This window comes from Rhyacophila brunnea, unplaced genomic scaffold (assembly GCF_057557595.1).
Source record: "Rhyacophila brunnea isolate RB1 unplaced genomic scaffold, BYU_Rbru_1.0 scaffold_15, whole genome shotgun sequence".
Taxonomy (NCBI): Eukaryota; Metazoa; Arthropoda; class Insecta; order Trichoptera; family Rhyacophilidae; genus Rhyacophila; species Rhyacophila brunnea.
This window is the reverse complement of record NW_028232806.1, coordinates 7,511,438-7,583,526: the sequence shown is the minus strand read 5'-3', so window position 1 is coordinate 7,583,526 and position 72,089 is coordinate 7,511,438. Positions and strand designations below refer to the sequence as shown.

Here is a 72,089-nt window from a genome sequence, read left to right as displayed (position 1 = left end):
TAAACGCGCTACTGACAATAAGAATAAAGTAGGCACATGCTTACTCAACATTTTCAGAGAATAGGCGATCGATTTCTGCACACATTAATATAGTTAAATCGTATTCCCGAACATGTCAACAATTCACTCATTTCTTATTTAAAATAATATAAGAAGGCTTGGGAGAGTGCAATGAAAAAAAGTGCCTGTTGGGGGAAAAAAGCAACGGATACGAATATTACAACTTTTGACAGCAGTACATAGCGGTTTTCCATGAAGTAGACCAGGGTTGGCGAACCTTTTTACATAGGCGTGCCAAAATTTCCCAAATATTATTTTTGGACTGTGTGACGTGCCGAGCACTTTTTCATAGGGATTTTTTTTTTTAGTAATTCGATTCACAGTGTTTCTAGCCGAAGGCATATGTTTATTTTATCATTTGAATACTTATACTTGTTAAATTTTCAAAGAGATCGTAGGAGCATTTTAACCACGCTTCTTTCATGTTTCCTCGCTGCCTGGTGAGGTCAGTGAAATAATATTACGTGAGATGCATAAAGCGTAAGGATCGACCTATGCAATTAAACGTAATTCATATTCTTGAAGAGTATTTGCCTGCTATATTTGCCTGCCTGTTCCTCCACACCAGTTACGTATTTCAGTTCCTATTAATTCTGTATTCCCTGTGCTTGCCCTATACATTTTACTTGTTAGCATAATAAGTAGGTACCTACCTATGTATTTGTACTATACACGTATTTTAAAATATCGAAACCATGTATTTCTAAATGCATAAGATTGTGTACATATTGTATCTACGTATAATTGTTGAAATTGAATCAATTTTATAGACAGATATTCACATCAGGGCTATCTATAGGTAGCAGTGGCGAAGACTCCATACTAGGCGATTATTTAAAGCCTACCTTCTTAAGAAAAATATTTTTTAATTGCATATTGACATATTTATATACTTAATCACTTCATTATTTTATGTTATATAAAAATAATTTATTTTGCCAAGGAGAGATGTCGTATCTGTAGGAATGTATTACAGTATTACACAGTTTATAAAACAATCTGCAAAGGTATTAAAAAATATACCACAGCGCGCCGTAAATAAATAATAAACGCCGCGACGTCTCGACATAAATAAATTTCCGAATATGTGTGAAATAATTCTGAATTTTTTTCGTATGGACTTTACGTCTCGTAACCTCAGCAAGTCTGGTGATTTGTACGAAATAAGGTAAGCTCCTATCGCAGAGCCTAAAAAATTCGCGCATAATATTGTTGTCACGACTGCGCACTTTGTCCAAAATCATTAATAATTAGATAATTAAAAAAATAATTTAAACGGCCTTTAATCGAATATTAATAAATAAGTAAGTATAGATTGTTTTTATAAATAAAAATATATTTTATCAAATGATTTTTGATGGGTATACATGTTTTGCAAAATACGTAATTTAAACACATCGCTCATTTTTATGTCGTCAATGAGTTTTTGAAGTTTCATTGAATTAGTGTGTCGTTGTCATTTATTAGTGTGTGCCTATTCATTAGTAGTAAATATCGTACTATTCTCGTAAGTATACTTGACAAGTGTGCTCTTTTTATCAGATCTCCACAGCCTACCTCTTTCCAAAGGTCACCCTTCGCCACTGATAGGTAGTACCTATAGTATAGGTACATTTTCCTGGACTATTGGTGTATATAATTTGGTTATTACATTGAATGTCCATGTAAGTAAGTATTGCATATAAACGTAAACAGTTGTAACATAATTACATTGTTTGAAAATTTTACATTATATATGTACCTATCTACCTCAAAGCCATCTATAGTGGGCCTTGTAACTATATACCATACCAAAAAATCTAAATATTTCTTGGTACCTGTAAGTTTCGTTCAATGAGAATAGGAACACAGGATTTACTTGATTATGTTTTGTGGCTGAAATAATTAGACAATAGTAGCAGTATAGATTATAGGTACCTACATATTATTATGCAGTGTTGTAGTTAGGCATATTGGTATTCACAGTTTGCGCGCCGCAGGAGAAACCTCATCAATCAGTTGGCTCTCTTAATTATAGAGCCGTAACTAAGTAATGAATGGATATCACATACTCTCAAACTTTTACGATCCACGCATTTAACATAATAATATTAATATTAAAAATTAAATTTTAAAAAAGTACGTATTCATGAAACTTGCTATATTATTATAATATCATCGTAGTTGTCTACAACAGCGATTCCCAACTAGTTTTCAGCCATGTCAGGGGGTCCGCGAGAATTTGAAAAAGCCACAACTTGGAGCGAATTTGGTAATAGAGAAAAAAGGTTACACTGACAAATTTTAAAATAAAGTATTTCAATTAATTACTTTTTTTATTCAACGAATAATTCACAAGAATTAAGAATGTAACATTCTAATTATTGAACATACATAATTTTTGAAAACACTTCTGAGAAAATATATTAAGCCTTAAAAATCTTTTTGAAAAAAGTAGCTGTATAACTGTAGGTAGTACATAAAGTAGTATAGCCAATAGTAGATCAAATTTAAAAATGCTTCAGAGAGTATTATAAGAGCTTTAGTTAAAATTTGTCGTAATTAATTATGATATCTTTAGCATAGTGGTCTATGTGCGCGTCAGAAGTGTTTCCAAAATTATGTATGTTTAAAGTATTTTAAGTTTGAAGTAACAATTACGAAATCCAGTTATTGTTAATGAACGTCGCCGCTTACTATGCACTGTTCATTTTGATTCTGTCAAAGCGTTTAAAATCTTCACGATTAAGTTAAAGTTACAGCAAAATAACAATGCATTGCTATAGCATATAATAGGATGGGGATGATTTAGATGCTCGGGGGTGTTATACTAAGGATTTTAGGCGCTGACCTTTAACGATGATGAGGCTGGCTCCATGGTCTGGATCAAATTCACTAGCACTATCACTCTCCCGGTTACACTATAAATACACTATAAACAAAATAAATTGTACGTAAAACATTTCATCGTGGCAGAGTTCGCCGTGAGCTATCTTATCGGAAAGAGATGACCGTATAATATACAGTCTCCAATTTTATTAGATTCAGTATGAACATTAATTCAATTTTCATATCTGATTTTGCCAAAATTCATGAATTCAGAAATGTAAACCTAACCTAACAAATAATCCAGTATATCGGCTATTCTCAAAATTTGTTTGCTGCAGGCTTCCTGTAAAGTGTAAACACTGTAAACCGACAAGAACCGTGTTTTATTTAGACATGAGTTTTATGTCAGTACTATACGACCCAAAGAGGTTGGACGGTATTTAATATACGGCCATATATTTCCGATACAATATTTCACGGTGACTTGTGATACGGCGAACTGCATATGTACAAGTTTCCGAACACGACACTATGGATGGTTGAGTAATGGGTTTGATTGTTTGTGATGACGCTAGGGTTAAACGAGTGCATGTCTTGAGGCGTTTATAGTCTAGGTCTAGAGCAGGGGTAGTCAACCTTTTTATACCTACCGCCCACTTTTGTATCTCTGTTAGAAGTACAATTTTCTAACCGCCCACCGGTTCCACAGTAATGGTGATTTGTACAGTAGGTAGGGAAGCAGCTTTACTTTATAAAATTTATAAAGCAGAAGTTAAAGCATATAATATTAAGTACTTACCAAATACTTTATGCCAGACTTTCGCTAAGTTTGGCAGAATAAATCTTTATAAAACAACTTACTGTAGTTAAATCTATCTTTTTATTTTTACTTTGCATACATAGAAGCATGAAGTCTGATGAAATTACATTTAATTAATTAAATTATTATTGAGATCACTGAGGCTGATACTGCGATACTAAATACTGGATATCTGGCTCATTTTTCATGAGGAACAAACGAAGGTCTCCTTTCCTCTACCGCCCACCATGAAAGCTTGAACGCCCATTAGTGGGCGGTAGGGACCAGGTTGACCACCCCTGGTCTAGAGGTAACTGTCTGTTATTTATTTATTAATGTGTCTAGTACTGCAGTGCCTGTATGGCAGCAATAATTATTGACATGGGTAGGAAATTTATATAGGATTCGCTCTACCATAATTGGCCCAAACAAGAATTATATTCGATAATAACTCAGTTTAGGTCCAGGTTTATGGGACATATGCAGCTTTGATTGTTAACTACTGAGTATGTACCTAACACTTGTGCCTGTTATCGTAAGGGATGGTTTCTAATCCTGGTATCCTAATGAATTTGAATTTATATGCGCCTGTCAATTACCTACGTGGTCGCAGGCATGATTTATTCTGGATCGGAACCGTTTCCTCGTGTCAAGCCTATCAGGCACTATTAGCAAGTGGTGCAATACTAGTCAATGCGCTCCCCGAAGACGTAGACATTTTTGGTGATGTAGGTAGGTGCTATGTATTTTATATTCGAAATTTTATTTTTTGTATAAAGTTGTACCTACTTAAGTATTTAAATTTTTTTTTTTTGTTGTTATTATTATTTGATATATTCTCTTCTTCTCTCTTGTGAAGGTAATATTATTGTTATAATGTAAATCTCATGTTGTGCACGTCTTGAATTTAGAATTTTTATGTCCATGTTTTGTTTTCTTAAATAAATAAATAAATAATATTTCACGAATGTGTGTAATTACTTATCGAAATATAGTTTGAGGATCGTACGGCGCCAATTTCGCGCTTTTGGTAATAAATGTTTGTCAGTGTTGTTTGCGCAAACTTCTCTCGGATTCAGTTTCAACCAAATTAATTCAAATTCACTTCAGTTTCAGTGTGACAGCTTAATTATCTCGTCTATTCGCTTCGTTTCATTTTAATTCGTTGTATTGAAATAATTCACACCACCTCTTCTATAGCGTTCATACAAAAATTAAATTTAAAAAAAATGGGTTCATTCTAAAGTGTGGAAATCATTTTCATTTTGGTTATCAAAGTCCATGCCGTAAATATTAAGTAGGTATACACATGCAATGTCTAAAAAGGGTCTATCGAATGTGGGTTTCGTTTAAGTTAATTTATCCTTTAAATACATGGTGTTGAATTTCAGCAACAAACTGTATTATTACCTATAGCTGATGTATCTATAGTCTAAGATTATTACCTATTTTTTCTGATGTAAATAAAATTTTATTTAAAACCGAGCAGTTCTCTACAGTAAGTGGAAAAAGTGCGCTGACTAAATAGTTATAGTTTTATTCACAGATGCCAGTGATGCCACTGTTAATTTATAATAATAAAAAATATATGAGATCGATTAGAAAACTAATAAAGACATATTATTATGTGCACTAAAGGGTTGCCAGCATGCATTTAATGGTTAATGCATAATAAACGAAATGTTCCCCATTATTTTAAGGCTCCAACACAATATAATATTATAATATTATGTACGTATAATTTAATAAATAAACAATCTTTTCAGGGCGTAATGCGAATGATATCATTTTCGTCTGTTTTGTTGATTTGTCTTTATTAAAAATAATAGTTTTGAAATTGGATACAGAACAGAATATTGAAAACAGCATAATATCCTGTAATACCTACGTGTTTATGTGTATCCCATATTTCTCCACACTCACGAATAAAACCTTCTTACAGCCACATCTAGATGGTAACCCATATAACTCAATTCTAGAGCGTGCAGAAAAATATGGGATAACCTCAAACACGTGGTAAAGAATACTTACTATGTTATATTATTCAATAGTTACGTATGTACTAACTATAAAAATAATATGCATTAAAATTTGTAATGTCAACGAGACGCGCATTCAATTTTGGTAATATTGGAGAATTTTAGGCGGGCTTTGTATTTCTTGCATTTTATAGTCGTACCTACTTCCATAGCGTAATTAACTGAGTCTGGCTTCAAAGTCTTAGCCCATTATGACTGGCTTTCATATTTTATAAGGGTTTTTTTTGATGCGGTCGCGGGGTCTCAAACTTGTGCCTCACAGATAACATGAAAGAGCCAATGAATAAAAAATACATACTTAAGTACTTAGTAAGTAAATACCTACATCTAATGAAAAAAGGATTCAATAATATCTATACGTGTTAGATTGAGACGCCGCATGAATATCCGTGATCGGTACGAGTGCAGCTTTACCGAACTGTGCCGAGCAGCAATCAACTGTGTACAGATTGCCCCCACGGAACTGCACCATGATATTACTAGCCAAATCTTTCTCTAAAAATAAACATCAATCTGCCAAATGGCACGTAAATGAATCCATTCGAAATATGTCGACTCTGATTTAAAAGTTTAGTCACCAGCAACCAATTGTGTGTTTGTACCTACCCTCTGTAAACGATTTAGAGTCACCCTGTCGCTAATAAGGGATGAAATTAATGTTGTTATCTGGCCGGTAATCCACCCTGTGTAATGGAATATCTCGACTGATAACTGTTGTAAGCCAATGTACTACCAACACAGGAAAACTAAAGTAACTTGTTATATTTTCTATAATGTTGTAAACTGTCAAATTTTGGTGGAGAGATATTTTATGAATTAAAATAAAAACTCAATATTATAATATTTAGTATTTATTTCACAGAGCTAATCATCAGGACCACAAACACACAGGTTAGGTACAAGTTTTTTTTCTGTTGCAACTTCCTATTGTTATAATATTTAACATACATAATTTTGAAAACATTTCTGAGGACATAAATTATCTGTAACCAATAGAAAAATCTTTTTGAAAAAAGTAATACACCCCTCAGGAATCGAATCTGCATCTCTCGGGTATCGCGCCCACGCGCATTGGGAGTCATACTTAATTACGACAAATTTTAACTAATGGTTTTAATACTCACTGAAGTGCTTTCCAAATTGAGCTACTATTGGCGATCGTCATTCGTATTTTAAATCAAAGTGGGTATAACGTTAATTACTAACCGACGTCACGGATCACTCCAAGATTTTTTGTTGTAACTTACTTGAACTTGCTAAAAATTTTTAATTAACAATTTTTTTTTTCAACGAATAATTCACAAGATTTAAGAATGTAACATTCTAATTTTTGAACATACATAATTTTGAAAACACTTCTGAGAAAAAATATTAGATATAACCAATAAAAAAATCTTTTTGCAAAAAACATGATATTTAAGACGTAGCAGTCATTAGGTCTTTAAATTATGGTGTGCCAAAACAGTGAGCCAGTTTCCATGGTTTCCTTTACCATGTTTTTATTCTAAAACCAGTCCATAAGAATTGGCTTAACACTGTCACGGCCAGCGGGGGCAGTCACCGACCCCATGTGTAGTCACATTGTCAGACAATCAATTGTTATGGCTTTTGGAAGCGTTCACCATGCATTATATTTTTCCCATTACAATATGACGCACCCCACACATCAGTGGTGCTAAATATTTTAAGGGAAGTATGCCAAATTCGAAAAAAAATATTCATAAACTTCATAAGAAACATCATTTGCTTAGGTAATTATATTTTATTTTACGCTTAGAACATAAAACAAAATAGTGATTTAATATTTTTCCCGCTATCAGTAATTAATTGTTTTGGTTTCGTGCACACATAATGACAAATTGACTGAATTTCATTTGCGATTTGAATGCGGGAATAAATATATGGAATATTTTTTTGAAAAACAGATAAAACACACGTATATTCAAAATGTAATAAAACTACATAATTACATATTTTTATCTATATGTGTAATTTCACATAATAGGGACCCAACGAAAGCTAGATAATACGAAAAATATGAAACTAATTAATTATGAAGGTCAATAATTATGTCTAAATTTATTTTACTTATTTACAAGAAAAGCTTAAAATATTGGTTTAATAGCCTGTACACGTGCATGGATTCACTGGCACCAATGGTGTGTATTTTAAACTATCTCGATAATAACACTGTTTACACGTAAAAGTGCTGACTGTCTCTCCAATCTCATTCTTCGAGATTCAGCGAGACGCGATGTTGTCATTATTGTATGATGCTATTTGACAGGTTCGTAGGTAATCGGTAAGCGTCAAAATATTCTGTGCGGTGTAGTTCGTATTTCTTCCGGTAGGTTCGTCACTATAGTTCTACTGCGCATGCGCACCCACAATGCAAGTACCAATTATTGCGTGAAAATTCAGAAATTTTTTGATTTTTTTTGATCCATGCATGCAATCTTACATCTTGCACGATAATACGTGCATTTTCTTGTTATATCCGCGATAATAAGTACGTACCTACTGTCAGCAGTAAATTCATTCGCGTGTAAACGGGGTATAATGTTCTAATTTCGAAATATAATACGATGGAAAAAATCAAAATGTTGTAGGTGATGAAACTGATAAGTTTTCACAAGGTATGTAGATACGCCTCAAATATTATAATATTATTATGGTTGGAAATCACTTTTAAAAATATACGGACTCGCGCGATTTACAGAAATGGAGGGTCACAAATATAATAGTAGGTATTGAGACCTGATGTAAGTCAATGCGTCCCTTGTATTATCATAGATGCTGACACCCTATTGTCATGGTTTTAAATGCTCAATTATCCTATCACCGTATTTAATCTATTACAGTTTACTAGTAGGTGAATCTGGTAAGTTTTATCACCTATAACTGCTGTGGCACGCGTCCATTCAATCCTGTTAGATAATAGACAATAATAATGTTATGGGATCTAATGTATTGGAATGGATAGTTGATCATAGTAATGCCATATTATGGTATTATGTTATATTACTGGGCAAGATTTGCGTAAATATTGTATGATGATAAGAAAAGTGAAATAAGGATGTTATTTATGCATCAGCACAGGAAATCTTTATCATACACTGATACGGCCACATTAGCGTCCACGGTTCGACTTCTTGTACGAATGAATAGGTACTAACATACAAAAATATAAAAAAAGTCTAAGTAGGTACGTTATAAAAACTAAATAATCGAGTGATGTCGGTTTGTGAGTAATTAAGGAATTAATTGATACATACCTACCTTAATTTAATATACAGAAACCGATAGCCAACATTATAACGCATTTTGAGTATTTACAAGTATTTCATGTAATAACTACTAGTTAAAACCGTCGTAATTAAGTAGGTTGGCCTTAGCTTAATTGGCAAAGCACACTGGCGCGAATCCAACGGTTTCAGAAAAGATTTTATCTAGTGGGTATATGAATGAGATGTTTTCAAATGATGTATGTTCAATACAAATTAATATAATGTAATATCTACAGAATATATTGATTTGGTTTTAGTAACTTATGATCGCTTTTCAACGGTTGGCCAATGTTTCAATATTGCAGAAGAAATGTTGAATTTTTGTAAGTAAGAGTTTCTTGCCATCTCAATTTATTCTGATCTTGATTCAATGGTCTGGGCTCCACTTGTCACGTAGAGCAAAGGTTTCAAACCTGAGGTGCACGTAACCTTAGGTGGAGCTAGAATGAGTGAAAAAAATTGTAGAAGAAAGATTCTAGTTTCTCGTACGTATACTTAAGTATATTCTTTGTCTAAAAATTGAAAAAAATATTTGCAAAAGGTAGGTACCAGTTATGTGCGATGAGTTTCACTTGGAGGGATACTGTTGGAAAAATAAATATATTTCTACACATTATTTGTTGGGCCTACGATGGCCGAGCTGCTAACGCGTCGGCTTATATAATGTCGTACGTCCCAGGTTCGAATCCTGAGTCTGACAAATATACAAATTATTTTCCAATGTGTGTTTCGAGTCCAGACTATGAACCTAATAAGTTGAGCAAGTGGCTAACATCCATTTCTCGTAAAAACAAAAACCTGTTAATACAAACCTCCACTTTATCGAGGACCATATGGTTGATCTTCTTAGGATCGGACATGGTCAAAAAAATGTTATTTTAATGTGTAGTTGACTAGTTCATCGATTATATTATGGGGATTCTCCATATTTATACTATCGTTATGACCTTTTAACATTGGCGGCTTAATCCGGAATAAACTAGCAGGTCAATTTTGAATATATTATTTTAATTTGCCTTTTCGTTGTATGCTGAAAAGACGTATTGCAAATTGACTTTTTATACATTATAGAATAAGTGCTAGAAATTGTTATAGGTAGGTACCTACTTACCCTTCAAAAAATGTCCGTTTTTCATAACGCCAACCCATCGTTAACCGAAATTGCACACAACGCGTAATAATTTTTTGTAAATTAGGTCCACTTTTCTTTCTTTGCTTTTTGAAAAATCATCAATCACACGATTATAAAAATTGTCTATTTTTCCCACATATTTTTTTTCAATACTGCAAGAGCGGTCAGTCTATCCTGGCCCTATTGCGTAGAAAGGTTTTTATTCTTTTGAGAGTGGAAAAACATCTTTCACTTTCAACTGTTGTCATTGGTATGACGCAAATAAATTTGAGAACTTTGATCGACTCGGAAAATGTTTCGTTGAAATTATTGCTGAGTAAAAAATGTAGAAGAGAAACTGCACTATTAGCGCCATGCAAATCATCTCGTTGATAAAACACCAATAATTCATTTTTTAACTTGATTATGTTTATTTCTTCTAACAGTTTTACCAAATTTACTTGACGTGTGGGAAAATTATTTTTAAAATCAGTGTAATTTTCTTTATTGAACAAATCGGATATAATGGAATGATCGTTGGATGCGAATCGTGCTTCCATTTCCATTATAATTGTATCACAGACTTCAATTGCTACTGCGTGCGTACTAACTGCTTCACAAAAATGTTATAAATCACTAAAAACCAAACGTTGTGTGTATATGCAATAACTGCACCAAAAACTCCTTACATATGATTAAAATAACCAAAGGCATTCATCAAAACCTGTCAACGAATCCGAACCGCATACACAGTTGCGTCTTGAGACCAATTATCTAGTCAGTGTTATCATTCTGTTTCATTTAATTAGGTGAAAAAATCTTTTGTCTCACACTCGGGCATTGCCGATATTACAGTAATTCACGCACCGTTACAAGCTTCGATCTCGTATTTTGTGTTATATCGATCTCTGTCTTATGTATGAGAAACGAGAGAGAAAATTTTATAAAAATATTCAATTTGGGTCAATTTTCAGACTGCCGGCGAACACAATATTTTTGTTCGGGGAATTATCGCCCAAACAAAAAAAAGCCCAATAGACTGGGTCGACACAATATCGCGCGCCCTATAATTTCAAATCCACCGATTATTATTAATATTATTATATATGACATTGCACATATTATTAATATTATTATGTCGATTGTAAGGTATTTATTTTGGCAGGTCAATGACCGAATGACCTAAGCAAGGAGCCGCCAGTGCCTTTTAACCTTTCTTCCACTCAAAAATGAAGAGTTTTTTGAAGTTATACATATTTTGGCGCGTTTAGGAAAACAAATCAGAGTGTATTTTTTGCATGTGACCGGCCGTGATGTAACACATAATTTTTATAATTTAAATTTTTTATAATTTAAATTTAAATTTAAATTTGCGTAATCCTTCAAAATATTTATCGTTGTGTTAGGCAGATTCAAATCCTGCAAATTCAAATTCCTAATGTTATTCATAAAACTTTATTTATATTGGAGTGTATATTTATTTTTCATTGTATTGATTGTGTATCAAGATTTGAGGCTAGTACCTAAATATTATTTATGAGTAAAATTATATATCAATAAATAAATAAATTTTGTGAATGTTGAGTTGGTAAATATTTATTATTATGATTATATTCATTTCGGTCTCAAAGGTTCATGTTAAACTAGCGGCGCTCCAATAAGCGGCTCTTTTCCTGAGTGTGTAATTTAACAAGATAATTAAAATAGTAATAGTAAATAATATTAATAAATATGGATTTAAGCAACAACATAATTTTAAACCAGCGGCACTCCATTTCAACTTCCTACCAATAATAAAAACAAATAATTTGGATAGTTCGATGAACCAAAGAAACACTTTTATCTATTTTGTGAACCTGATTCTAAATCACCACACCAGAGCTAGTCGAAGAATCTAGGTTATTACAAGTTTTGTTACGCCAAAGAAGTATTACTTCTAACACGCGCACATAATTTTATTTTAGGTTTTCTTTCCATCTGGTTTTCCGCCCAAAAACTTCTAAAATCCATGCCGAGACCCTAGTTTTTCTTCGCCACAAAATAATAACGTGCCATCGACTTATCCACCCAAAAATTCTAGAACCCAAGTCGGGATTAATCAATTTTATAAGAAAATATGTTTTACAATTAAAAGCTTCATATTGTAATGCAAAGAAATGCGCATCTATTTAACATTTTGAAACTTTATGAGAAAATGACTGCGTCAAATGTGTCATAGAAAACCATCACTACTATGTATATTAAATTCCAATGGGTTCCGTTATTGAAAGTTGAAAAATCAGAGACTGTACGTGCATGTTAATTAATAGGTAGGTATAATAAATATGTATAGTTAAACATTTTCATTTGAAAAATATAATAAGGTAATATGTTTACCCGTTTGTTAATACGCACGCGCATAAAATTAGGTATCATCATATACCTTACCATTTTACCAACATAATGATTTTCAGGCAATTCGAATACGCGGGTAAAGTAAAACAAAATTCGACAGTCAATCACGCGCGCCCAGTGCTAAGCTCGCCTCGGCGCGCAACTTACTTATTCTCCTCCTAATAAATCCTCACTAATTTATTGTTACCTAGCGCCTCCTGCTTTATTGGACTAAAACCTAATTTAGTTACCAGACATTTTCGATTAAAGCGTATTTTACAACGACTCTCCGAAGGAATTTGAGCGTTATGTGAAGACTGTTAAGGTTTGTTATTGTACCGACAAAATTGTCGCTTGTACTCTTTGCGCCAGGACTGAAAGCATTTAATTTAGTTAACCACGCGCTATAAAGATTTGGCTCGTGGCGTTGTTTCGTTAAAATAACGAAAATAAATATTCACTATAGGTATTTTCAGATGTACATACTTAAACTACAAGCTTATCTCCAAGACCAAATAAGTGTATCTGGAACACTCATTTTTACAGGGATTCGTTGTAGCTCTAAGGCCCGTCCAGCGTATGCGCGTTTGGCGGAGCGTTGAGTAGCGCGCAGAACCCTTGAAACTGTGCCACAAGGGTACGTAGTGTCGCACTCTTTGGCGGCATCCGGAACACATACATGTCACAGCCACGTAAAACGTCTCTTCGTGACCAATGTCAACGTCAATCACCGAAGGCTGCTGTGTCTACTCATGAACTGGGTGTTTGTAACGTGGTCGTACCAATGAACCCCTAAGATTCGGCGGAGACATTGATTCTCAAAGCTCAAAAGCCGAGACTTTAGTAAGATGCCATGTCTCACAGTCATGCAGGAGCACAGGTAGCACGTACGCGTTTCGATTGTTTTAACTAAACTAAGTAGATACTTTCTAATGAAAAGACCGCATCGTCTGCTTCGTGGAAAATTGCAACTGCAATTAAAGCTTGCAATATTTGTATTTGTTCCTACTTTTGCCGCCCTCATGTAACGCGTGACCTGCCTACCCCCATGGTACGTCACTGTATAGATAGACTGTGAGATGTAAACATTAAGGTCCGAGTGACCCAGCCCAAGTTACTCTATCGATACGTTAACAAGAAATAGCCTAGAGTCAGTTTAATTTTTCATTACAGAGCAATATTTATAATACCCTATACAACTGACAAATGCAAGTCGTCTAACGGGCATCATTATTAGGATCGTTAGTGTCCGTTTGTGTCGTTCGCGCCATCTTGTCTTTTAGACATGACACGTGTGACAAATGTTAACGCAAAAATCGAATGCCTCAGATGGTAGCACCATTTTATGAGTGCCATGGATCATCCACAGCATGGCCCCCACATCCTGAAGCGGGCCCCCAGGCTAGGACCTTTGGCGGGCCCCCTACCTATTGTTAAGGATAAAAGCAGTGTTACACTCTACAGTAGCGTTTTCCAAATGATGAAAGCGGTACAATTAATGTGTAAATTTTGTGTATGTTTTTTTTAAATATGTTAATTAATTTTAATACATCCATTTGAATTATGGGGTTGTCGAATATCGATACACAATTAAAAATTGTATCGTACAACCACATAATTTTAAATAATAACACTACTGAAGGAAAATAGCGCAGGCGACTTTTTATTTAAACTTTAAAGCAAATTTGTAATAAGTGTTTATCTCACTTGTTGACTCGCCTCGCCGGGCCTCTCCTGAGCTCAGGCCCCCAGGCTAGAGCCCTGTTAGCCCCCCTTTGTATCGTAGCTGCATGAGGTCCTGAAGGAGAAGAGAAAGAATAAGTAATATTGCAATCAGTTAATTAAATTGTATTTTTTTTTGATCCTGGGATGGAATGAACCCGAAAACACCCCCCTTGTATGCGCGTCGGGTATCGGATCTATTCGTGGACATATGGTGAAAATGTACAAAAGTACACGTATTAAATTATATTAGCTTCCGGAAAACGCAACGCCACCCCGAAGTGTCAGTTTCCCATACGCTAGTCGGATAATAAACGTAATCCGACAACAGGCGTTATTGACGGTTAGGTTAGGTGGGCTGGTGAACGGCACCTCTTCGCTATAGTGGGAGGTGTGGTGTCTGGTGAGATGAGGTGAGTTGGCTGAATAAGGGGTGGTGAAAATGAGTTGACTTTTTTCGTCTTCTTCCAAGGTATGTACACGTCAGGAATATTCAATTTTCACAAAATATATTAAGATTTACACTTTATGGTAACGTGTAATTTGTACGAACGCACTTGTATAAAAGAAAATCAGGGCGATTCGCAGATGACAGAAAAACATTCAAGCCGAATGAAATTTTAATCAATTACAACTTTGCCGAGGCGATCATTTGCAATGCGTGTGCAAAAAGTGTAGGTATCTACTTTTTTACATACTTATTTTTACAATCTTTCGTAAATTATAATAAGGGTTGGTCATGGCCCCACACCCTGAAGTGAGCCCCAATGCCAGGATCTTTGGTAGCCCCCCTACCTATCACTAAGGTAAAAGGCAGTATGACGATCTACAGTAACGTTTTCCAAATGGAGTATTTCCGTGGCGAAGAGTGGAGGTAGGCTGCTATGATCCGACACAAATAGTGCATATTAAACTTTGTCAGTTATTCATATTTGTTTTTATTGAACTAAGACTACAATTTACAGATGGTGTTGGTTAGTTTTTAAAAATCAATTAAAACCTTGCCTAAGTTATGGGTGATTCGACAAAATAGTACACACTAAACTTGTTCATTTATACTTATTGTTTTCGTTCAATTAAGAATATGTACATATTGATATTACACACGTTGTTGGTTAGTTTTTAAAATTCATTAAGTCCTGTCAACTAAACCATAGTAGATAAAAAATATTATTCTATGTATAAAATATCAAAAATGATGTATGGTTTAATAGCATAATTTTTGATATTTTATAGATAGACTAGTATTTTTGGTCGATTATCTACTATGGCTTGGTTCCGCAGAGTTTAATTGAATTTTAAAAAACTAATCAACACCATCTGTAATTTATAGACTTAGTTCAATGAAAACAAGGACGTATGACTGACAAAGTTTATTGTGGAATATTTATGTCGGAACTTAACAGCCTACCTCCACCCTTCGTCACTGATATTTAGATAATTTTAGCGATTTTTAGTATTTTTTAATACATCCACTTAAATTATTGAATTTTTGAATATTGATACTCATCGAAAATTGCATCGCATAACTACATATTGTTTTAATTTAAATCCATTATCAATATTAACATTTGAAGTAAATTAGCACCACAGGCGACTTTTTTCGCTATTTTATTGAGGGTCAATTTGTGGTGTGTGTTTATCTCATTTATCTGGTTGCTCCACCACGCCGGGCCCCTCCAAAGTCCGGGCACCCAGGCTAGAGCCTTGTCAGCCCCCCTTGTAGGGGCCATGGGGTAGGTACCTACTTTGACCTACGGGTCTATTCTATACAAAAGGCGACTATCGACCGCTAACGTGCTAAAGTGATAATGTGTTAGTATTTGTTACATACATTTTATATTCAAATATTATAATTGTAATTGTATTGTAATCAGTTAATCAGTTAATCAGTCGAAACTGTCTCTCTCTCGCTCTCTCTCTATCGCTCATGCTCTAAATTTTAGCACAGGCAGGGGGCATGCCGTTAAAATATATCATTTATTGCAACAATAAATACCGGCTAATTATAATTGTTACAATACGTGTTAATAATTTGATACAAACATACCCTAGTTAGCGGTTTTAGCGGACGGAAGCAGCCTTTTGTATAGAATAGACCCGCTAGTCTGTTAATGTGTCCAGTATTATATTGCGGTTTTGTGTGTTTTGTATCAATTCAATGCTATCAAGTTGACCTTATATACGTTCCCTTCACTATCCCTACATCTCTCCCAGCTTTTGAGGTATACACCGTGGCATAACGAACGAGAAGCGACCGTCAGAGTTGTGCTGGAAGCTTTCTAGGAAGAATCTCCTAACACCCTCGTTACGAATTACGTTCACTAGAGTGTGCAAGATTCCTTTCATTTTATTTAGTTATATGTAGTAGCGGCTCGTGGATAAGATATTTGGGGGTGCTGCGGTTGATTAAAAATAAAAATAAATGTTTATTTGGATTATATTTTACTATTATAATAACATCAAAATTAAATATAAATAATTAATTAATTAAATAATAATTCGCCCTTACTAAAACGGACAAGATTCGATTCAAAATGTAACTTCCCCAGGTTTATCTATGTTGTAATTTCGAGCCCCGTCAATATGTTAAATATCAATTCCATAACCGTGTATATATATAACATATAAAAATATCGGAGCCGACTGTAAAGGTGCAATATATCAGATAATATTATCAATTAGGTAGGTAAGTTATCTCTCGAATGGAAATCTTATCGAGTTTCCAGCAATTCCCCGTAAAGTCACAGTAGATATTTATTGTGATAATGTGGAAACTGCTCTTAAGGTGAAGTCTTCACTGAGTCTTTCTTAAAGAGGGACTTAGCGGAAAAATACGAAGCTTGCAATTTGAGACATTTTTTTGGTAATTTACAATTTCAACTATAGTAATGAATAAATATGTATCTGAAAACATTAAAAAGAAAAATATTTTTTATTTTAAGTCAAAGACAAATTTACAATAAATTGTAAAAAATGTAATAAAATGTGAATTTGTTAAGTCGGACCGCACCCTATTATTACATATATTTTATGGTCATATTTATTATTAAAGTTTTCTAAGCATCACCTAAGAGATATTTGAATAATTCATAGTTTTAATATTTTTTATAACTATTTTAAAAAACATCGATTTTTATAAAAAATATAAATGTGTATAACTTGAAATCCATTTTATTTATATCAAATCAATTATTTTTATAATTTTTTAACAATAAATATGACCATAAAATGTATGTAATAATAGGGTGCGGTCCGATTTAACAAATTCACATTTTATTACATTTTTTACAATTGTAAGTTTATCTTTGACTTAAAATAAAAAATATTTTTCTTTTTAATGTTTTCAGATACATATTTATTCATTAATACAGTTGAAATTGTAAATTATCAAAAAAATGTCTCAAATTGCAAGCTTCGTATTTTTCCGCTAGGTGCCTCTTTAAAAAAGGCTCAGTGAAGCTTTGCCTTAATTCATTTTTTAATGATCCACAATTGGACCACGAAATTTAGTTTAACACAACTGTTGTAGATTGCAGGTGTATTATACGAGCGCCTTAAGACTTTATTTATTTAGTTTTATGTTTCGGTACCTACCTAGATGTAGGTATAATATAGGTGTGTTTAACACAATATAACTAAAGGTTAAATTTAACTACGTAGGTACAACCCTATAGTAATTAATGGCATATTATTAAAATACATAGATCACCACCAACAAGAGCATTACGTGTAGGTTCCTGGGTTCCTTGAACATCTCTGTCTACCTGTCTCTATCCAAAGTAACCACTTTCTTCTCAAGTAGGTACCTATAAAATATGACTTTTTATTTAATTTTTCATAATTTCATTGAAATATGAGGATATCTTAAGAAGATTAATATATAATATATATTTATTTATGTCATGATAATGTGTTGTGACATTGTAACAATAGTATACAATGAAATGGTGACAATTTGCAATATGATAATCCAGTGGCGAATGGTGCGTGTTGAAAGAAGGTAAACTGTAGTAGGAAACAGAAAAAGTCCTTTTTTACCATGTTCGCACCTGATTCGGAGGTTGAATTAAAAGTTATTTTTGGTTTTTTTTTTTACGATAAATGAATATTAGTTAAAGGCGCCACCAATTATGTCTATAATTCTGGGTCCAAACACGTACATATTGAAAAACAACACATGAATTTGCAGACCCTGGATTGGAACCCGGGATCCACGACATAAGCTGACACAGTAACAGCTCGGCCATCGTGAGTAGGGATCCCGAGCTATTTTCGATACCTATGAATCCCGGGATTGGTAAACATAATCCCGGGATTTCGGGATTGATTTTTGTCTTGATTGATTGATTGATTGATCAATTTTTATGGAAAATAAAATAAAAGCGAAATATAACAGAAAAAATACTTTTGATAAAAAAATAACTACATTAGAAATAAACTGAGTTTGAATGAAGTTTGATTTATACCCATGTGTAGGTTGCCGATTCATTTTATTTTTTCACATAAATTATTAAAAATGGAAAGATTGAAAAAAAACAATGCTTTGCACTTTTAACAAAGTAATTCCATCATGATATCATACGTTTTACGGCAGTTTCATATTTGGCTGACTAATTAGATTTATGAAGCGGAAAGGCCATAAGTACGCCATGATTATTTGCTTTACTATTATAAATCTCGCTAATCCATTCATTAAGTCATATCAGAAACAGCAATCTCCTATTAAATTTACATTATTATTTATATTACAATATTATTTACTCCATTAAACTTGTGTATTTCCAAGATTAAACGTAAACAATAAATGTCTTAAATAGTATAAATTATACTAGATTTATTTTTGACCGATTTTATCAATGTTATTTGTAAATATAAAAAAATTATATTAACAATTGAAAAAATGCCAATCCCGGGACCAGTCCCGGGATCCCGGGATTGCCAAATTGTAATCCCGAAATCCCGGGATCAGAATTTTGGCTCGGGATTGGATTCCCTAATCGTGAGTACTGATAACCATAATATTATATTTACTGGACTTAGATTTGAATTTTGTTTCATATTAAGTATTTTACTGATACAATTTAGGTACTGAACGTAAAATATTGCGTATATTTTACTTTTTTATAAAAAAATATTTCACTATAAAATGACAACGTGCACTAAGCTAGATTTTTTTTACAAAAAAAGTGATGCCGAACCGGGAATCGAATTTGCACTAAAAATGCGGTTACGCTTCCTGCATTGCCTTTCCGCTAAGCCACCCAGAGTTTGCCTATAGTGCGTAAATAACATAAACAAAGCATAGACGTAGATAGGCTTTATGGTATGAGCACAGAAAAGAAAATAGCCTCACTGGCCTCACTACTTTCATATTATATTGAAGCATACAGTTGGTTAGGTCTCAAGGACCAACAACATCAAAGTACATAAGAAAAAAACTATGGATTAAGCCTTTATTTGCATACATTAGTAACTTGGATACAGAATGACTATCCTATGGGTATATTAATCCCATTAGAGACGGATGTCTCTGCTGCTTATAGAATAAATACCTATATCTCTGTTCACGCTTGGTTTTTTTTACCTATGAAATGTCTAGGTTATTTATTATATTTATCTATGCTTTAAACTTTAAATAGTTGTCTATTATGGATTCTTCACCACTGCGATAATGTATGTAGGTAGAGAAAATACCTACAGATTCTTCTGGCATTGTGGCCACGACAAAATTATTTTACAACGGTGTTAGGGTAATTTGAAAGCAGGGAACTCAGAAATAATGGGAACTGAAATACATAACGGGTAAGGTGATAGCAGGTAACTGACTCGAGTAAGGAAGAATCCGTGTTAAACTTACAAACGTGTGAAGAATACGTTTTACGTCGAATACTGAAAACTGCTATCAGTTTATGCATTTACGCTCATTTAATGTTGGTGTATTACACACACTTTTACACGTGCATAATGCGTGCTTCATTTTCGTAGGACACTCACACATTCAAAAGCCTGCATCAACATGCGGCGTATTGAATATAGCCTATCGGTATTCTATTTATTCTCTGTTCTGTGTTTGAAAGTAACGATACTAACACCTAGATGAGTTGCCTGCACTGCCACAATAGTATGACATCATTCTATCTAGAATTTACGTTATTCCATTTATGAAAACATAATAGCTCTTTTTATTTAAAAAATGCTCCCACTGGTATTGCGCAATTTAGCTACGTCACTGGACGAGACTTATGTATTTGATACCGCGAAATTATATTACCGACCTGTGATTTTGGTCACTGCAGTCATCATGCGGTGGAGGTGTTATGCATTAACATTAAAGACACTGAAGAACATTGATCAATATCAATTTATTTGGTGACGCACGCCGGTATAGTTCGTTAATGAAAAACTCATGACTTTGTCAACAGGCGAAGAAAATTAGGAGGTTGGTACGTAGGTACTAATAATTTCTAATTATCGATTGTGATTTTTTCGTAAATGTCAGAGCAAAGTCAATAAAAATATATATTACACAAGACAATGGGGTGATACACAAAATACATTCGACAATGCTAACCAAAAATCACTCATTGTTTCTTATGAAACTTTAAGGTGATAGGTACATCAGTGAAACGGCAAATAATTTTCAACTATAGGCGCGACGAAATTTTGGACTCGCTCGCATTCTGAGAGAGAACGTCGAGCTGGAAACACGTCACTTTGTTTCGTTATGGCGACGGGCGTATTAATTCTTAAATCGTGTAAAGATGACTAAAAACGTTACCCATTTACTTTAAAAATGAATGAATATATTATTATTATTGTTACTAATAGAACATACGTTAAAGTGCCCACCACCACCCGTCATATATGCACGGCCGCTTTCTATGACGCTTTAAACGTCTCTGAAAGAAGTGATATTAAGTGCTCATTCCGTCCCGAGACGGAGCCGCACGGGACTGATGCTGCAACCATACACCATAGTGCTTAAAGAAGAAAGTTAAGAAAGATTTTTTTTTTGTTTTTTGGACTGGCTCTGCTGTCCGCTGACGTTAAGCGCTTTGTGTACCCGCATACTGAGTGTCACGAATTGAAATGGATGAGTCTACAGAAGAGTCGGGACTATCCCGCTCCCCATACGACGCTGGAGTTACTAATATAACAATAAACAGAACATAAAATGGACGTATGTAGGATTTATATGACAAATTATATTTCGTTTGGCATGTGACATTTGCACCCGCGACTCGCAATCCGCGCATCGCCTAGCCACGATCTTTTTAGACCGTGCCTCAACTGATGTACAGCCTTAACAGGCATCCCGAAATATGCTATATTTCGAACAATTATCCACCATCAGTCGGTATTGATCAACTGCTGGATGAAGGTCTTCCCTATCTGATTGGCTCCCACACACTTTTCTCGATCCCTAGTTCTTAGCTGCCACGTACATCCACCGAATTTTATGAGTTCGTCTATCCAGCAGGTTTTATGGCATCCCCGTCTAGAGGGATTCGGCGCAGTGACAACTGGGCGCCACGCAATTTAATGATATTCGAAAATAAATAGACGTATGTAAAGTATAGGTACCTACTTTTAGATTTAATATTATTTTTTTAATATTTATATTATTATTTAATACTTGATGATAATGTAAATAAGCACACGTCAGTCTTAAATAATGATTTAGGTGTGTGTATGTTTAAATATGCTAGAGAGTTCTTTATTACAACGTTTTTATTAGGTCGTATTCTTATTTTTGTCCGGTGGTTGTTTATCCATTAAAAATCTTGCAATCGATTTTTAACTAACTTCCCGACTAGCTAGACATTTGAAACTTTTAGAATATATCAGAACACGATGCCAATGCATTTTTTTAATACTTTTAGCTATCTTTAAGTAGAATTGAATTCATTTTCAGTTAATTCTGTTTTGTATGAAAAGTTATTTCGGAAGAAATCCGTAATCCAATCCACTATTATTGGTTACTAGGGGTCTGGGGTCCTAGCAACTAAATTATTAATATATACGTGCGTTACTATGGAAATCAATATGAAATGTCAAGTACAAATTTTTTTGATCGTTTAAGCTAGTCAAGTCAAGTTTATATGATTCAACTGAAAATTTAAAAACGTTGTAGGTATATAAAAAGTTCTTTGTATTTTTTTTATATATAAAGCCTCAGGCATGCTAATTTTCAATCTGAAATAAAAAAAACACTATGTTAAGACAAAATGAATTAAAACAACGAAGTAGTAGACTAAAATTCCTCGTCTACGTTCTGTATAAAATCGTAACGAACGTATATTTATTTCATTCGACAGAGCAGCGCCAAGTTGTCCCATTCCTTCTATGTGATCGCTCATAGTTTGTCCAGCGGTTGTCCTCTTGTCTAGCGACATTGGATGAATAATTATCCATAATAGTATTTTTATTATTGTTTTTTTAAGGCAGCGGGAGGGGGCGGGCTTAATAAAATCTAATAGGTACCTTTTGCCACGAGTTATAGATTCTCGTTGCTTCTCATTATGTTCCTAATACTCAGATACCCAGTCACTTTGAATATAGCGATGAACACCTGACCTGCAGTTATAATTATTACGATTGTACTTACATACAGGTTAGTGCGAATTGTCGCACACATAAGTGGTTATCGAGTGCGCGTGTTCTTACAGTAATGATTATTAGGATCGCTAGTGTCCGTTTGTGTAATCCGCGCTGCCTTGTCTTTAAGACATACCGCGTCAGAATATTAATGCAAATATTGGATAGATGGTTACACATATTCATGACTGCCACGGATCTTCCAGTGACACAAGTTTTGTGTGTCGTAGAATGACAAGAGGAGTGGGGCCAACTCATTGTAAAAGCTATGTGATAGACAAATCATCCGGGTTATTCTCACATAAATAATTTGTATTTATTTCGTTCTGTGCCTACCTCCCCTTGTGCGCAAGCCTGAACGTCAACAATACTTACCCACCTCTGCTACTCAGTAATATCATGTTGTAAAGATAAAAAAGATCACAATAAAAATACGATTTTATCAATTAAATAGTGACAAAATAATCCAGAGACGTGCAACAAAATTGATGATGCGGAGATGACTTTTTTACGAGTATTATAAACAGCAGGTCGCAAGAATAATCTTCCCCCTCTATTGGCACACAAAGGGGTTAATCCCCCGCAATCGTTGCGCCACCTGAGTCTCGGGTTTGAGTCCCACAGGAGAGACGCAAGTGTTAATTGTTTCGGATGCACTTCAATTGCTTCGCGTCCCTAGGGAAGGGGGTGAAATATCGTGGATGTGCTATCACATTGTCTATATTCTATCTATACTCTATAGTCTATACCTAGTTGGTGAAAGTTCTTTCGATTTGATTTTTTATAAATGATTCTTTCGTTAATGACAGAGGGAAACATTTTTTTAAAACTATTCAATTTTATTCGAGTTGCCACATAATTGAAAATCGTTATCTTCGTCTGGAAACGATTCCTCACTATTTGCCTCTTGACTTTGCTAAGTGGATTTTTGACATCAATGAAGATGATACATTATTGATTTGATCGATAGGTACTTAGAGCATGCCGATATATTTTCATGAGTGAACATGATTACAAGTTAAGTAGGTACTACTTATGTGTAAATATCTAAAATTAAATTTAAATTGAATGAATATTAATCTTATACAGTAATGAAAATAGTTTCAAATGGTATAACAAAAACTGTGTAGTATTTTTTTAAATATTAATTTTTAATAGTACAAAGAAGCATTTTTATACTATCCATGAGAAAAAATGCCCTATATAATTCTTCTTATATTGCTTTACGTTTACGACTTGGTCCATTTCCTAGCGTCCGTTCACATACAAAGAATTACATATTTTTTCAGAAAAGTTTTATCTCAATTTAATGCTAGCATACTGATCTGATATAGGTATTGAGACTTTGTGAGAATGCATTTCGCTATTTTCGTATACGATTCTGATACATTAGTCATATATACGGGATGTTAATATTTTTTGATATTTTTTCCTTAGCCGATAGTAAATAAATACCTAGTTCACACATTCCAACAAAAGATTCACTTTATGTAATTTAATGAATGTTTTTCCTGTTCTACGGTTCTAAGTTCTACGGGTATTTTGCCGCCTTTTGAAACCTGCCGCCCGAGTAATGCGCACTCCTGCTTGCTGCGGCCCTACCTCATGTAGAAGTGAATTTAATATTTAAGACGGTAAATAACACCAACATAATATTTGTTATCCGATAGAATTCGCTTTATATGGCTACCCATTGGCCGATATAAATAATCAGTATTATCAGTTATTTTAATTAAATTTTATTGTATATAATCTTTTAGCTTAAACTATTATTTTTGAGCACAAAAAGCTACGCAAAACCGTCTTATAAATTTGTATTGAATCTACAAGCCACTAGCATCTAAGATTACGTCTCTGTGGCAGATCCTCACTCTTCCTGTAGCGGTGCTACAAAAGCGATCTACGCAAAAGTTTCACATAGATGTGCGAGACGTAGCGACGGATCGAGGGAATTGCCATGACCTTGTGCTCGCCCTATTCTCCAATGCTGGGTGTAATAATTAAGTAAGTAATACATATCTGCCAATTCGATATTATTTCGTTCTGATAAATAAAAAAAAATGATGCGATAAAACTCAGGCAATAATTAAGAGGGGGTAGCGAGGGTACTTTTCTAAATCTCTTTTTATCTGAGCTAATCTGCGACACATTACAAAAGGCAAACACCGTTAAATATTTTTACATTGCTTGTCTAAATTTAATTATTTCGCTAACTCCACAAATTCAAAAGGACGCCCTCCGTCCATATTAACAAAAAAATGCAAGTCAAGTCAGTGACGTACAGAAAATAATATTTAAATCTTCAGTAGGTATCTGTCATGTTCGTTTCATTTTCTCAATGTTTTTGACATAAAACTGGATTTCTTTTAAAAACGCATTTCGGATTTAATACCCAGGTATTACTTGGCACACCCACGGTGGCCGCGCGGCTTAAGCGTTGGACTATCACGCCGTGGGTCCCAGGTTCGAATCCTGGGTCTGGCAAGTACACATATTGTTTTTCAATTTGTGTGTGAGTCAGGGTATGGACCTAATAGGTTGAGCAAGTGGCTTACATCCATTTCTCGTAAAAAACAAAAATATGTTAATACAAACCTCTACTCGGTGGAGGCCCATATGATCCTATTAGGATCGGACATGGTCGGAAATTTCTTGGCCACCTACTATAATTATTGTAATTTATTTATATGTACTTACCTATTTTCCAATAAACTTAAACTAAAGACATTAAAAGTATATTTTGTACATTTTTTTAGTTATATTTAATTATGTTAGTGTGCGAAAACAGATTGATGTACATAAGAACCAATGAATAGCCCCCCCCCCCCCCTCAGGACCATTTTCTGGATTTGCTAATGGTGGCCGCTTCTAGACTTTAGAATTTAAGCGTCGATGATATTGAGCTACAAGTCAGCGAATTTACAATCTGCTTGTAAACTCGCCCAGTGTCATCATCGAAGTAGCGAACAAGTAGATTATAAACAGTCTACCGAGAAAAGTTGAACGCCCGGCTACTTTACTCGCTACGCGCTGGCGTGTGGGACGATCTGCGCCTGCGCAGTAGAGCGATAGTGGCGAACCCGGTAATAAAACGAACTACTCAATGCGTCCTGTCAAAAAGTACCAACAATTACGGTTTCAACTCGCTAGCTTGTTGGCTTCTGAGCGAGTGGAAAGTTTTGTGTCATCATCACAATCGCACTAGCTGTCTCGCCCGCTTTTAAACTCGCCGACTAGCAGCTTGTAAAGTAGCTCAATGTCATAGACGCTTTAGCACTTTAAACCCAAGATACCAGAAAAAATGGTGACACCATTTCAAAGAAAACGGCCATATAGACATAGGTAATAATTTACTATTACTAATTCCACACTAAAATCTAAGAACGAGCGATTATATGATTAACACACTCGGTGGAACTGCCGTTTAAAGTGTTATTTAATACTAAACGCATGAAATACCTAAAACATCAAAGCAATTTTATCACAATGTTACATAATTTTGTAGTTACGTGTTATGTTACCTGTTGAAAGGTTTTGGAATCAAAGACATCCTCCTTCGTCTTGTATGGGTGGCTAATTAAACAATAAAGATGTTGACAAAAATACGCGATTTGATACAGGGTCGCCAACAGGGAACTCAGAAATAATGGGAACTGAAATTCCTAACGGATAAGGAGAAGTAGAAGCAGGTAGCCGACCTCGAGTAAGGCAGAATACTGGATAAACTTAAATACGTGTCAATCATACGCCATCCGTCTAATACTAACAACCGATCTTGGTTTATGCATTGACGCTTATTTAATATCGGTGTATTACACACACTATTGCACGTCTATAATGCGTGTTTAATTTTCGTAGGATAATCACACATTTAAAACCCTACTTTAAAATTTACTGTATTGGTATATCTATATTCTATAGCCTATCAGAATTCTATTTATTATCTGTTCTGTGGTCGCCAAGCTGATGCAACGGCAAATTATCAATGGGCTCATAAAGTTTGACGGATGTACGTGACAGTGAAGAATTACGGACAGTGAAGAGTGGACGACGCCTTCATACATCAGTGTATACCAGTACCAAAGGGTGGAGGTAGGCTGTTAAGATCCACCATCAATAGTGCACATTAAACTTTGTTAGTCATACGTATTTGTTTTTATTGAAATAATAATACAATTTACAGATGATGTTGGTTAGTTTTTAACAATCAATTAAACCCTGCCTAATCCAAACCAAAATAGTTTTGGTATATGTTGGTTGATACGACAAAATTGTGCACACTTTTTCATTCATACTTATTTGTTTTCGTTGGATTAAGAATACATATTGCACATACAGTTGCTTTATTTTTTTTAATTCATTAAGCCCTGCCTAAACCAAACAATAATAGATAAAGAAATAATAGGCGCGACGAAATTTTGGACTCGCTGGCATTCGGAGAGAGAACGTCGAGCTGGTAACACGACAATTTGTTTCGTGATGGTGACGGGGGTATTTATTCTTAAATCGTGTAAAGATGACTAAAAACGTTATCCATTTACTTGAAAAAGAAAACATTTCAATGAATATATTATTGTTACTAATAGAACAAATATAGTGCCCACCACCACCTGTCATATATACACAACCGTGGCTATGCACGGCCGCTTTCTATGACGCTTTAAACGTGTCTGAAAGAAGTGATTTTAAGTGCTCATTCCGTCCCGAGACGAAGCCGCACGAGACTGATGCTGCAACCATGCACCGTAGTGCTTAAAGAAGAAAGTTAAGAGAGAAAATGTTTGTTTTTTGGACTGGCTCTGCTGTCCGCTGACGTTAAGCGCTTTGTGTACCCGCATACTGAGTGTCACGAATTGAAATGGATGAGTCTACAGAAGAGTCGGGACTATCCCGCTCCCCATACGACGCTGCAAATTTCTCAAATGCCACAAAGTTGGCCTCGGTTGCTACCAGATTTTCATGACCAATTGGGCCCGTGTGAGGACGGACCCTGGCAAACAGCTCCGCTCGTTCGAATTCCATAAGCGGGCAATCCCAGAGGATGTGTTCAACATCTTGGTGGTCATGCCCGCAGGTACAACCCGGCCCATCTACTATCAAGCCAAACTCGTGGAGTCTGGCGGCGAAGTTGCCATGGCCGGTGAGGAACTGGCTAATCCAGTGCGAAGGTTGGAGTCTTCTAGTTTGGTGCCTGCAGAATACGTCTGGAAAAAAACGGTAAGTGTGCCGCCCCTTGGAGGAGGCGGTCCACCTCGCCTGCCATGCCGCAAATGCGGTCTTGTACACAATGTCACTTACAGTCTTCCTGTAAGGAACGTCCTCGGATCTCTGCGGTGGTGTCATATGGACACCGGCGAGTGTTGTGCTGATCCCCCTCAAGAGGAGGGTGATCGATCCTCTGACATGGACGTGCAGATCGAGGGGTAGCACAACAATAAACAGAACATTAAATGGACGCATGTTGGATTTATATGACAAATTATATTTCGTTCGGCATGCGTCATTTGCACCCGCGACCCGCAATCCGCGCATCGCCTAGCCACGATCTTTTTAGACCATGCCTCAACTGAGGTATAGCCTTAATAATGTCATTGATCCCGAGTGATGATGAAATAATATATTATTTATATTTATCATATTATTTATGTGCATTTCTCCGCCACTGGCTATTAAAATGAAAAGTAACCCTCCAATTCAGAAACGTCCCTTGAAAACATTAACAAATATTTAAATATCATACACAATATCTGCCTAGTTAAACGGATAAAATATTACGAGGGGGACAAGTGCCCGGGGAATATAGTACAATATTATTTAATAATTTGTTTTGACAATCGCGTTTCGGATTGACTTCTCCCCCTCGCGCGATGTATTTTTATTAACTTATTTTATTATTTTAATGCACGGGGGTCAGATTTTTTGATGTCTGCCCCCACCCAATTTTACGATTTGACGCTGTGATATTGTTATTATGCCGTAAAGGAGTTGAATTAAATATTGGGTTTGGTTCTAGGGGCACAGATCAGTGGAGCAATAGGGTTTTACCTGGAACAGGAGCTGAGCCTGAGCACTGAAAATTTGTAGTGGTTCCATTGATATACTACTAGATGAGCAGTTCCCATACAAGTAGTGTCATTTTAAAAATATACCACAAAAGATATTACGAATATCGTCTTATAATATTTCCTTGTAGGTATAATGCGTTAAGACCGTTAACATGGATTCCCGAATTTCACCCGTATTGGCCTGGCTGTAAAACTAAATTTACGTTCTTGGAATAGTGAACCTAAGGGTAGCTGCAACGCAAAACAGACAGAGCAAGTCGTCATGCGCTGACTATTAGTTAGAGTAAGATGTAAGCTAGATTGGGCTTACTCAGTAAGTTTTAACAAAGGCCGACTCGCTGAAAATCGGGCGTCATTTTAAGAAGCATATGATTCATCCAGTAGTATATCAATGAGTGGTTCACTGTTCCGGATGTTTTTTTCATCACTATTAAATTTTTGTCCTAAAATCAAATTAAAATATTTAATTTTTATTTTACCGAGGCTTTGACTGCGACTCGATGTCATATCGCCTCTTCTCATCTAGAGGAGGATCCGCTGATTTGGCCCTCACTCAAATTGAATGGGGTTATTGCAAGACAATGATATGCCACAGAAACATAGTTTTGAGATATGAGCAATATAATGTTCTTGTTGTGCACATATTCTTGATCAACATCACTATCCTCATTTTAAATGTTCAATATATCGCACAAATAATTATTTTGTTTGGAGCAAGAAGGCATGGATGGCTGACCGGTGTCCATTTTGATTGGTGTATCATAATATCATGTTATAACAAACATTTTAGAGTAAAATCTGAATTTGCAAGAACTACACAATTGTCATATATCATATTGAGACATCTGTCTACTTTTTTTTAAAAAGTGTCTTTAGTAAAACGCGAGTAATCGTGCCCTGGGGATTGGTTTTATGTTTTATTCAAAATTAACAAAGTCATAATTATGTGGCATATCATTGTCTTGCGATAACCTCTTCAATTTTGTTAAAGGACTTTACAATTCTGCCAAGCTCTTCCGTCCTTCCCACCGCCAGGGCATCGTTCAATTCGTCGACATTCTCATAGATATCCGCAATTCGCAGCTGTACTCTCTGTCGTTCATATTTAGGCCATTGTACTGCTATATGTAAAATGTCGTCCAAAACATCACATTCATCGCAGAGCTGCAGATCGCTTCTTCTCATGAGGACATCAAATCTTTTACCCATTGTCTATCCTGTTCTTAGCCTTCAGTATCAGAAATATTGTATTTGACAATTTGCAATACTGAAATTATTTGAAATACGGTTATACTACTGAGTGATAAATAACCTCAATTTTTAATACCTAATGAAAATGACGAATAATCAACCTTGTTTTAATTTTTTAACATTTGTATACATACGAGGGTAGTCCCAGAAGTACCCGACCTAACAAAGTTTCTTTATTTCTCTACCTAGTTTCCTTTTAGGTCGATACTTTTTTCCCCAGCGATTTTCAATAGCTTCGATACCCTGTTTATAGTGAGAGTCGTCGAGCTCCTCAAAATAGCTATCAACCGCAGACTCCACCTCTTCATTGTTGGCAAATATACCTCATTTGGTCGACCACTGCGATGTTCGTCTTGGTAGCTCGGTCACCCAATATTTTACTGTTGTAAACAAAGAAGCAGACACCCCCAGAGTAGAATCTAGCGCCGCTTTGATATTGGTTGGACTGAAGCCTTTCAAATGAAAGTATAGTATCACATTACGATGACCAATTTTGTCCATGTTTACAAATTCACTGAGAGCGTTCACTGTTGATGGCTGACAAACAATTACTGAACAACGTAGCGTCGTAAAACTTCAAACTTAAGCTTTATAAGGTTGGTACTTTTTAGCATGGTCATTATTTTTAAACAACTGCCACATGTACGTCAGGTCGGGTACTTCTGGGACTACCCGGTATTATAATACCTATAAAAACTTTTTACCCAGAGCGTAGCAGACCCTGGAGCGGAGCTGGAGCAACTATTAGGTTCCGGAGCGAAGCAATTCAAAAAAGCGTCCGCTCCAACCATCTGTCTGAATTCAATTCAGTCATGTTGATAAAACAAAGGTATCATTACCATCGTCAGTCGGGATCGATCCACTGCTGGACGAAAGCTTCACTATAGCTTTTTTCACTATTCTCGGTATCTAGTTCTTAGAACTAGAGCTTGATGAGTGCATCGATAAAACGGGTTTCAGGCCGGCTCTAGGGTCATTTAGTATCCCTTGATTACCACTGTATGATTCCACGTATTGAGCGACATTTTCGACGCATTGCCATTTATTTCATCTGCTTGGCAACCCTTAATACATCGTGTACGTTTGGTTATTATATTTTATGTTGAAAATGTAGGTACTGTTGTTCCGTTACCAACATATGAATAATTTTAATTTTTATATAATCGAAAAAAATTGGGGATCCTTGTCTTTTGGGGGCTATCCATTAAAAAAATATTGATACTATTTTCATTTAATTAATATCTGTTATAATGTTACATATTTAAAACTACTATTACGAATTAAGCACAGTTGAACATAATATTTATATAGAGCAGTGATCGCCAAACGGTCGCTCACGAACTACCGGTAGCTCGCGGCAGCATTTTCGGTAGCTCGGGTAGAATATTTTATCATATTTATAAATTTTCCCCTCAAATTTTATTATTGGACTCCGAAATGAAAAACTATACAGCTGTATAGTCGAAAATTTTCAAGAAGATGGCCCGTCATCAGAAACTGATAGAATAATTTCATTTTGTTTCAATTTGTGACATTTCGTCCCAACAGAAAAGTATCCAATTTTAGTTCGAATTGCGCTCAAAATGAAGGCATTGTTTTGTTCTACCTATTTGAACCTACACGTAAATCAACGTTTTCCACTATGAAGGTGATTAAAAGAAAATATAGAAACAGACTCACATAATATGTACATCTTGATAATTGCATTCGGATGGGAGTGACAAAGTACTCACCGAGAATTGAAAAAAATGTGAATGCCATTCTTTTCACTAATTATTTTTACTTTATAAATACATAATTAAAGTATGTACGCATTTTATGTTTTATTTGAAGTTTGCTGTCCTAATTTTACGATGTTAAAAAAATTATAAAGTAGGAATATGTATAAGTAGCTCACCAGAAAATTTCAATTTCTGAAAGCAGCTCACATCCTTATTGAGTTTGGACCACTGATATAGAGGAAGAACGCACGCACACAAAGGAGAGTTTCGGGTCCAGACCCCCCCCCCCCAGAAACAGAAAAAATACAAATAATTTTGTTGAATCGAATAGGTACTACTCCTTCTTTCTCTTCGTCAGCACTTCATGACTGACGGTCGTGGCTCGGATGATTTGGCTGATTCTCAACGGGTTGGTCCCACTCCTCTCTGCATTCCAAAATATGGAAGGCCTGTGGTCACTGGGAGACCCGTGGTACCCATAAATTTGTGCAACTATCTGGGTTATCCGTTTACGTTTTTTTTTATCCACTGCATTCCAGAAGTCTTCATTTGATATTAAGGATTTTATCATAATATCATTCTGAAAGTCCAAGTTTTCTAGCTCCAGTTCTTTTGCCTTCACTTGAAGAAGTTCTGCAATTATATGCAGCTATTTTCGTTATATTTGTTTGGGAAGTAGGTAGAAGGATTGATAAAAAATGAGGCTTGCTTGATGTTAGTAAACGATGTACCTACCTATCTATAGGCTAAGTAGTAAACTGCTGAAATTTCTTGTCAAACTTGAAGCATTTGAAGCTGTTTAAGTAATAGAAGGCCTAGAAATGGGAGATGTTCGAGTTTCTCTCGGTCCAACTTTTTTTCTTATATGTAGGCATATTTTAGAGGTTTTTAAAAAGAGTATAGAAAGTATTTTTATAATACACAATTAACAATCCTAAATCTTAAAGATTTTATAAAAAGATAATAACACAAGAACTACGTTTATAAAATGGACCAGGATACCATGACCCTGCAGGTGTAAACAAATACTTAAAATTAGGGTATTCTGGGTCCATTATACCTACAGTCAGTCACCTAGGTATTCAAATATTAATAAAATCTAGTTATTTTATTTTGGTGCTGGTTCTCAAAGACAACAAAAAATAATCTGTGGGTTCTTTTGATGTTTTGTTTAAACATTGTCAACATGCTTATTTATTCTCATTTAACATTGTGAACGTCTTGAATTAATAATTTTCAAAGTTCGCTTTATGTAAATTGTAAACAAATAAATTTTGCAGTCAGTGCACAAGGGTGCGAATCCCGAGGGTTGCTGGTTCGAACCTGCTGGGTGTCGTAGTGTTTTCAAATTGTGTATGTTCAATAAAAGAATGTTACATTCTTAAATCTCGTGAATTATTCGTTGAATAAAAAAATAGTTATTTAAATACCTTTTGACCAGATTACTTAAGATCGTGAATAGTTTTACCTTTAGTTAATTAGTCTCCTTACACAGTAGCATTTTATAGAAGCGCCACAAACGCCGAAAAATTGCCGCTACTTTTCGGGGCTCAAACGTGTGCCGGCGTTTTTGAGTCTGTAGCACTACCAGTATAATAAATACTTAAGAGCCGCTTCACACGGGACACCTTTGTCCAGCCACCGGTGTGTAAAGCAGTTGCATTTCGTCGTCGCGCTTGCAAAATCCGCTATGTAATAAAACACAACTTTTCAGGAGAAGGAAAAAACTGATTTACTCAACAATGCCTCACGTTTTTTACAAAGAAAATAAACTGAAAATTAGATAATTACTTCGGATTCAGTATAAATGATATTTTATAATACAATATTTAACACTTTAGTCGTAATATTTTTTTTTTGTAAGTAAAAGGCACATATCTTGTTTTATTTGGGTCTTTAAATCTGTTTTGTGGTTGAGGCAGCACATAGCGGATTTAAATTAACGCGTATTTTAGACATAGCGGATTTTGCCCCGGGTAAAAAATGATAATTGCATAATTCAATGATATTAATTCTATGCGTAAAACATCGTTAACCAAGCCAATAGTCTGTATCGAACAAACCTTTATCTTTCCACCCAAAATTTGACATATAAATGAGTAATAATTATCGAGTGAAAAGGAAATAAAAATATCCAGAGTAGGATGGATAAATAATTAAACAATTTTATTATAGCACATCAAGAAAGTTACATTAGATTATAATAAACAGTTGTATAACCTACCTACTCACCGGGCTTTTAAAATTAACACTCTTCTTTAAGTAAACACAAATGATTGTGCAATGTAATAGAATTTTACACTTTTTTATTGCTTAAATATTATTTGTTAGCAAACGTAAATAATCCGCTATGTGCACTAGCGCTGGTAGTAAAAGGTGCATTCTGAAGCAAATGTCAGTGCAAATTCCGTCATGTGTCATTAACAGGCGCAATTAACAGTAACTTTTTTTACTTTAAAATGCGATATGTGACCGGAATATTCATAGCGTATTTTGCAAGCCATTTTTAAGTGAAAATACATAGCTTATTTTGCATTTTTCTAAACTAGCGTTGATATTAGAAAACGGGTTTTACAGGCCCTCCGTCGCGTCTCGTTCTATCACATAGCGTAAAAATGTAAAAACGCAAAAAAATGTTTGTCGGATTTTGCAGGCGCAGCGACGATTTAAAGATAATTACAAGATAAAAAGAACTTTTTATATCTTACAACGTTTTTAAATTTTCTGTTGAATCCTATAAACCTGACTTGACTAGCTTAAACGATCAAAAAAAATTGTATTTGATATAAATAATACTGAAATGTCATTTTGACGTTCATATTGATTTTCATAGTAACGCACGTATATATTGATAATTTAGTTGTTAGGACGCCAGATCCTTAGCAACCAATAATAGTGGATTGGATTACGGATTTCTTCCGAAATAAATTTTCATACAAAACAGAATTAACTGAAAATGAATTCAATTAGACTTAAAGATGGCTAAAAGTATTTAAAAAATGCATTGGCATCGTGTACTGATATATTCTAAAAGTTTCAAATGTCTAGCTAGACGGGAAGTTAGTTAAAAATCGATTGCAAGATTTGTACCGGATAAACAACTACCAGACAAATAAGAATACGACCTAATAAAAACGTTGTAATAAATAATGGGCGCGTTTAGACGGATACACATGAGTGTCGCATTCATTTATTATGTAAATGCGGCATCTTGACACACCGGTGACTGGACACAAGTGCTCCGTATAAAACGGGCTTTAGTCAATGATTTGGCGATGGTTTTAAAAATCTGGATATTATAGAGCTTTTGAAGACCAGGTTATGTCCTCATAGGATGATATCAATGAAACCACAAAGTATTCAACTAACAAATTCGTTTATTTAAGCATATTTTATGTACAAAACATCGCTTATTTATTAATAACATATAAATAATCAATAACTTAGTATTTAAACATTTTATTTTACATACGAATAGTTATAATAATATGTAGGTAAGTATTATACCTAAACGACTATAAGTAAAAATAAGGATTTTATACAATAATATTTACATCGCAGTAATCAATACCATTCATTATTTATATATTCTAGGTTAGGTTTACAGTGTGTGATTAAAAATATATATAATAATTGTTGCCATGAGATAGATATTAATTGTGCCAAAAATAATATTCTGTAAGTTTACACATTGAAATACATCGGATTGTTTTAATATTTTGTTGTAAATATGGTTTACAACCATTCATAGCACAGTAGTTAATTAATTACTTATCTGCACATTCAATACACATTTGATTTAAAATGCTGCGTTTTGTTTGACCTATATATAACTATGTAAAATTTGCCACAAATAAAACTGCAAATTTAAACATAAGTATTGATAAATGTTTTTTAGCTTCACTTTTAATTACCTACTTAATCCAGTCATGCAGCCATGTTCAATTATATAGATTAAGTATACATTAAATTACTGGAAGTATTTAAAAAAATGCATATTATGTAAATATAAAGTGTCAATATAAAAATCAAATAATTCAAATTTGTATCTTTCAAAGAACTCTCGTATAAAATATTGAATATTTCCAAATTCAACTGACGTTTTGTGTAGACTCATTCTATAATTTATTATGGTGAAGGGTTTATCCTACCACTTTATGGTTCATATTTTTTTTACAGGTATTATACTACACTTAACATTTTAATTTAATAATAATTAACTATTAATATATTATTAATATCATTTACCTATATTAAAACACATAACTAAAGGTGTACTTATTATGAATCTATATCTAATTAATACATGCATGGTATATACATTAAAATAACGAATAAAACGAAATATAAAGTAAAATAGTGACTATTTAAAGCAGTATTTGAATATTATTTTTACTACATATTCATTATAACTATTATTGTAGGAATTTATTCGATTATTAGGTATTTTTATGTGTTTATATTATTTTAATTTACTTTACACAACTGTCTTTTTAAATATATTATATACACGTGGTAATATAATTAATAATTTAATAATACTGACACATACAATGAGTAATATTTTCTGTCCTGCCAGAACTCATTAATTGCAAAAACTATAAAAACCTTATAACTAACAAAGTCATTACGCTTCACTCTTGTAAGGTTTGAATAACTTTGGTTTTTCTTGAACTAAACTGGTCTGCTCTTCCACTTTCCTGCTTCCTTCATTTCCGTACTCCAAGAGAGATCCTTGTACAGATAGATCAGATCCGTACGTTTCTCTAGCGAGTTGATGCTGCCTAAGAACATCATTGTATTGCGACGCTCCCAAAGCTCCAAGGTCTAATCGTCTTGAAGTGTCAGTATTATTTCTTGGAGACAGACTAAGATCTGAATCAACGCTAACTTCTGACGCGCAAGGACTAGCTGTCACTCCAGCTCTAGTAGACGACACAGCACTAGGAGATACTGAATTTCTTGCAAGGATATCATGAGAACTTTGTCGAGAGGTATTGTTATTGGTTTTCCCCAGTGATAAGTGCGCGAAATATGACGGGTTATGATGCTGCATCGAGTTTAATCCTTGGTGTGATAGATTGATTGATTGGAGTAAATGTGAAGGGTAAGATGCAGATCTTGAAGGACTGGTCTGTCCGTGCATTTGGTTTTGTCCGTTTTGGTTTCCGGCGCCATGTTGGGATGGAATTGCATATGGCGCGTATCTTGCGTAGTGGCCCGCGTACGCTCCGAAGGGGTGATTTGAAGGGTGTGTTAAGAAGTGCGGGGGCCCGTGGTGAGATGGCGGTAGAAGGGATCCGGGTCCGGGGTGGCCCAGGCCTGGGTAGGCGTACGGGAGGGCCACGGAGGTGGCTGCTGCTTGGAGGATTGACGCGGCGAATGCTGGGTCGCTGTAGACGGCTGCGTAGGGCCACGCGACAGCGATGCGCTGACGCTTGTCTTTCATCCTTCGGTTTTGGAACCAGACCTGTAACAAGGAGGAAACATAAATTAGTTTTTGATTATAATTTAAAAATCAGGGAACTAACCGTGCTCAACGTTCGGCTCAATGTAAAAAAGGCTTTTAAGAGCGTGGTTTGTGGCGTTTGTACTAAAAACTAGAAGAATAATATGTATAAGTAAGCAGTTTAAATATTATTTTTGACGTTTTGGAAAGATGCAAAATCGGTGCAATATTGTGTTGTATGTATTTAGAAATATTAAATAGTAATATTAAAATTATCTCCTGAGCAGATAATGACAAAGCAGATGAGCTGGCAATGGGCTGGACAAATGCCGTCATACATTGGTACCCAAGGGGCACTAAACGCCCACAAGGACGCCCTAAGACCTGCTGGATAGACAAACTCAAAGTTCGGTGGATGTACGTGGCAGCCAAGAACTAGGGACTGAGATTAAGCGTCTAGGACGATTCGGTGCCAGGACAACTGGGCGCCACGAATAAAATTATAAAGTGAATAGGCGTTCGTGACTAATAGGTACTTTTAAAACTTATATTTAATATTACCATTTATTTGAAACTATAATATTATTATTTAATACTTTATGACTTATTTAATCCAATGAAAAAAGAGTTACTATAAAATAAAGCGTCAGGCATAATAATTCTCAATAAAAAATATGAATTAAATGAATGCAAGATGAATTAAAACTACTTGGTAGTAGATAAATTTCTGTATAAAATCGTAACGAACGTCTATTTATTTCATTCGACAGTGCGGCGCCCAATTGTCCTTTTGTCCAGTTGTCCCAGACCCTAGTATTTATCCCCTTGACCTATTAATTAGGCTGACACGTTCACTTAATATTAAGATTTTGTATATCTAGGTGTTTCCTGAAACGGCATACACCGATCGGCCAATTGTTACTGGTGCGTTTTACCAGGAAAATGAAGTTGAATTAGATATCAGGACAATTTGGGTTAAGGTAAATACACACGTTGGTATATCTGCCTACCAATCCCAAAAACCTTCATCCATATTGCGTGGCGATCGACGGATCAGAGGCACCGCATTCCACTTAGCAAGTCTGTGATACATTTGACGCTAAGTGATTCCAGGGTTTTCAAAGCAGATACCCGATACAAAAATGTGGCTCCAAAATTAATTCATATCAACAAGTAATTACCTATAATGAATTGAATTTTATTTGTTTATCAACGATCAACAAACTTTTATACACAACTTCATAGAATAGAAAATAATGGCTTTGTTTTAAAAATGTATTTCCAGCATTGTACGGGTCCGCTACGAAGAGGCTCCCTTGATTATCGACGTTTAGCGCGGGTCACTGCGGGCTGCGAGCACATTTTAAGACTCTTTATTGCCGCCCAAACAAAGCGGCCGCCCATTATTAAATCTGATTCTGATGCTGCCGCCTTCCTGGTATGAGTTATCAAGCATGTTCATTCATAGTCTGTTAAATTCCACTCGACGTTAAGCCTAGTTAGCGCAAGTATAAGAGCATATATATATAATATGATCCGGATTCCGGATTAGATGCATAATATTATCAATTTGAGTTATTTCACATTTTCTTCTGCTTCTCCTCTTGCTGCCATCTTTTTTGGTGACCAAATTGCACTAAATAAGTAGATACATTTCCCTTTCCTAGGGCAATCTATCAGAATACCAATGCGTTGGATAGAGAGCCACTTATGAAGGTTATGTAGCTAAAAATGACATTATTTTTTTACGTATGCGTTTGCCGTTTTATGCATTCTACCCTTTCCTACATGAAGATCTAGCTTAGCAACGGAAAAGGGTGGAAGTAGGTTGTTAAAATCCGACATACATAGTGCACACTACACTTTATCAGTCAATCGTATTTGTTTTCATTTAACTACGACTACATTGTGTAGATAGTGTTTTTTAGTTTAAAATTTGAATCACGATTCATTCGATAGAAGAATATTTTTTATCGATTATGGTTTGGTTTAGCTAACCAACACCATCTGCAAAATTCAATAAAATTCTTTGGGATCATGCTATGATTAATAATAATTACAATGAATAAATTGATTAAGCTGCCACTCACATTATAGAACTTCATTATACTTAATAGGTAGGTAACTTAGGTATATATAATATTGTTATAAATCATTCACTTGAAGTTAACAGACTCAAGTAGGATATGACAAACAATAGATGAACATACTAATATTGTACTTAACTTACCAGCACATATGATATTCAAAAGAATGCCACCGGTCTTTGTCGAGAAAATTCATAAAGGTATTTAACTTATTATGTTACTAAAAGGTGTTTACGAACACGCCAGAGATTGAACGGCTATAATAGAGGGAATATTACAACATTATACAACATAATTGATATCGATTTCAGTGCATAGATATGTAGGCAACATTATATGCATTAAATTATGACATATTAAAAGCTCTACTGAAATAACAAAAAATACCTATCTAGGAATCTTGATCTAAGATATGAAAGCTTTAATCGTACATCAGGTAACACAATAATAATTGAAGTGAATTACTTTCTCGGCATGTTGAGTCATGGACCCTGAGGACATGGGAGCGGAAGGCAATAAATAATCGATGCCTTCAAAATGTGGTATTTATTGGCCACGAATACTTCGTATGTCTTGGACAGAACACAGGATGAACAAAGTCAATTATCCAGATACTATAAATATATAAAGGAACGTCTCTCGACAAGATGTTTGAGACACATTCTGCAGGTTTTGGTTAGTCTGGTGCGGACCGGATAACCTAGACTAGAGAGACTGCTGGTTTTGGGTAGCCTCCAGTGAACGTGAAGCAGAGGAAGAGTGTCGAGACGCTGGAGCGACCAAATGAAGGAGCTTATTGGGGGCAGCTTTTACTCTACCATGAAATAAGTAAATGATCGAGAGGGTTGGAAAGTCTTGGTTGCTTTAGTGGCAGCCATCACTCTATCATGAGAAAAGCAAAGGATCGATATGGTTCGAAATTCTTGGTCGCTAAAAATATGATGGAATTTCAAGGAGGAAGATAACGATTATGCCTATTTCCTATTGTCACGTCGGTAACCGGACAATAAAACATTCATTTTCACAAACAGTCTAATTTATTTATTAATTAAATACTAATAAAACATAAAAATTTATAAAGTTTATAAAAGAAACATCTATACGTATAAATATTTAATATATATCTAATATAATCACAGTATGTTGGCCATTCGGCGTAAAACTCTCAATTTATTTGATTGATTTTGATAATGATGCACAACTCCACTGAATTATTAAACTCATTATTTCGTTGTACCTAGTCACCCAAGCATTTTGAACATATTGACGAGATATGCCTTGCCGGCAACGCCGAGCTGAGTCCCGTTTAATTGAGGCTTTCCAGCGATTAGGAATGTACAAATCATATAATTTGATTTTTACGGTGTATTGAAAACCTGTGTTATTTAAAATCTATACCACATATAGAGATACGACTTCTTCTTCTTATTGTGCCATCCCCTAGCGGAGGTCGGCCACCATCAAAGCGATCTTATCTTTGTCGTCTGCTACCCGGAACAGTTCAGTGGAGCTGCACTCGTACCAATCACGGAGGTTCTTAAGCCACGAAATGCGGTGCCGTCCTCCGCTACGCTTCCCATTAATCTTTCCTTGAATGATTTTTGGGTTGGGTAATGCTGTATTTTTGTCCTCCCATAATGTGGCCGAGGTACTGTAGTTTCCTGGTTTTGATACTACGTAGAACTTCTCGGTCCTTTCCCATTCGATTGAGAACTTCAACATTTGTCACCCGGTCAGTCCAAGGAATTTTGAGGATGCGCCTATACAGCCACATCTCGAAAGCTTCAAGTCTCCGTGACATCTCTTGGTTTAGCGTCCATACTTCCATACCATAGATACGACAATTTAAATATTAAATGTCATATTATGTTTCCTGAAATGTCATAGTTCTGTTTAACGGTGTTCTGTTTTGTCACTGTCCTGTTTCTTCGCGTTCTATTTTATTCAAGTTCTGTTATAATATCATGTTCTGTTTGTTCATGGAACCTGTCACGTCATATCACATGAATTTCTAATTCTACGTTATGTTATGTGTTCACATCAAGTAATTTGGTTACAAAACTCAATACACTTACGTACAATAATTTATTTATATACCTTTAATGTTTCAAAACATTCTTTTGTGTCGGTTTACCCGTTTCGTTTGATACCTATTCGTAAAAAAATAAGAATAGAAAAAAACAATTATCATTGCATTATCCATTAAATAAAATAACACTGAAGTGATAATTGGGTGGCTCAAAAAGAGCGAACAAAAAACAAAATTTATTCATTTTATTATTATTTAAACAAACACGTTTTTTTTTCTTTCACAAATCGTGCTTATTCATTCATTAAGAGGACGTTTATTATGTTAATTAATACTAAGATGTTTTTTTTCTTTGCCTGAAGGAAATTCTACAATACATAATACAACAGTAATATGTTGTCGAATATTAATTAAAGAATTTGAAGATTAAAATATCCTTAATTCCTGAATAAAAGAAAATGAAGATCATAAAACTTACTAACATACTAAAATATAGATACTCAGGGACGTGCCAAGGGTGGCTGCCGCCCGGGTGTCAGTCCAATATTGCCCCCACCTTCTCCAATAAGAAGTATTTTTAGTGAAAATATGACAGAAATCAAAAAAATGTTGAAATGATTATTGTATTTTAATCAAATTATGTAGATAACATAATATTATACTTATGTGTTAAATAATGTAGGTACCTAACATTCAGAATTTATTATGTGAAGCGTTTAAAATCGACAGAATACTTAAGTAGATACAATTTATAAAGGTATATTGAATCACGTGTAGCGCCGCAGGCATTATATGTCATTGAATTACATATCTACTTATATATTTTTTGATCTAATTAAAAATATGTTTTTCGGAATTTTGCCGCCCTTTGAATTCTGCCACCTGGGTGTTCGACATCCCGAACACCCCAGCTTGGCTCGCCATTGTATGTAATAAATTTGTTTTCATTGAACTATGAATACAAATTGCAGATTCCTTTATCAAACCATATTAGAGGGAAGTATTGTTCTATCTATAGAATATCTAAAAGTATGTACGACAGTTAGTGCTAACACCGCGACTAGTGCGTTTGGAGTAGTTGGCCATTAGATATAATTAACGTGTTATTTAAATGTGGTAATTAAAAGATTAGCAGTGTTAAACCCAATAAATACAAAGCGTTGTCAAATATTATCAATATTGAATGCGCGGTGCGTTTACGTGACAAACTTTTATGTATACTTTGATACTGATTTAAATAATGAAAAATATCAAATTCTTTAACAAGTGATTCAGGATAGTTCACCAAACTTGAGAATCGTACCTTCTTTCAATCACGCCCAGAAGGTAACGCTTTTCCTATTATTTTTTTGTTCCCTGGTATTAATGCATGACGTGATCATTAATTTAATTTCTCAAAGTCGAATTAAACACCAAATCACATTTCACAAAAAAAAGTTTAATGTTTTATTGTAAATAATATGTAGGTAGGTAGGTACCTAACTAATATTTTCATTATAAACAAGATGGTAGATTTTTAAAATTATCATAATATAATAAGTATATACATATTTATATTATTCCTATAGGTATACCGCATTTAGAACTTTGGAGTTTAGACTATTTCATCATTAAACCGAATGAAAAGAAACGTTAGGTACTAATAATGTAAATAAGTAAAAGATATAATCGTGAATCAAACGAACTCACAGCTTTATAAATAAGAAAGATGTCGTAAACCATTGGTGAGGGCATCTAATCATTAAATGACAACTCCATATTTCAAATGGTTGTATAAACGCTAAATACCCTTATTTTTTTCTCGAACACCATTTGGAAAACACTACTGTAGAGCATCACACTTCCTTTAACCTTAGCGATAGGTAGGAGGGGGCGCCAAAGATCCTAGCATGGGGGCCCGGTTCAGAATGTGGGAGCCATGATTGTAGGTATCTATATAAATAGGTAGGTATAAGTTATTTACAGTTTATGGCACATTGGTCGCTGTCAGGTAAGTAATGTTATCTTTTCATTTTGTTATAATCGTTTACTTCAGTCAACACTAACAGACAGTATTCCCTGATCAGTGATCACTGTGTTATATCTTATATCTTATATTTAATAAACTTTTCTAGTAGTTATGTATTAAGTAATGTATCAAGCTACCTAAGTTTCGTACGACGATCTATAAAATTTAATCTTCTATTGAAACATGAACAATTTAAATAATACATACATCACTGGTGTTCGATCACTGCGTTGAACTGTTTTATTTTATTCGATAGCCCATAAAACTAACATCCAAATGGCATTATAAAAAAACGGCTACCGCTTATTCAAGCAATGATTAGCACCAGTCTCGGCCGGCGCAATAATATCGTAAATATTTCATCGAATTAGCGAAGCCATAAAGGCGGCCTCTCAAGAGTATTTTTATGCTTCAAGCATTCATTTGAGAGCATTGGTAGGTGGGAATATACCTAGCTATTATATGTACATATACTATAGATAGCACTGATGTGAATGTCTGTATACAAAATTGATTCATAAGAATTATATGTACATAGTCTTGCATTTGGATATAGTTTTGATATTTTAAAATACGTACAGTACAAGTACGTAGGTACCAGTGGCGAAGGGTACAGGTAGGCTGTTAAGATCCAGCATAAATAGTGCATACTAATCTTAGTATTAATCTAAGTCAGTCAAACGTATTTGTTTTCATTGAACTAAGGGTCGTATGCATGAGATTCCCAAATACTTTATAGGCTAAATACTGCTCATTTGTATGCATGAGTGCAAATGTAATCCGTTGGTTAGCGACGTCACGATGTGACGTCATAACGTGTCATGGCATCCATATAATGGCAAACTTATAAAATTTCATTTCCCGACCATTAATTTAAAATTTTGAATTTGTAAATGTGTCTTAAAGTGTGCGAACGGTACCATATAAATCTAATAATTATAAATGAATAATTGTTATGAACTTTAAATAATCTATCAGTTATTTTATCACATTATTATTTTAATTCAACTATACGAAAAGATAAAGTATTCCCAGTAAACATTTCCATTTGGTGGCAATACATACAGTTATATTATGACTAACTTCACGTCAATCACTTATATTATGAGATGTCAAAACGGATTAAGAATGAATGAAATGAATAAACAGCACGACTAGAAACTGTTTTTAAAGTTCGAAAATGTTTTACAGAGTCTACAAAATTAACGAGGGCCTCAAGCAAACGTTTGTTGCAATGAATGCATTATTAAAATGACATTTGAAAGTGATATATAAAGCAGCCATTTTGAATGACGTGTGACGTCAGATTGCTTACATCACAAACAGTGGTATACGCTATATGGTGGAAAATCGGTTAAATAGCTTATAAATAATTTCGGAATCTCATACATACGGCCCTAAGACTACAATATGTAGATGGTGTTTGTTAGTTTTTAAAATTCAATTGAACCCTGCCTAATCCAAGCCATAATAGATAGTAGTGAAAAATATTCGTTTATTTATAAAATATCTAAAATTATGCCGTTAAGCGATACATCGTTTTATATACGTATTTTATAGATAGAAGAATATTTTTATCGATTATGCTTTGGTATAATAGGCAGGGCTTTTATGAATAATTAAAAAAAACTAAACACTACCATCTGTAATAATGTGTTATATTTCAACGAAAACAAAAAAGTATGACTCAAAAAGTGTGCACTATTTTTGTCGGATAGTTCATAACATACCTAAACTATTATGGTTTGATTTATTTAGGGTTTAATTGAATTTTAACAACTAACCAGCACCATTTGCAAATTGTATTATTAGTTCAAACAAATAAATATGATTGACAAAGTTTAGTGTGTACTATTTATGTAGGATCTCCACAGCCTACCGCCACTCTTCGCCACTGGTAGGAACATACTTAAGCTAAAAAGTAAAATTAATAGGGCAAGCACATGGAACATAGACTTAATGAGAACTGCAATATTTAACGGGTGTGGAGTAACATGCAACCGATCTCGAGTGTGGAAGAATACGTCATTCTAAGCTTGTCCTTCGTAACTTAAGAACTGTTTCATATTTAGAAGTTTTATTTCTATTTATTACGTAGGTAGATACACGATACAATATACATTTAATATACCTAGTAGATAGTGGATAGTAAGTATATAACAAAAATATTGCAATTAAAAAAAGCTAAATACCTTGATTGTAGATTCCGGTAAATTAAGTTGAGCTGCTAATTCACACCTCCTGGGTCTTGAAACGTAATTTTCTTTGAAAAACTCCTTTTCTAAGCGCCCGAGCTGTTCTCGCGTGAATGCGGTCCTGTAGCGTCTAATGTTGGGGTCCGTTGAGGAACTCGGACCGCCCATTGATCCTCCATGAGACTCCGGTCCTGGACTCGAGCAATCTAAATAAAAAAGGTAAGTAATTTAATTTTAATGCTGCAAATGTATGAAAGATACTGACGAGAGGGGTCTAGGACGATTCGGCGCCTGGCTAACTAGGCGCCACGCAATCAAATGACATTCGAAAATAAATAGACGTTCGTGAATGATATATAAGTACTTTTAAAATATGTATTTAAGATTATTGTTTATATTTAAATTATATAATTATTTAAGTAAATATATACAGGTAAATAATGATTTACTTGTTCATATGTTCTGTAATAAAAGTAGTAGATAGAAACTTTATAAAATTCCTCCTCTACTTTCTGTATAAAACGTTTATTTATTTCATTCGACAGTGCGGCGCCCGATGTCCTGGCGCCCAATGTCCTGGCGCCCAATTGTCCCATTCCTGACGAGAGATGCTGACGTAGGACTGTGAGGAATAGGCACAATATAAGTAGAAATAGTATACCTCCAATTAATTATTGTACCTGTACACTGTCCAATATCATTAAAAGTATAAAATTTCTGTTGAAAAAACGTCTCATTGAAACCGATTGTGTAGGCAGTGTAGAGAATTAATGTGACAGCAGAATCGTATAAAAGAAACAGGAGTTTATTTTAACCACGTAACCTGAAAAATTGGTCTAATGTTTTGTAGTTTGGATGCATAGGACATGGAGACGAAGGTAGATAATATCTACTATGATTTTGTCGCCAACCTTCAATAAAGGGCGGCACTGCAAAATGAATAAAATAATTTAAGGGATGTTACTAATAATGACTGATTTTTTCTACCCGTGTTGTTTGTTTACTAACCAGATAAATCAATTAGCATGTCTTTGCGACAAATGTATCCAGAAAAAAAATGTTGAAAAAACCGTCCCACAGTAAATAAATACATACAGGGAGCAATTAAAGTCTAGACACCGAAACATCTTCCCAGAGGAACAATTACTACAAACTAAAATGTCAAGTGGTCACCACGTATCAAAGTGGGGGTTGTGTTGTTTGATTTCCGACAGCGCATCTGCCGGGAAAAATTAAAGTTACGTGATTCTTGTAAAAAAAAATGTAAATATTTGCTATATTGTTATTTGGGGGAAGCTTATATGCAAATAATCCACCGACAATTAATAGTTAGTTGTGCTAAAAGTCATCTCCAAGAAACTGGACTACAAGTCCATAAATACATAATATTTTAAGTTAGGCACTTGTTACATTCATTAGGATAGTCAATTTAGAAAATTCCTAGTCTAGTAGACAAAGGGCATAATTAGATATAACCAAATAGGTATCTTTCATACATAAATCGATTTTTACACATGCAGAGCAATTTATTATTTAAATATTGTTTTTATTCACACTGACCATAGACAAATTTTAATAATGTATTGCCAGCGCTCCATTGGCGAGCCAAAAGTCCGAGGACAATAAATCGTCCGATTTGTCTATGCTCTGCTACTGATCAACGAACGAATAAAAAAGTCGAGCTGTCAAAAGTGAAAAGTTATGATTCTCGTAATGTCTTCCGATAATCCTATAATTTTGTGTTATTTATATGTAGACTTGCATAAAATAATATAGCAGTGAAAACAACACAAGTTTTACGATTTATTTTATGAATTTCATAAATACAAATAAAAAAAATAATTGTAAATCTCTCATTTTATAATGTGTAAATTAACAAATTAATCAATGAAAATGTTTAAAACAATTACAAATTTTTTTCCGGTCCGAATGATTGCGTATTAATGATAAATCGATTTCGCATAGTGATCGACTGACGAAGTCTGGCAAAAATATCAAACATGTTTGAAATCCAGCGAGCCTGGTCTGCGGATTAAAAAGTCTGCAGGTCTGGGGTGCTCCACGCGAAAAAAAAGTCCGAAGACTGTAAATCGTCTGACTTGCGTGCCAATGGAGCGCTGGCATATTAAGCATTCTTTTTATTGAAAATACACGCTTTGAAAAGATTCAGAAATATACCTAAATTATAAACTACGTTAGTACCTAATATCCAAACGATGTTCTGAAATTCGAAATCTTTCCTAACTGATTATCCTGAAGAAAGTCCGATAACTTAATGGCCGAGAGCCATTACCCTGAAACTAAAAGATTTAAGCTCAGAGCCCACTCGGAATAGTACGCAACGCGCTCAACAACTTTAGGTAGTACTACACATTCCAAGGCCCACTATAGTCAGGCCGCGGCATAAAACTGTGAATTTCTATAGTAGGGCTAGTTATTTATCATACTTCGAATGCAAAATGGAAAACTATTTTTAGACTGATGATTGTAGCGTACTCAAATACCTAAGTGTTCATTTACTTGCTTTTCCCTCCACCACCCGCCACGTCTCCACACCCGTTATGCAGGCGTATACCGTGGTGTAACGAACGATAGGCGCTGTTCAAATTTGTGCCGAAAGTGTCCCAGGAGCAACTTCCCAAGACCTTGGTTGGCGTGCACTAGAGTGTGCGTGATCCCTAATTCCATATAATGTATTACGGTCAATTCTCGATGAGAAAAGACCGTCTCGCTTGCCGTATAATGCCGCAAACTTTTTAAAAGCTAAGAAATTTTCCCTCGTAGATACCAAGTCGCAATGGCCGACCGGTCCAACTGAGGGTCGGACCGACTTGAGAAGCTCTTCCCTTTCAACCGACATATAGGGACACTCCCAGAGGATGTGATCGGCATCCTGCAATTCGCCACATAAGCAAGTCGGAGATTCTATTAGGCCAAGCTGACAGAGCTTCGTGTTCATTTACTGCGAACAAATTACCGTACCTAATATCATCAATAAATAGCACTACGATCGTAACTCGCAATTCAGTGCCGCGGTCTGTTTATACATGACCTTCGCCCATTCCGTGCATGAAACGTTTATTTCCATCATAAAGTTAATTTTATGTACCTAATTTAATAAAATATTTTTAGTTTGGAAATGATTTTTTCGGACGTTTGCTGCCGCCTTAATTCTACCACCAGGATGTTTCACACCCCTGACACTCCCGTTGTATCCACCACTAGATCATCCACATGAAATTCCCATGTCCAACCCGTCCCTGCAATGAACACCTGGCCTGCGATCTATTGTAACGTCTATAATGAAGTTGTTGTGTCAATAATGTATAAATGTCAAAAACTAATAACGCTTAAAATCTATGCCAAATTAGGTAAATCGTATCCTACCTGTTGGGTACATAATAAAAAAAATTCAATAGGTCTAATATTGTGTATGGCATTTTCTTCATAATATTATAACAAAAAAACGCCGTCGCCTAATTGACCCATTAGTGTCGTGCCGCGAGAACCTCTTCCAGTGGGTCTTTGTGGCGCCGCGGTGAAGGGGTTGAGCGTCTTGCAAACCGATGTAAACATTACTTATTATTTTAACTTTTCACAACTGATTATTACTTTTTTTCATTTTTTCATATGTCGAATAAAGTAGAAAGGTACATATTATATTCAATGCAAAAAGCGGTTACAACTACTAAAATAAAAATCAGTAGATAACTTACTATGTATGTGGGGTGGGTATGTATCCTAAAGTTGAATGTCTGGAGGTTACATTTTTTCTGTTTTAAAGTTAGGTTAGGTTTAAAAATATTAATTTAAAACAAGTATTAGGTATAAGTATTATGTTTATGTTATATTAATCCTGAATATATAGGAGAAAACTTAAACCAGTAATTCTATAAAAACTGAAATCATATTATTATACCTACTTTAAATCTAAAATCTACTTTAATAATAATAGCAAGAAAAGTAAAATTAACAAATGAGTATAATTGTAAAATTTTGAAAAAGTGACTTCATTAGGTACTTTGCCAATTGGATGAGAATGGCTATTCAACAAAATGTCTTCGAGTACCTATTAATATTAAAATATGTAGTTAGATGGATAAGTAGGTACTGGGTACCTATATTAATTGCGGAAGGGAAGAATTTTATTGAAATGCGATCGTCTTGAAATTGCAATTTGTAACGTTCACACAATTCACACAATTTTAATACATAAATCCATAGCCTACTAACTTAACTAACTAAGACTTAATTTGAGTATCTAGGTAGATACGTATTATAGTTTGGTACATACCTACATTAATTGTTCCACAATACAAATTATGTTGAAGAAATTCTTCTTATACCTAGAGATTGAGCCTAAATATGTAAAAATAAAGGAAATAAGGATTTCTGGTTTACTAATATTTGTGTCGCTGAGTTTCAAAATCCGCTATAACACTTTTTAATGATGTTGAGAAAATCAATAAAAACTTTTTGAACTAAAAAGGTTTTCGAATGTTTCAGCAGTGTTATAGCGGGATTTGATATACACATTGATTTTAATTCATAAATGGCAGTTAATCGTAGCGGATTTTGAAAGAGGCGATAAAATTAGCATGTAGTGATTTTAATAACGAATCCAACGATATATAGGTATATCTTAATTATTTCAAAAAAGTGTTATAACGGGTTTTGAAATTTTGCGACACATTTATACAAACTAGAAGGTTTATGACGTTTGTATATTTATAGAAAAATAGCATTTGCCGCATCACAGAAGGCTCCATTTTTTATTTGCTAACTAGCAAATAAGTAAAATAATAATAAAATAACTAGCAAATAGCAAGATAAGTAACTACCTGTTATAACTCTTTTGATTTATTAAGTAGGTATTGTTTTTAAACTTAATAATGTAATAGTTTCGTTCAGTTATTTTACTGTTTGTTAAAAACAAATTTACTTCGTTTTTCATCCCCAGTAAATAATATTAACAAAAAAAAAACACTTAGGAAGCTATAAACAGAAAGTTAAAATCAGAGAACTACCGGTGTTAACTTTATAATATAGCCCATGACTTTATTAAGTGAACGCTACACGCAATCATAGTAGGTGTATATACACGAACGGATTTTTATGGGGAACAATTTATTCTATTCAAACCTTAAAAATTTTACCATAATTATTGTACCTAAGTACCTAGGGGCGGCAGGTTGTATGAAAGTATGGTGTAGCAGGCTAGTATGGTGAAAAAGTATGGTGAGGCGGGCTGGTAATCAAGTTGCGGCAAAATTTCCACGTTAAGATTATATTATATGGGTACGTTATGATGACCAAAGTAAATCCTCCGTGATGGCTAGAATGTTTTTTATCGCGTCGCTATTTTTCGTAAGTTGTCGGCTATTGTTGGCCTGCTTCATTCAGTCGTATGAGAAAGCCGATTCTTTGCCCCTCTTCTTATTTAATACCTCTATGCTAAGTACCTAGTTCTAGCAGTAGGTGTGTATCATACAAGAATCAGCTCAGGTACGCCAAATAACTACTTTTTGTTACATATTTATTAGTGGCATAAGAAAGTTCGAATAAATATAATATTAAAAAACAATAAGTACCTCAAAAAAACGTATCCATCAAAACTCACTCATGTAACTGAAATACTTCGATATTCAAAGAAATGTTGAATCATTATTGGTAAAGGAATTTTACACGTCGAGGGATGAAGCGACCGATGCACCCGATTTCTCATATATATACCTATTTAGGTAGTTAGAGGCATATTATCCATAGCGATACTACTGTATCGGCCATTTAGTCAATTTAGTGATTAGTGAGGCTACTAAGTAGTGGCAGAATTAAAATGTAAATGCCAGCTGCTGACAAAATAATCAAGTATCTACTTCAAACTATACGAAAACAACTGAATCTATTCGATGTATGACGGATTCGAAGACGATAAATTAATTTAACTTTTACATTATTTAATAACCAAGATCAAGGACGACTATAGTTGACTTTTCCCAAGATCGTGGCTATTTATAGCCATTTAGTTTAATTATTTTCAATTGAAAATCAATTTCATTTTATCTCGCGTAAGCTTAAATTCTGTATCTAAGTAGGAATTAATATTTTGAAAAAATACACTTGTGTTTCTCAATGCCGCCACTGTTTAGTGGACACTTAGGTATATGCATTAGTATAGCCAAGAATCCTATGACTTTTCTTTAGGTTAATTTATTGGCGACATCTTGACCCAAATTAATCTAAGAATGAAGAAACACACAATCTATGAAAATAATTGTCTATTCAAGATGAGTAAGTAATTTTGTGTAAGTATAAATAAATGAGTATATGTTAATCTTATTCTATTCTGACTCAGAAATTTTGTTAGGCACCGTAGTTATCTACCTGTTGATTGAATGACCGAAGATCTTTCTACTTACCTATCTGAATATCCGAGATATTTTATGGTAGGGACTTCGATGTTTAGGTTTAAATTTAGGCATATTTTTAAAGTGATAATCGACAAACACTGACCACTACTAGGCTTTAAAAAACGTGTTAATTGTTTGTTAAACCTCCATAGTGTGTTCGTGAAGTCGCCGCGCGGCTTATGTGTTGTTCGCGAGTGAAATGCCGGCTCCTGTGTGTTCGTGAACGTCGGCGAAGCCTCAAACGGACGACGGTCACTTGAAAAGGATACTCTACGGTAGCATTTCGTATGTTTATTATAAAACATAAAGGATTCCTCGACTTACGACAATATTTATAATCAATTAACACCTCAGATTTCTCGCAAGAGAGCCTCGCATTGGGAAATTCCCATTTTCTTTGAAACGAGCGTCATAATTACATATAAGTATTTTAAAGAAATTAATATATTACAATCGGCGGAAATACGTGGCAGCGAACGACACAGGACCGAGAGAGTTGGATAAAGCTTGGGGAGGCCTTCATCCAGCAGTGGATTGACCCCGGCTGATGATGATGATGATGACATGAACAACGTCAGAAACAATGTATGGTGGTAATAGATTTATATTAATTACAAGATAAAAAGAACTTTTTATATCGAACGTTTTTAAATTTTCTGTTGAATCATATAAACTTGACAATTCTACGTATTTAATTGTAGGTACTTGATAGAAATACTGAATAAATTCATATTGATTTCCATAGTAACGCACGTACTTATATATTAATAATTTAGTTGCTAGAACCCCCTTAGCAACCAATAATAGTGAGTAGTAAAATACTACTTTTAACGATTTTTTTTCCGAAACATACAAAACAGAATTAAGTGAAATTGAATTCAATTCTGCTTAAAGATGGCCAAAAGTATTAAAAGAATGCATTGTCGTCGTGTTCTGATATGTGTCGCTAGATTTCAAAATCAGCCATGTCCACCTTTAGGTATTTTTGACTTTTTTGCGAATTGTTGAAGAACTACTGCTTTCTAGCATTTCTGCATTATCGAAATGTGGAACTTATTAATTTTAAATATTCTGTAATCGAAATAATATAAACTTTCACCTTGTGACTGTGTACTTGAGGAAACAAATAGTTGTTTTTCTCCTATTCATCCATAATGGACTTGGCTGGTTTTGAAATCAAGCGACACATATATTTTAAAAGTTTCAAATGTCTAGCTAGTCGGGAAGTTAGTTAAAAATCTTGGACCAACAAGAAAAAATCTGTACCGGACGAACAAGAATACGAGCTAATAAAAACGTTGTAAAAATCGAACGTCTCCGATGGGTTGGCCACGTGACACGTATGGACGAAAAAGCACCGATGAAGTTAGTGTAAGTAGGTATTACGTTTAATGGTTCAGATGAAAACAGACCATGACTTTAGTGGCTGAATAGCCTACAAAAAGACTTGCAAACGCCAGAAGTGATGAGACCGAAGAACTACGCAGAGTGAATGAGTCTGCTTGAAATGGCCAATGTCCACCTTGGGTGCGAGAGAAGAAAGCAGAAGATATGTAGCAGATATTCGCAAACTGTATCGGTTTATCGGTTAGGTACAGATCACAGTTCACCGTGAACTGTCGTACCGTAAAGAGATCGCCGTATAGCATGTGATATCTAAAAAAAATACGCGTTATTCGTAGAGCAATTAAATTCAATAAGAACATTAATTTGATATCTATTGATTAGTATCAAATATCTGATAATAATGCCGAAATATTATTATCATCTGGTAGTTGATAATGCCTTGATACTTACAAGCACCTATCATAATTTTATATAAATGATTGTATTTCTAATTTACTTAGTTGTTTTCCTGTGTTTTTATTGCGTATTTTTAAATGTTGATCTCAATACTATACGGTCATCGGTTTACGGTACAACATCTCACGGTGAACTGTGATACGGAAAACTGCATAGGTACGTATAATTTCCGGACACGAGTGTGTCACCGTGTAATAATATCTACCATTTTGTTACTGCTGCCATTAAAAAGAACGAATGAAAAAAGCGCTTACCAACTATGCATGTTAATGATTTTCTCACAAAATAAAATCAGGCAAAAATAGACGGAAGTTAATTTTTACGGAAGCGATCCACTTAAAGCTTTAAAGAGGTGTTTTAAAAAAACTTGTCTCTTTTAAGTTTAAGTATCCAGTTGTAAAAATGTACCCCGACAATTTGTCGCCGATGTAATTTAGAGTGGAAGAACCACCTAAGTAGTTTACCCAACTGACTTCCTGTAGGAAATGGTCTATCTAAATTTGTTTGAAATTCATTCCATCAACGCTAAAAAGTTATCTTTGACATTCACTAATGTTACAAGGTATAAGTTCTTCTCTGGAATAAAAATAATGCCTGCCCGAAGTCAGTAGCAAAAACGGTTCTTGTCGGTTTAAAAGCCTTTAAGGGTAGCCTTCGGCAAACAAACTTTGAAAATAGCAGATACCTTTACTGGATTATTTATTAGGTTAGGTTAGGTTTTCATTCTTGAATTCATGAATTTTGCCAAAATCGGCTATGAAAATAGCGCGGTTCCCGAGCCTGGCTTCCCTTAAACCGATCTGTACCTACCGCATAAAATAATAAAATACTAAAAAACTGCATATTAAGACGTCCAATAAATCGGGGGGATAGCCGTTTTTTATACCAACCCTTTTTTGGAGGTATAAATATCTTTCAAATAAATAATAACGTCAAAAATTTGTTTTATTATATTATATTTAAAATAAAAAAATATATACGACAAAAAGGAACAAACTCCCCCTCCCCTTGTTTGTGCTTTTGAACTTAGTAGGTACATACCAGGGAACTCAGAAATAGTTATCTGAATTATTATCTGTTCTGTGTTACATTACAAGATAGTCACCCACCAAATTGGAGACGCTAACATAGAAAACGAATCCATTGCCAAATCTCGTTAATGGGATTAAACGAAAGCTGAGCCCTGCGTTCAAATCAAAAGGCATTGAAGACAATTTACTTGTTTGATTGGGGTGACCGCAATAAACATTTTATTTATTTGGTTAATCACTTAATGTGTGCGAATAGCTGTTTCACAGGGGGGTAGTATTCTGCACATCTTTTAATATGACCGAATTGGTCTGACTTATAAATAGATACCTATATATAACATAATACATTAAGGGTAGTCGCACACCACCCGCCAACATACGATATCTATTAACAGAAGTAATCTGTGATAAAAATATTTCGCTATCGAATGTCGTTGAAAAATTAACGCTACATTTGCTTACTTCAAGCCTATTCCATAGGTTTCTCTCACTATCTAGGTCCTAGGATCTAGGTATCTGCCTATCTCACTTATTCGAGCAATACTGCTCGTAAAGTCTTCTTCGTCTATATTTTTCCCATAAAGTAGGAGACAAAAGAGAGGCTATTTGGTTCCATCTCCACCTACATAGACATAACATTTAAATATTTCGCAGTGCTAACTATGTACGTCAATTCGAATGAAAAATCCCTATTCTTCCAATTATTTTTTTCCTTCAGACCCAAGACGAAGGGCTATGCCATTGCCGACTCAAGTAGAAAGCTGATACATTCACAACGACTGGTCCTACCTTTTCCCGTTGTTGTCTATGGACTACCTGTCATTGTTCTATATAGTGCTCATACTGACGCGCTTTGATTTGGATAGATGAGTTAAATGATAAATTATATACTAGCATTAACACACCTTCTACAATAATGTAATGCATCGATCAATGCTACATATTTTTTTGAAATCGATATTACCACCGGTTTTCATATGAATGACTAGTCTGACTTTGACAGCTGATGAATAACAGGAATGTATAATATTTATAAATAACACTGATAGTTAATTATTTAGATTTGAGAATTTTTCATAATTCAATTTGATACGAGAAATGGCGAATCAATATGTCAAGCAATCTGGGATCTGATTTTGACAGCTGAACAGTGGACCACTCGTTTGTGCAAAAATATGCTCAGGCTTTATTAATCTAAAGATGGCGCTGTTCAGACCCAATACGAAGGGCTATGAGCTCTTCATTAATAGGTATACAAACGCGAGTAGGTACTAAAGATGAAGAGTATAAAAGGCCATTTGGCCTTGGTGCCTCATATTATACCAATATACAGTTGAATTGATAGAAATTACCAAATCTCAAGGTTGTGTGGTACCTACAACAATCTAATATTTGGTTGTACACAAAATCAATTGACAGATGTGGATAAACGTTGCAATTAAACACTTTATTTGTGTAAATGTGTAACGCAGAATGCACCCCTCAGTTAGTGTCATTCCGGTTACATAAATTAAAATACATTTTTGTATGCGCGTCATTGACACAAGTATCAATATCACCCACGCACGAGGCAATTAGAGGGGTGCGGATGGTATCAATTGCACCGGTAAATTGTAACAGGGGGTGTCGATTAATCGAGCTTAAACGACTAATTGTTCCGAGATAAACGTTTGTTTGAAGGGGAGAATGACAATGCTGTTGGATTGATCATTTTATTTGTATTGACCAGGATCGGATTTATTGGTAACTACCTATCTACCCTGTGCTGATAAGCAGCACCAAAATTTCTCATACCGAAAGATATATGATAGCACAATTTTAGCTATATTTGAGAGGAAAATTTTAAGAATCTTTGCGGCTGTTCAAGAAGGTGGCATTTGGAGGTCAAGATATAATGAGGAGCTACACACAGATCACATGGTATATGAAAATGTTGAGACTGCGCTGGAACGGTCACGTGCATAGAATGCCGGAGGATATACCGGCGAGGCGGGCTATGTACGCAACCTCCGATGGCAAGAGAAGACCTGGCCGAAATTGAGATGGCTGGACTGTGCTACGGGAAATTTAAAAATGCTCGGTCAAAACAATTGGAGAGTGTCGGTGCTGGATCGTCCAGGGTGGAGGAAATTTTTGAAGGAGGTCAAGACCCACTAAGGGTTGTAGTGCCTTAAATGATGACTATGTTAGCTATCCAGTAAAACAATTCCGTTTTTATTCTCTAATGCCACAATTTTTGTCGTTCAAATGTAATCGTATGGTGAATGAGAGTTTAAAGTCTATTGATGGAGTGGGAATCATATTTCATCAAAGTTGTCAACTTGTAAATTGAATTGAACGAAGTTTAGGTCCTTTTTACGTTTACCGCATATACTTTTACTATCAATTGAGTCAACTAGTTGCCTAGCAACTTGCCTAGGCCCTAATATTGTATACAAGGTGATATCCAACTTGTTGATTTCACTTATAGTAATGTTCATAGTTCATAATAATAAGTATATCTTTAGTTATACATTAAAAAATCTTATATTACGTACCTACATAGGTAATACTGATTTAATAGAAAACACAATAAGGAAAAAGGTAGAAGCTTTTAAAAAATGCACGTAGATAAGTCGGAAAAACCCGAAATATATTTTTTTATAATCTTTATTTAGGTAAACTTTCCTGAGAATATTTTATTTTTTATGAATAGATTAAGATTAAAACTTACTTAAAGGAAATGTATATTGACATAAGTACAAATGATAAATAGTATTTTTATGTTTAAATTGGCTTAGAAAATTAAAATTAAGTGTAAGTATGTACCTAGTTATTAGTATAAACTTAATGTAAAGTATAACAATTATCATAATAATCTAATTATCTTCAAAGAAAAAATGACCACTTTACATGACAGGTAGACATGATATTATAAAATAATAATATACCCAAAGTAACTTACAGGTAGAAATAAATTTGAAATTATTAGATATTTATTATTATTTTAGAAATTATATTTTAATGATTTGTTTAGGTTTGTTTTCTAGCTATCGATTAAATCTATTCGGAACGTATTTAATATTACTTCATCAGAGATTTTCAACATTTTTTTTATTGCCTTTACGTTTATCCTTGAAATACATATTTCGTATATATTTCTCCTAAATTCATTGATTATTTATTACGTTGTTTTTAGCTCTGTTTAATTTGTCATACACATACAGTACCCATAGCAGGTAGATTAATTCAATTACAAAGAACTTCACACTACTACTATGACGTTTTCTTACCAATTTACATGGCATATTAAAAGACAATCCATCAAGATGAGCAGATATCTTACACAGATATACTTTGGCATTATTATTTACTTGAAAAATCATGTAAAATTTGTGTAAAGCCATTTTTGTAACTGCACTGGAGGAAGTAGGTAATCACAATACACATAAAAAGGCGCCGTTTGGTGTGTAAGAAAATCGAAAAGGCAACTTAGCAATCGTAAAATTTGTGGACTAACAAATTAACCATACTTTATTTGGTTGCAAAATAATTTAAAATGTCAATACAGAAATAACGTATAAGACTCCTTGTAGGATATTCCAAATTCTTTGATAGGTTTATCTACCTAAATTCTACAATCTACATTATCGAAAAATGTAGAAAGGTAATTTCTCGGTTTAACTGGGTTAACTATAATGTAGATGTTTTTTACTCAATTGTTCAATGCCATAAAATATGCATAAAGATGAGAAATTATGGGAAGCTAAATAAATCTAAAAAATGGTCCATATGACCACCAAAAGAAATTTATACAAGCTTCAATATTTGTGTGTATACCTACCCATAGTAGTTTGTTAGGTAACTATATTAAACTCAACGATCAATCGACATTAATTTTATTACACCTACAAATTTTGTAAATGTCAAATAATTACTATGATGATCTTTGTAGAATAAATATCTACATATTGTAATATGATAGGTACCAATAGATACTATGTTTCACAATTAAACTACCCGGAAATTTGTTTAATATTATTTATAGATAATTTTAAGGAACAAGAATATTCTCATTAGGATTGGAACAATAATATCAATAGCTACCTTCAATGTTTTGCGGTCCACGGTTTCAAATCACTGCTAAGTAATTAAAATAATTATTGTTTAGAACGTGTATTACTCTTAACGATAATTAATTACAAATCAGTGTATTTTATTATTCATCTATCTGTATGAGACATCAAGTCATTCTATTTTGTTAGGCGCCGTTCGCTGTCTGCACCTAAACTAATTATTAGTGAATTTAATTTTGCATGAAGATCTTCCCCATTGAACCTACTTACCTATTTGTAATGTTTTCTTTATATAATTTTACCTTATTTTCCAAATCATAGAAGAAACTTACTCCACGTCTATGTAATATGTCCTAACTGCTAACTGGGTCTAGGAAGATTTGACACCGGACAACTGGACGCCACGGAATTCGAAAATAAATAGACGTTAGGTACTTATAGGTACATTAAAAAAATATATTCAATGTTATTATTTACGCTTCAATGATTTTATTATGATTTAATAGTTAGTAAGAATGTAAATATGCAGACGTAAACAATGATTTAATCGTGCATATGTTGAAGTTCCAACAAAAAAAGAGTTTTTTTATTTAATATAAAGCCTCAGGCATGGTAATTCTCAATCCGCGATAAATAATACATTATGTTAAGAGTAAAATAAATTCAAACTACTAAGTAGTAGATAGAAATTGATTAAAATACCTCGTCTACACGTGTCTACGACAGTGCGGCGTCCAATCGTCCGGAGGCCAATCGTCCCATTCCCCTACTAACTATATGGTTCACGGAAATGGCTGCTGTCTTATTAAGGTGGTTTAAAACTCTTAATATGACTCTCCAAACGGTAGGTTTTTATGGTGAAACAAAGTTGTATAAAATATATTATAGAATTGTTTTGTAATGTCCGACGAATAGCTGAGGCTTGTAGATGTCCCCCTAGCCGTCCTAGAAGTCCGTGAGTAATTTCATTCTAATGTTAATTATTAAGTTTAGTTTATTAATTTAGTTATTATTACATATTATTGTTTAATCAGTATCTAGCTAGATTCTATATACAACATGCATTGATTTTCCTGAATGATTAATTATTGTAAGTGAAATAGTGTGACTATACAGTAGGTATACATACATGTTTTACCTAATTGATAATGTGTAAAATCGATTTAGGTACAATATATATTTTGTCGATAAATATGCAAGTTGCCAAGTTTACTTAGTAGGTACTTACCTACGTAAATATATAATTGTGCAATAAATGAAAAGGTAATTATCGTAAATATAATGCTAGTTAGCTTAATTAGGTATGTATCTGATATATATAATACGATGAGTCACAGAATCTTATGGCACATTTTAAAAATTAAAATAATGGTTCTTGTCTATTTATTTAGTCAGTGGAGGCCAGCGGCAAACAAATTTTGAAAATATTCGATATACCTACCTACTTGATTATTTGTTAGGTTAGATTATGTTAGGGGTACCTAGTACCTACGTATTGCAGTCGTGGATGATTTGTAGCATAAGGGCTTGCGCAGACAGAGCGCGGTCAGGCGGTCTGCGTTCCGCGTTCGGAGTTCGGCGTTCTTTGTACTGTATGGACTTCATACTGTATGGGTACACAGCCGGCGGTCAGACCGCGCCGGTCAATTGGAACGCTAGAGTTCTGGAGTTCTATGCCCGGAATTACAAAGAACGCCGTACCTCCCGTCCAGTCCCGTCATAGGAATTTGAGCAGTCACACAACATAGAGCGAAACCACACGGGGGAGTGAGTACGCAACAGCGGTGCTTTCTCACTTCCACTCGCAGTCGGAATATAACGGTCTCGCATTATGCAGCGCTTGTGTCAGTACAACGTTTGTAAACAAATGGAACGCTTATTGTTGACCGCCACCTGTCTGCTGTTCCTGAACGTTAGCGGTCAACGGTCGGTTGAACGCAGAACTCCGACCGCTCTCTGTCTGCGCAAGCCCTAATGTAGGTACAACTATTTTTTAAGAGACTCAGGATGAATACTCTCTGGGAAAGCCTAAGTGACAAAATCTCTTCATACTAACTACCTGCTACATTATGTTCTCATGTTGATTCTGATTAATCTACAATGTTTTTTGTTTCTGCGAGAAATGGATGTTAACCACTTGCTCATAGATCCATATAACTTTTTAGAGTAGGAAAGGTTTTGTGGAAAGAATATTATTTTTCTCCTGCGTCGCTGTCAACGTAGATGTATCTTCACTTAATGTAAATAGATAATAAAGTCAGAAGTTTAAAGGTTGTTTTAATGTGTTTCTAGGTAGACGAGAAGAAATCATATGACGAATTTACATAGGTATCTACATGAATAGAAATTGGAAAAAAGGCTTTCTTATGTATGCTAAATAGACTTGTACCTACCTACTATCTTACCTAGATATTAGTAATGGTTCTAGCTAGCTACTAGAATTTTTGTCGTAGTGGGGCCAAACACCATGATGCGCATTGATATCTACAAACATGGGTCTATGCAATTATATACCAATTTCATTCCCAATTAATTGTGATACATAGGTAATATGTGAATATAAAATAAATCCCTTGTAGGTAGTTACAGGGACCCACCCTTCAAGCAGAGATGCCATATGATAATACGTATAACGTAGATACCTACCCTAAAGTACTTAGATAGTTAGGGCACAGGTAATGTGAATTGATTAAAAAAGGAACGCATAACGTTGAAAAATCTGGGAGAATGGCTAGACAGAGTAGACAAGTTTCTATTGTTGTTTCCAATAATTGACGACTAGGTCATTGGGGATGAAATGATGGGGAGCATTGTAAGAGGCGACCAGGACCCAAATAGAGTTGTACCTATTATGAATAATGACATCTTTCTTTACCTTTGCTCTTCGGCGATTCCGGCGGCGAATGAGATCCCATCCCAGCGTACTGTGGAGGCAGAAGATCCACCACTATCGACCCCTGGCTTCCACCGTTTCCCTTGTGAAGGTCCACGCCGTAATTTCGAAAGCCCTGCATCCTCACAGATTGGTAAGTATCACTAACAATGTCTTACATAAAAAATCCAAAAGTCTTCACAAATTGTCAACAGAAACAAACACTCTTGTTATTTGTGCACTAAAATCAGTCCTAAAATACTTGAAAATTCAAAATAATGTTGCTTAGGTTTAAATCGAAAAAATAGTTCTATAAGGTTTAAAAAAGCACTTAAAATAACACAGAACTTTCCGGCACAAATTTTTAATCAGTTCAATTTTCACAAAAATATATTTTATTGTTAGGTAGATAAAAAAATATTAATGTCTTTCGTATAAAATAAAATCACAATTTTTGTTTAATATAATGTCCGGCTAATTTAATTGTTTTAAATTGACGTACAAATGTTAATTTTCGATGATAATTATTATTTTCAAGTCAAATCTGACACCCACATACACCGGGTCGAAGTGTTTATGAAAGACTGATTTTTCGCTTATTGGTAGCGATGTGTACATACAAAGTTAGATAGAATTATGAAATAGGCGTGCCGTATTCAGACCACGCCTCGCATTAGAAAATCTTTAACGTTCAGCCAATGGGTCGCAGGTAAGTTTTCCCCTAATATTGTGAGGTTCGGGTAACATTTTCTTTCGAATAGCGCGATGTAGAATCAATTTCTGTCTCTTTTACACTGCTTTGGTATCGCGTAGGTGCGTGAAATAGCCGTAGATTGTCTGAGGACTGTAGTAGTTTATGAGGAAAATGTAAAATAATGCATTTTTTAGCTGGAACAATGGCGGTTTGGTAATGAAAGCCTTTGAATTTGGGAAGCTTTTGTTTCGCTCGCACATTTGTGTGGATGATACGAATAAATAAGGACAGAAGATTAGGCTCATTATTGACATTATCATTGGGGTGACACTGTCGAAAGCTTCGCGAAAATTAAATTATCTTATAATATTTGTTTTTATAGAAATAATATGATTTGAAAATTTCGCACAATCATTTTGACCCATTTTTATTGATACGTTCTTTAATAAATATATATGTGTACTTATACCTACTTACATATTATCATTCATGTGTTCATGCATGGTATTTTAAAAAGATCACAAAATAATATGGTCGATGATTGTCGATATCTGTCCGGTAATTAGTTAATAACATACAATCGGTTGCTAGTGTTAACAATTACCTATAAACAAACCAACAAAAAATATTAACGAAATTATGTTTAAAAATTATGTTGGGAACACTAAACAGACTCCCCTAATATGTTGTTAGGTACTTTAAATGCAAATGAAAACTATCGGAGATTACATTTATGAACACGTAAAAAATGCTGAATATATTATACTTATATTTTTTCTTTTAATCATGTCCGATCCGAAAAAAATCATCTGTGCATCTTATTAAAATGTAGCATTTTTTTACCATATCCGATCCCTAGAGGTTTGTATTAACCTTTTTTTATGAGAAATGCACACATCTTAAATTTGCTCCAAAAGTAATAAAATTCGCCTGTAAAGCTATTTTATTTCGGGGTTATTACCATTTTAAAATATAAGGTTGTGTGGTGCTATTGTTGGTTGTTGTGTGTTGATACTCGACAACTCCATAATTCGATGTGTTAAACAATCGCTAAAATACACTGAATTTTATTTGACCTCGAACACCATTTGGAAAACGTCACTGTAGAGCGTCAGACTGCCTTTAAACTTAATGATAGGTATGGGTATATTCTGGCTTGGGGGGCCGCTTCAGGATGTGGGGGCCATGCAGTATGCACCCCCACAAACCAATTACAGATACAGGATATTGTATCAAAATAAATTTAAAGGTATGCATGTTGCATTGCAAAATTTAAAGTAATAAATCCCTACGAAGGTTGTACTCTAGGGAACAATCCAAAATGATCTACCCTAGAATCTGCTAACGTAATTTAAGCTTAATAAACGCCTATTAAAACCAGGTAGAAAATGGTCAAAATCATCGCTAACATCCGACAACAGATATTGTAAAGAAGGAACACAATACTACGTTTTTCTTTCGACCATGTCTGATTTTTTTAAAATTAGATAGGTACGTATTTATGGGAGTTGATTTTTTGGAAAGCCATCGATCGGGAAGCTTTCTCTGTAATATACCCGAATGCGTATCAAAAGAAAAAAGAAAGAAGTATACAATGACCATCCACACCACTATTTAAATCTTTCAAAAGACTCATGGTTACTTTTTTACGCTGTTTCTTAATTTTCGCATTTCCCGGTTATGTACTAACTTTTCATTAACGGTAGTCACCCTACATCGCTTCGCTTTCCATCTCTGTTTACAGCATTGACTGCAAAGCTTTTAAAAAGAGACAGGGATACACCGGCAATATTAGAATCCTAATAACAGCTTTGGGAATTAGATTATCATCGTCTCTTTCGCTCTGCTCGGAAAATTCCATAGCGAAACAGAGACAAACTAACCCGTGGATTATGACTATAATTATGTTTTGTTTCGTTTCCACTCGATATTTTTACTGACGGGCGAGAGGGACGTGATATAATTCGAGAAGATTATGTTGCGTAAACGGGATGTCTGAGAAAATTAATTTGAAAATGTTTGAGAAGGATTTGAGGAAATGTGAAATTTATTTTCATTACGGAAATAATTGGTTCGCGCGGGAAGATTAAGCGCGCAATTTCGAATATAGTATTCGAAATTCGCAAAATATAAACAAGATATCATTGCCAGTTCATTAAAAATGGTATTGGAAAATGGTTTTTAAATAAAGGTGGTAGGTACCAACATAGGAAACTATCGATTATATTGAATTGCCTGTTTAATCAAAGTATCTAAGTAAGTGTTATATTGCCTACACTTACATAAATAGTTAATTATTATTGTCTATGGTTATCTTCTTACTAAAGTCTGGCCTATCTATCGTCAGGCTTCAGGTGGTCTCTCATAACAATTAATGACAAAGCCTTAAAAAGGTTCGCTTTATTTTTTTTTTAAATCAGAATGTAGATAATCAATCAAAGATTTTTCTTAATCTGACAATATATACTTACATTATGTAGGTAGGTATTTTAAATTAATTTAATACCCACTGATGGTTTATTCATGGTGCAGTGCATAAGGCGCTGGCGTTCCATCCCGGAGTTCTGGGTTCGATTCCCGGTGAGGTCAAATATATTTACATAATCTAATTATCTAATATGTAAAAATTCCTCAAGCCTGAGAGTTTTCCCACTATTATTGAGCTTCGCGGCCTGTTGTGGTGTTAAATAAAGAAACAAAAAAAAACTTTCGAATGGGGTGCTCTAAATATAGCCATCCACATAGAATTGTTTTCAGTGTCAAAAAATGCTAGATTTAACGTTCTGTATAAGCAGCTAGGTGTCTACGTCAGATGCGTATTTTGGAAGTTAAGATATTATCCACAGAACAAATTAATAAATAGAATTCCGATAGGCTATATCTATATACTAATACAGTACATTTTGGCGCAGGGTTTTGAATGTGTGAGTGTCCTACAAAAATGAATCACGCATTATAGACGAGCAATACGAGGGCTTAGTGTCAAACAACACTATCTACAAAAGTGCAACTTTCGTTAGCCAAAAATCGTTATTTTAGATTCTTGTAACTTAACAAGGGAAATGTTTATTTAAAACCTAATGTTAATATTTTATAATTTATTGTGTATTGTACATTTATCTTGCTTATGATGATGTTAAAATTTATAGGGATAGTTTTAAAAAAATATGAAAACAAGGGTAACTTATGTAGTTAGCGTTAAACTTTACTGACGACTTAATAAGAAATTAGAAAAGATTGACATAACGTTGTTTGACCATCATGTAGCCGTAAATGTAAAATAACGTTATTTCAAAAAAAAAAACACTTTTTTGTAGATAACGTTGTCTGACTTTAAGCACTCGAATAGTGAGTACACCAATATTAAATGAGCGTCAATGCATAAACCGAGAGCAGTTGTCAGTAGGTATTCGACGTATGCCACGTGTTTAAAATTATCCCGTATTCTTCCTTACTCGAGATCGGTTACCTGCTTCCCCTTACCCGTTACGTATTTCCGTTTCCATATTTTCTTATTATATACTTATTCAAAAATGCTACATCTGGCAAGAAAAACGTTAAATTGGCAACGCTGCTACCACCCTACTTAAAACTCAGAATACTATCGTAGTAAAAATAAATTTCTCCTTACCTAGTGGCATTTAAAATTTAAATCCAAAGAAAAAGCGAACTAATAAAGTTAATACTCGGAAGCATTGATGCTAAGAAGTCTCTACGGCACTTGTTTTGGCAATCGCATTTCAAAAGGCTATTGTTATCTAGTTAAGGTAACTATTTATTTAGAAAGACCCTTTCAACACCTAGGTACCTGTTCAATTTAGATAACATTGTTATTTTAAAAAAAACCTCAGATTATGTTAATCCGTTTATCATCAACGGAGATTCAGAGGTCTTTAATCTTTACCACCACATAGGCAACTAAGTGGACTTCTTCCTCTTTGCTCGCGTTCTTTGCCAGATACGGATATTCTTCAATCTTCAGCCTAAACAGTTTTTAGACATTTTTACATATACATAGACATTACATTTCCATAGACAGTTTTGAATGTTTAGACGGCTAACTTATTGTAATTGTTGCAATAAGTGCTTATACTTCGATACAAAACTACCTTCGATATCTTCCGTAGCGGCCGATAGCAGTCTTGTGTATAGAATAGATGCGCAAGTAATGCTAAATTGAATTCGGCTAGGGCCATAGGGCCTATGAAACCACCCTGCAAGAACCTAGTAGGCACTGATAGGGAAAGTATTATTCAGTATTTGATAAAACATAAGGATAGAAAGACACGGAACTAAGCAATCTAAATTCCCTGGTCTAAAGAACATATTTCTATATGGGAATGGGACACAAAATACATAAACAAGTTGCATAGTGTATTTCAGAACTTCTCAAACTGGGGGGCGCGGCTCTTTAGGGGGCTCTGGAGCTCCTGCCAGGGAGCCACGAAATATTTCAGTATTTGAATAAAAAAAACATAAAATCGCGATCTCTGGAGTATAGTATTTCCCAAACTTAAGGCTATACCTTAGTTGAGGCATGGTCTAAAAAGATCGTGGCTAGGCGATGCGCGGATTGCGGGTCGCGGGTGCAAATGATGCATGCCGACCGAAATATAATTTGTCATATAAATCCAACATGCGTCCATTTAATGTTCTACTAGTAACAATAATAATATATTCATTGACATATTTTATTTTTTAAGTAAATGGGTAATCTTTACACGATTTAAGAATTAATACCCCCGTCGCCATCACGAAACAAAATTACGTATTGACACCTCGACTTTCGCTCTCAGACTGCCAGCGAGTCCAAAATTTCGTCGCGAGTAGGCTAACTGCAAGTTATACCTTCATCTTTCTATATTTACCTACCAATTAAATCAAGCTAAACATGGTCTGGAACAGGGAACTAAGAAATAATGGGAACTGAAATACATAACGGGCAAGCCGAAAGCAGGTAACCGATTCGAGTAAGGAAGAATCCGAGTTAAACTTCCACACGTGTCAAAAATACGTTTTACGTCGAATACTGAAAACTACTCTCGGTTTATGCATTTACGCTCATTTAATGTTGGTGTATTACACACACTATTGCACGTGCATAATGCGTGCTTCATTTTCGTAGGACACTCACACATTCAAAACCCTGCATCAAGATGCGGCGTATTGAATATAGCCTATCGGTATTCTATTTATTATCTGTTCTGTGGTCTGGAATCACTATCATGTCTTGCACATAATGTAAAAAGATAATATTTAGGTAGGTACTTACAAAGCTTTTACTTATTGGATTATCGCGTTTCATTTCAGGATCACTTACCTATAGTAAATAGTAAATTCAAAGAATAAATTATATTAAGTAAGTATATTTAAAAGGATTAACTATTTAGGGGCATTGTCCTATTTTATTAGATTTTTAGTAAAGTGCGTGGGTACTTTTAAATAATATCTAATATCCTTCGGCAATGACACCTTGCTTATAGAAACAGGATACAAAAGTAATAGATACCAAGCTAAGGATTAATAAATATCTTTTGTCAATAATAGTTATCTATACTTTTACTTAGATACCTGTAGGTAATGTTAAGGACACTAATACTATAGGTAGGTACTACCCCTACTTATTTTCATAATACCTTTTTCGCGTTTCATATAGGGATTACTTACCAGTATTTCAAAACCGGTATCTCAGTATTTTTCGATACCGAAATACCGGTTTTAAAAATCGTTGAATACCGATATTATTCGGGATTGAAAGTGGAAACAAAGCGTATTAATTAACATAAAAGGTAGGTATAATGTGTATTTTTTGTCGGGTTACACAATGTCTCGGGGTCTAGGACGATTTGGCACCGGGACAACTGGACGCCACGGATTTCGAAAACAAATAGACGTTAGGTGCTTATAGGTACTTTAAAAAAAATATTATAGGTAAAATAAAATAATTTAATAGTTGGTGAGAATGTAAATATGCAGACGCAAATAATGATTTAATCGTGCATATGTTTAAGTTCCAACGAAAAAGGAGTTTTTTATTTTATATAAAGCCTTAGGCATAGTAATTCTCAATCCGCAATAAAGAATACATTATGTTAAGAGTAAAATGAATTAAAACTACCAAGTAGTAGATAGAAACTGGTTAAAATACCTCGTCTACGTTCTGTATACGTGTCTACGACGTGCGGCGTCCAATTGTTCGGAGTCCATTCGTCCCATGTCCGGTTTACTTCCATTGCCCTTCAACATCCTTAGAGACCAGCAATGGCACGTGCTATACAATATTAATATTTTAAAGACCTTTATAATATATATTTATTAGTAGATACTTCTGTTTTTCCATATAATAGGAAATACCGGTTTAAATATTTTCATTCGGTATTTCATTCCCTAGTTTCATACAATCATTTTGTCATTGCAGAAGGTTGTGATTGCCTTATTTACCTAGGTCCAAGGTTTACGTTATTCAAACAAAAAATAAGTATGAATGTACCTGTGGCGAAGGGTGGAGGTAGACTTTTATGATTCGACATAAATAGTGCACAGTAAAGTTTTTAGCCATACTTATTGATTGTTTTCATTGAAGTAAGCATACAACTTTATTGGTGCTGATTAGTTTTAAACTTCGATTAAATCCTCTCTAACCAAACCATAATCGTTTAGATATGCTATGAGTATGCTGTAGCTAGGTAGATGAGTGGCCCCCACAAGGGGGGTCTGACAGGGCTCTAGCCTGGGGGCCCGGGCTCAGGAGGGGCCCGGCGAGGCGAGTCCACCATATACGTGTGATAAACACACATCACAAATTTGCTTTAATAGTAAAAAAACTCGCGTGCTTCCTTCAGTAATGTCATTATTTAAAATAATGTGGTTGTACGACAAATAAATATAATTTTTTAATTGTGTATCGATACTCGACAACTCCATGATTCAAATTGATGTATTAACATATGCAAAAAAAACACTAAATATACTTACACATTAATTTTACTTAAGAAAACACTACTGTAGAGCGTCACACTGCCTTTATCCTTAGCGATAGGTAGGGGGGGCCCGCCAAAGATCCTGGCCTGGAGGCCCGGTTCAGGATCAAATTTTTTTTTCTATTTTTCAAATTAAATTTATTTATTTTACATATTATAATGAACATAACAAATTACAAATTCAAAACGTTCACGACATGACATAAAATAAGTGTTATCAAGTTAAAATACAGAGAGATGTGACTTAATAATACAATAAGTAATAAAATAAGAAACAAAATAAGAAAAGAAATAAAATACAGCAACAATAAAAGTAGATGGAAGCACACAGGGTGAACTATCGATAGACCCTATCTTAAAAACTTATAAAACAACGTCCACCTAAATTCACCCTCACGTAAGTGGAATACATCAATATCCGAAGCGATTTCATTAAACATGGTTATTGCCCTCCCAATTGGCATCACTAATGGCAGGATGTGGGGGCCATGTGTAGATGTACGCGGTCTTCATATTATGAAACAACAGAATAACGTTTTTGGAAGGTTTGCTTTATGGCTGTGCAGTAGACGGGTGAATTTAGATGTGAACGCCGGCTAAGGACTGAGAAGAATCAAAGGATCCAATCAGGGAACTCAGAAATAATGGGAACTGAAATACCCAATGGGTAAGGCGATAGCAGGTAACCGTCTCGAGTAAGGAAGAATCCGGGTTAAACTTACACTCGTGTCAAAATACGTTATACGTCGAATACTGAAAACTGCTCTCGGTTTATGCATTTACGCTCATTTAATGTTGGTGTATTACACACACTATTGCACGTGCATAATGCGTGCTTCATTTTCGTAGGACGCTCACACATTGAAAAACCCTGCTTCAACGTGCGGCGTATTGAATTTATAGCCCATCGGTCTTAGATTATAGAAAAATATAGATAGAGCTATTGCAAGTGTTTGTCCCTCAAAACATGACGAACTTTTTCACGCACTTGCCTCGCCCCCTTCACGCTTCCCCCGCAACCCTTTCCTTGGTTATTCAAAAATATGTGTGACTGTGTGCGTGTCGTAGTGTTGCCAGATATCGAATATTTATTCCAATGTTATAATTTTACAAGCGATGTTTTTATAAATTATATTATGGCAACACTGACGTGTTGGCTATGCACTTGGTAACACATTACTCACTAAAATCGGCTCTTGAGGAGGGCTTGCCATCGGTATTCTATTTATTATCTGTTCTGTGGATCCAATGATACCTTCGACCAGCAGTGAGTGAATCGACTCCGTCAAAGGATGATGATGATGATGAGGCTATAGTAACTTTAGTTGAATGCATAAAACATAAGATAAGACAGTAAAAAGAAAAATGGCTTTCGTATTTAACATTTCCGCGTGGTTGTAAGCAATTTCTCCTTTCCTTTCTATATAATAAAATATTATCTAAATACCGACTGCAATAAAACAATTAAAGTTGCTACATTATTACTTAGTTTCAATTCTTCAAAATTCAGCAAGAAGTGAATAAACCCAAATATTCCTGCCTACATAGTTAGGTACACTGAGTGCATAACCGCTTTGACAAAAAAAGACCGATTTTGTATTATTGTGGATGATTTCAGTGTAATAAACAAATAAATAGTTAAAAACGTCAACGGTTCTTTGTTGCAAAGATGACGGATGTTGGACTAATTGACTGCAATAAAGGCATTACAATATTCTGTTTCTCTTCGTCACGAAATCGATGCCGAACGTTCACTGATTTTTGTTTCGCAGGTGTTTGCAATATATTATATACTGGGGCGGTTAACTAACAAAGGTACTGACCCCTTCATTGGTCAGTAAATAAATACATTGACTTTTCGGTAACCGGAAAAACAGAACGAACAACTTAAGCAAAATATACTTAGGTAAGTATATAAATATTTGTGTCGTTAGATTTCAAAATCAGCCAAGTCCATAATGGATGAATAGGAGAAAAACAGCTTTTTTGTTTTCTCAAGTACACAGTCACAAGGGTGAAAGCTTGTATTATTTCGAGTAAGTACTTATAGAATATTTAAAATTAATAAATTCCACATTTCGATAATGCAGAAATGTTAAAAAGCAGTAGTTCTCTTCAGCAATTCACAAAAAAGTAAAAAATACCTAAAGGTGGACTTGGCTGATTTTGAAATCTAGCGACACATTTAATATATTTAATCACTGGATGTTGGCCATTCGGCGTAAAAACCTCAATTTATCTGCTGATTTTGATAATCATGCACAACTCCTCAGAATTATTAAACTCATTATTTCGTTGTACCTACCTAGTCACCCAAGCATTTTTAACAAATTATTATATTGATTAAGACGAGATATACCTACCTAACTTGCCGGCAACACCGAGTTGATTCCCGTCTAATTGAGGCTTTTCAGCGATTAGGAATGCAGAAATTATATGATTTGATTTTTTTTACGGCGTATTGAAAACCTGTGTTATTAAAAATCTATACAACATATAGAGTTACGAAAATTTCAATATTAAATGTTGTATTTTTTCTGAAAGGTTATAGTTCTATTTATCACTGTTCTGTTTCTTCATGTTCTATTTATTCATGGAGCTGACTTTTCTCATACCAAGAAATAAAAATTAGAATTAAG

At 34.5% G+C, this 72,089-nt stretch overlaps 1 protein-coding gene across 1 annotated transcript; it reads right to left on the bottom strand.

Moving 5' to 3' along the window:
* Nucleotides 1-36,355: 36,355 nt before the first annotated feature.
* Nucleotides 36,356-61,918, bottom strand: eve (homeobox protein even-skipped). Its single transcript, XM_085943105.1, has 3 exons — nt 61,780-61,918; nt 45,603-45,811; nt 36,356-37,307 (listed from the first exon to the last, which is right to left on the bottom strand). The coding sequence occupies exons 1-3, from the start codon at nt 61,916-61,918 to the stop codon at nt 36,465-36,467; spliced, it is 1,191 nt and encodes a 396-aa protein (XP_085799231.1). The 3' UTR covers nt 36,356-36,464.
* Between the last annotated feature and the right edge of the window lie 10,171 nt (nt 61,919-72,089).

Coding starts and splice junctions, on each gene's coding strand:
- eve (XM_085943105.1), bottom strand. CDS start 61,918: ATGCAGGGCTTTCGAAATTACGGCGTGGACCTTCACAAGGGAAACGGT. Junction 45,812..61,779: donor GGAATCGCCGAAGAGCAAAG/GTAAAGAAAGAT, acceptor TTTTTTATTTAG/ATTGCTCGAGTCCAGGACCG. Junction 37,308..45,602: donor TACCGGAATCTACAATCAAG/GTATTTAGCTTT, acceptor TCCTTGTTACAG/GTCTGGTTCCAAAACCGAAG.